This window comes from Hyperoodon ampullatus (assembly GCF_949752795.1).
Source record: "Hyperoodon ampullatus genome assembly, chromosome: 1".
Taxonomy (NCBI): Eukaryota; Metazoa; Chordata; class Mammalia; order Artiodactyla; family Ziphiidae; genus Hyperoodon; species Hyperoodon ampullatus.
Genome location: NC_136914.1, coordinates 122251006 through 122322381, shown reverse-complemented (window position 1 = coordinate 122322381; position 71376 = coordinate 122251006). Strand labels below are relative to the sequence as shown.

General features: G+C 45.5%; 2 protein-coding genes across 2 annotated transcripts; one reads left to right on the top strand and one right to left on the bottom strand.

Annotated features, from left to right (window-relative positions):
* Positions 1 to 18875: 18875 nt before the first annotated feature.
* On the top strand, positions 18876 to 60378 carry COG2 (component of oligomeric golgi complex 2; the record flags this gene model as incomplete). The annotated part of the gene is made up of 18 exons (XM_079707743.1): positions 18876 to 18947; positions 27611 to 27772; positions 28900 to 28965; positions 31160 to 31240; positions 33090 to 33193; positions 36051 to 36159; positions 37202 to 37381; positions 39025 to 39149; positions 42690 to 42816; positions 46085 to 46224; positions 50556 to 50617; positions 51662 to 51813; positions 53435 to 53632; positions 54490 to 54562; positions 54863 to 55005; positions 56584 to 56723; positions 57952 to 58135; positions 59696 to 60378. 18 exons carry the CDS (start codon positions 18876 to 18878, stop codon positions 59795 to 59797), a joined length of 2220 nt encoding a protein of 739 aa, XP_079563869.1. The 3' UTR covers positions 59798 to 60378.
* A 3846-nt stretch (positions 60379 to 64224) lies between these two features.
* Positions 64225 to 71291, bottom strand: AGT (angiotensinogen; the record flags this gene model as incomplete). Its single annotated transcript, XM_079718419.1, has 4 exons — positions 64225 to 64416; positions 65083 to 65227; positions 66891 to 67158; positions 70463 to 71291. The coding sequence occupies 4 exons, from the start codon at positions 71289 to 71291 to the stop codon at positions 64225 to 64227; spliced, it is 1434 nt and encodes a 477-aa protein (XP_079574545.1).
* Positions 71292 to 71376: the final 85 nt, after the last annotated feature.

Here is a 71376-nt window from a genome sequence, read left to right as displayed (position 1 = left end):
TAGGTTCTATGTTTCTAGGAATTCATCCATTTCTTCTAGGTTGTCCACTTTGTCAGGATATGATTGTCAATAGTAGTCTCATGATTCTTTATATTTCTATATTTCCATAGTATCAGTTGTAACATCTCTTTCATTTTGGACTTTATTTGAGTTCTCTCTCTTTTTTTCTTGGTGAGTCTAGCTAAAGTTTTGTAAATTTTGTTTATCTTTTCAAAGAACCAGCTCTTAGTTTTATTGATCTTTTATGTTTCTAGTCTCTATTTCATTTATTTCTGCTCTAAATAATTTTTGTTGTTTCCTTTTTTGTACTAACTTTGGGTTTCTGTATTTGAGACATTTTTGTTTCTTGAGGTAAACATTTACTGCTGTGAATTTCCCTCTTAGAACTGCTTTTGCTGCATTCTGTATATTTTGGTATGTCACATCTCTATTTTCATTTGTTTCAATGTATTTTTTAATTTCTATTTTGATTTCTTCTTTGAACCATTGGTTATTCAGTAGCATGCTGTTTAATCTCCACATATTTATAAATTTTCCAGTTTTCTTCTTGTAATTGATTTCTAGCTTCATACCGTTGTGGTTGGAAAAGATGCCTGATAGATTTCAATCCTCCAGTTTAAATTTATTAAGACTTGTTTTGTGGCCTAACGTATGGTCTATCTTGGAAAGTGTTGCATGTGTAGCTGAGAAGAATGTTTATTCTGTTGCTTTTGGGTGGAATGTTCTGTAGATATCTGTTAAGTCCACCTTGTCTAATATATCATTTAAGGTCAAAGTTTCTTTGTTGATTTTCTGTCTGGATGATTTATCCATTGATGTAAGTGGGGTACTAAAGTCCCCTACTATTTTGCTGTGTATCTCTCCCTTCAGGTCTATTAATATTTGCTTTTTATATTTAGGTGCTCCTCTGTTGGTTGCATAAATGTCATATCCTTTTGCTGGATTGACCCCTTTACATCAAGTAATGCCCTTCTTTGTCTCTTATGACAGTTTTTATTTTAAAGTCATTTTGTCTGGTATAAGTATAGCTACTCCAGCTTTCTTCTGGTTTCCATTTGCATGGAATAACTTTTTTCATCATTTCACTTTCAGTCTTTATGTGTCCTTTCATCTAAATGGGTTTCTTATAGGCAGCATATAGATGGGTTTGGGGGTATTCTTTCATATGTATTCTTGTTACTAATTAGCATCCCTTCTTTTCAGCTTAATGAAGGACCTTTAACATTTCTTGTAAGGCCAGTTTAGTGGTGATGAACTCCTTTAGTTTTTGCTTGTCTGGAAAACTGTTTATCTATTCTTCATTTCTGAATGATAACTTTGCTGAGTAGGGTATACTTTAATGAAATGTTTTCCTTTAGCCCTTTGAATATTTCATGCTACTCCCTTCTAACCTGCAAAGTTTTTACTGAAAAATATGCTTATAGTCTGGCTGCTTTTAATCCTCTTTTTTTTTGTCCTTGAATTTTGAAATTTTCATTATAATGTGTCTTGGTGTGGATATCCTTGGATTCCTCTTATTTGGAGCTTTCTGGGCTTTCTGGATCTGGATGTCCATTTCCTTCCCCAGCTTAGGGAATATTTTCATCCATTATTTCTTCACATAAGATTTCTTCCCCTTTCTCTCTCTCTTCTTTTTATGGGAGCCCTATGATGTGAATGTTAATCCATTTGATGTTGTTGCATAAATCCCTTAAGCTATCTTCACGTTTTTCATTTTTTTTTCTTTTTGCTGCTCTGAGTGAGTTCCACTGCCTTGTCTTCAAGCTGACTCATCCTTTCTTCTGCTTCATCTAGTCTGCTGTTGAATCCCTCTAGTGTATTTTTCAGTTAAGTTATTGTATTCTTCAGCTCTGTGACTTCTGTTTGATACTTTTTAAATATTTTCCATAACTTTTTTGAAGTTTTTACTGTATTCATCCATTCTTCTCCTCAGTTCAGTGAACATCTTTATGTCTGTTACTTTGAACTCTATCAGGTAAATTACTTATTTCCATTTCATTAAGGTTTTTTTCTGAGGTTTTATCTTATTCTTTCATTTGGAACATATTCCTCTATTTCTTCACTTTGTTTGACTCTTTGTGCTGGTTTCTATACAGTAGATGAAACAGTTACTTCTCCTAGATGTGAAAGTGTGGCACCAGGTAAGAGATGAACCTTGTTGTTCAACCCTGCCCCAGCTCTTGGTTGTCTCTCAAACCTTTGTGTTTTTCCAACCAGCCTATTATATTTTTAATAGCTCCCAGTAGTTGCAGATGTGCTAAACCTGTCAGTGTCCTAAATGGGAGGATCTCAGCACCTAGATTCAGGCTGACTAGAAAGCAGACTCTTAGGCATCAGCTTTTAAAGGTATGTAAGTATATACAGTCTTGTGGGACCACAAGCTTAAGCCCTATTGGCCACTGGAGCCAGGCAATCTGCCTTGGGCAGCAGTTACAGAAATTGGGACTCTAGATGAGTATATAATCTCTTTTCTGGGTAATATTGGTGAGCTGGGGCAAGGCAGAGAGATGGCACCAAAAGAGCATCCACAGTCTATGTTCCTGGAGAGCAGCTCCATGTGCCCCTAAATGTGTGCCAAACCTGAAGCCTGCCCCTCCAGCTGAAGCTCCAAGATAAACAAAGAGACTGCCTTCACAGAAAAACAGTGTAGTATGCTTCAGTCCACTGTCTGTGCAGTACTTTGGGGGCATAGCCTGCCAAGAACTGTCTCTTCAATTGCCACAGTCTTGTGGGACCCCAAGGAATGCAAGCCCCACCCAACCACTAGAGCTAGGTGATCAAGGGGTGTCATTTGGGCTGCAGCTACAAACACTGGGGCACCAGATATAAAAACCAGGGCACTAGACACATAGAAATCTTCCTCCCCATCCCCCAGAAGACAGTGATGCTCTGGTGTGTGGCAGAGAATGAGTGCAAAGGTAACACCCACCCTCCAAGCTTTCTGGAAAGGATTTCAATAAGCCCCTAAATGTGTGTTTAATTATAATCCTGCCCCTCAGGGCACAGTCATGATGATCAGCTAATAGACTTCCTTCAAAGAAAGACCCAGCTCCTGGATCTGCTGCCTCTTGCTGTGCCCTGGGATGGTAGTTGTTTAAGAACTCTTTCTCCATTGGTTACAGCCCTGGGGACCCATTAGTATAAACCCTGCTATCCACTAGAGCTAGATGATGTACAGGTGTCCCCTGATATCAGTCATAAAATCAGGGCACCAGACAAGGGTATGAGTGCCTTTCAGGTGACACCGGTTATTAAAGCCCCATGGGACCAGGAATGCAAGCACCCCCAGCCTCCAGAGCCAGGAAATAAAGTGGTGTCCCCTAGGACACAGCCACAAGAATTGGGGCACCAGATAATACAATAATAAACTATCAGAAAGAGAAATTAAGGAAACAATCTCATCTATAATTGCATCAAAAATAATTAAATACCTAGGAATAAATTTAATAACTACATGACATTAACGAAAGAGACCAAAGAAGACACAAATAAATGGAAAGATATTCCATGATCATGGATTGGAAAATTAATATTGTCAAAATGTTCATGCTACCCAAAGCAATATACAGATTAAATGCAATCTTTATCAAAATTTCAATGGCATTTTTCATGGAAATATAACAAAAAAATCCTAAAAGTGTATGAAACCATAAAAGACCACTAATAGCAAAAGCAATCTTGAGAAAGAAGAACAAAGCTGGAGGTCTTACACTCCCTGATTTCAAACTATATCACAAAGCTATAGTAATTAAAACAGTATGGTATTGACATAAAAACAGACACAGATCAAGGGAAAAAGGTAGAGAGCCCAGAAATTAACACACACTTAAATGGTCAGTTAATCTATGACAAAGGAGTCAAGAATATATAATGGGGAAAAGACAGCCTCTTCAATAAATGGTGCTGGGAAAACCAGACAACTACATGTGAAAGAATCACACTGGACCACTTTCTCTCACCCTATATAAAAATAAACTCAAAATATATGATCTGAATATATGATCTTAAATATATGATCTGAAACCATTAAACTCCTAGAAGAAAGCATAGGCAGTATGCTCTTTGACATCAGTCTTAGCAATATTTTTTGGATATGTCTCCTTAGGCAAGGGAAACAAAGCAAAAATAAACAAATGGGACTACATCAAACTAAAAAGCTTTTGCAAATTAAGAAATGTATTGGGAAAATGAAAAGGCCATCTAATGAAAGGGAGAAGATATTTACAAATCATATTCCTGATAAAGGGTTAATATTCAAAATACACAAATAACTCATACAAATAAACATCATAAAAACAAACAACCCCATTAAAAAATGGTCAGAGGACCTGATAAGTCACTTTTCCAAAGAAGATGTATGGATGGTGAACAGACACATGAAAAGATGCTCAACATCACTAATCATCAGGGAAATGCAAATCAAAACCACAATGAGATATCACCTCACACCTGTTGGTATGGTTATCATCAAAAAGACAACAAATAACAAGTGTTGGTTAGGATGCGGAGAAAAGGAATACTTGTGCAGTGTTGGTGGGAATGTAAATTGGTGCAGCCACTGTGGAAAGCAGTATGGAGTTTCCCCAAAAAACTTAAAAATAGAACTACCATATGATCCAGCAATTCCACTTCTGGGTATTTTTCTGAAGAAAAAAGATCACTAATTCAAAAAGATATATGCACCCCAATGTTCATTGCAACATTATTCACAATAGCCAAGACATGGAAGCAATCTAAGTGCCCATCAATAGATGAATGGATAAAGAAGATATATATATATATATATGTATATCTTCTAGTTACTATATATATATATATATATATATATATATATGTATATCTTCTAGTTACAAAATAAACCCTTCTAGTTAGGGTTAGGGTTAGTCACAGGGATGAAGTGTACAGCATGGGGAATATAGTCAATAATATTGTATAACATTCTATGGTGACAGATGATTACTAGACTTATCATGGTGATCATTTTGTAATTTATAGAAATATTGAATCACTATGTTGTACACCTGGAACTAATGAAATATTGTAGGTCAATTATACTTCAATTTGAAAAAACTGACAAAGTCATCTAAAGCAAGGAAAGTTTGAGAAACTGTCACAGCCAAAAGGCCAAGGGGACATGACTACTAAATTCAATGTGGCGTCCTGGATGGGGTCCTGGAACAGAAAAGGGGCATTAGTCAAAACTAAGGAAATCTGAATAAAGCGCGGAGTGAGGATTAAGGGTACAGGAGAGAGGTAAGAAATCTGAAGGGGATGGCTGGCCCCTGCAACCCAGAGACAGGCGTTCAGTCTTTATTCTTCAGTTTTCCTGCTAGTAAAGTGGACGTAGTACTACCTACTTCAAAGGATTGTTGTAAGGACTAAATAACATGAAAGTGCTGCATATTCCATGAATCTTAGTTTCTCTCCTCTCAGAATCTTGTTCAGTTAGTCCTTCTTTGTACCTCTCAGGCCTGATTTATTAGTATCAGAGTTTGGGATCAAGGCTTCATTTCATTCATTCATTCAGCATATTTGAGTGCTTACTGTTAGTTACTAGCCCTGTGCTCAGCTGTGGAGGTACAAGGGCAAGCATCTGGAGGGCGTGCAGACCCAAGTGTGATGTGCGCTGCACTGGAAGGGGGGACAGGGGGCTGGGGGAGCACCTGCACAGACCTCCACGTCTCGGACCCCACAGGACGGGAGGAGTGCGCAGGCCAGGTGAGGGAGGCCAGCACAGCCAGAGTGGGAAGATGCTGGGTCTGGTGGAGGTGGAGAGGGAGGGGTCTGATTCAGGCAGGGCCTCCGTGAGGCTTTTCAGGGAGGTCAGCCCCATGGTCCCCAGCTCAGCGGTGGTGTGACCACACTGAGACAGCTCAGTGCACGTGGAGCCTGGGCTCTGTCCACAGGCCCCGGGGAGACGCTGCAGGTTTCTCAGCAGAACGTGTGTGATCAGATTGATGTGTGGTGGATGCAGTGTAAGGACTCGGTCACGCGGGGGCAAAGCTGCAGTGGGGGCAAGCAGTTAGGACGCTACTGTAGTGACCTTGGCATGCTTCCACGTGACCTGCCCTGGGTGATGGCATGGAGGTGGCACAGAGGCAGACTGGACAGGTGCGCAGAGGAGAGAAACACCAGCAATTGTGATGGATTAGATGGGACACACAAAAACCAGGGAAATGACCTGGGCCACCAGGGTTGGTGGCCATGGATGAAAGAATGGATAAAGAAATTGTCTCATATATTTATAGAACAATGGGATATTACTCAACCATAAAAAAGAACGAAATCTTACCTTTTTCAACAATGTGGGTGGAGCTTGAAGGCATTATGCTAAGTGCAATAAGTCAGACAAAGACAAATTACATTCAACCTTTTATATGTGGAATATATATACATGTATATGTATGTGTGAATATATATGTGTGTGTATGCGTATATGTGTGTGTGTATATATATATATATATATATATATATATATATATATATACACACACACATGAAAACCAAACTCATAGATACAGAGAACAAATGAACAGATTGGTGGTTACCAGAAGCAGGGAGTAGGGGATGGGAAAATGGATAAGCTGTTTTGTTTGTTTTTTACTTTAAATAAATTACATCTTAAAAAGGGGGAGGGGACATTATCGACCACTTACTCTCATGGTTTTCACTGCAAACCTTGCAATTTTGGGTCCAGTTAGATAGGTAGAGTGAGAGAGAGAGAGCTAGAGATAGAGACATTAATGCACACACAAATATATATTTACCAAAGAGAGACAGAGAGACTGATTTATTATAAGGAACTGAGTCATGCAACTAGGGGGGCTGAGAAGTCCCAGGATCTGCCATCTGCAGGCTAGAGACCAGGAGAGCTGGTGGTGTGATTCAGTCCGAGTCCAAAGGCTTTAGAACCAGGGGATTTACCAAACTATAAATTCCAGTTTGAGGGAAGGAAAAAATGAGATGAGATGCCTTAGCCTGAGCAGTGAGGAGAAAAGGGATGAATTCCTCCTTCCTCCACCTTTTTTTTTTTTTTTTTTTGCGATACGCGGGCCTCTCCTGTTGTGGCCTCTCCCGTTGCGGAGCACAGGCTCCGGACGTGCGGGCTCAGCGGCCATGGCTCACGGGCCCAGCTGCTCCGCGGCATGTGGGATCTTCCCGGAGCAGGGCACGAATCCATGTCCCCTGCATCGGCAGGTGGACTCTCAACCACTGTGCCACCAGAGAAGCCCCTTCCTCCACCTTTTGTTCCGTTCAGGCCCTCAATGGATTGGACGGTGCCCACTTGCCCTGGGGAGGGCCATCTGCTTTACTGAGTCCATAGATTCAAATGCTCATCACATCCAGAAATACCCTCACAGACACACCCAGAAATAACGTTTCATCTGGGCACCCCATGGCCAGTCAAGTTGACACATACAATTAGCTATTGCACTATATGTATATATGAATATGTGTAAATATATATATATATATATATACACACCTATCTCTACCTACATATACACACACAATATGAATACATATACTGGGTCTCAAAGTAAAACTTATTTCTTACTGTGGATCGAGTTAAAAAACAGAAAGCCAAGGAAATCCTGACATAGCCCCAGACAAGAGGGGCCAGGTTTTTCTGTAGCTCCCATGACACCAAGTCCACAGCCTGGACTAGGTAGCACCCTCTTGTGTCCCTTGGGGAGGGAATAAAGAAGAAAAGAAAGGTCATGGAAAGCATTTACCCTGGGTCAGTGGATGGTGGTGAGATTCATTTCACATTTTAAAAGATCACTTTGGATGCTATGTAGAGAACAAATAGAAGGAAGGCAAAAATAGAAACAAATTATTCTTCAGTATTTATGCAACACCTACCCTGTGCCAGGAGATGTAATAAAGAAGAAAAAGTTGCTGCCCCCGTGAAGCTTCCATTTTAAGAGGAGAGCCAGACAATAAGCAAAGTAATATACATATCTATCAGGGAAGGTATGTTGGGGAGCATTCTAAGACAGCCTTGTGACAGCTGTCCCCTTCTGTTATATGTCTTTTGAGAGTGTACAGAATCTAGGACTTCCTTCTAACCGGTAGAATTTGGCAGGGTAAGGGGCTGTCACTTCTGTGATTACATTATATTATATAAGACTCTGTTTTTGCTGATTGGAGGGAGAGGCCCTCTTGCTGGACTTGAAGAAGCAAAGAGATGTGTTTCAAACCACCTGTAGAGTGAGCTGTGTGGCAGAGAACTGCAGGCAGCCTCTAGGAGCTGAGGACAGTCTCCACTTAAGAGCCAGAAGAAGGCTCCCTCCACCTCAAATCATACGGGTCCAAGGAAATGAATTCTACCAACATCCCAAGTGAGTTTGGAAGAAGACTCTTCCCTGGTCGAGCCTTCAAATGAGAATGCAGTCTGGTCAACATCTACATTTCTGCCTTGAGTGAGAGCCTGAGCTGAAGACCCAGTTAAGTGTGCCCTGACTCCTGGCATACAGAAATTATGAGGCGATACATGTCTGCTGTCTAAAGCTACTAAGCTTGTAGTTATTTGTTATGAAGTAACTGTTAATAACAGGACAGTAGGCCCCAAATGGAGCTGCTTATGCTAAGCCCCATGTCACCAAACAAAAACAACGTAATTACAACTTCTGCTCTCCCTGAAATGGAATCTTAAACCAGTAAGTCAGGAATCGCGTGATCAGCACTAGTGAGGTCATCTGTCCGATAGACCCCTGCCCTCCCCTAAAGGAAAGCCACCTTTCAATAACCGATCCCATTTCTGCCTAGAATAACTTCCTTGTTCCCGCTCCCTCCTGCCTATAGAAGTCTTTTACTTTGTACAGCTCCTCGGAGCTCCTTTCTATCTGCCTGGTTGGATGCTGTCCAACTCGCAAATTGTTGAATAAAGCCAGTAAGAGCTCTAAAACTTACTCAGTTGAATTTTGTTTTTTAACACTACGGAAAACTAAACCTGAAGGCCCTCATCCAGGGCACACCGATGTTTAAAGGCCAGGAAGTTCCAGGAAGACCAACAAAGAAGACTGAAAGGGACAAAGTGGACACAAAGGGAGGGTCAGAAGCGCCAGGTGCATACAATGTAATCACATATAACAAGTTTAAATGAATGGGCTGCCTGTCGTTTAGGACCGACAGGTGGAGTCATTTGAGATCTGAGAATTAGATCCAGGGCCACTGGATTTGGCCCTGTGGTGGTTATTAGTGAGCTTGTGAAACACCTGTGTAAGCGTGGTAGCAGGGCCAGAGCCTGATGGCAGTATCTGAGTTTAAAAAAATATTTGAATGGGGGCTTTCCCGGTGGCGCAGTGGTTGGGAGTCCGCCTGCCGATGCAGGGGACGTGGGTTCGTGCCCCGGTCTGGGAGGATCCCACGTGCCGCAGAGCGGCTGGGCCGCTGAGCTATGGCTGCTGAGCCTGTGAGTCCGGAGCCTGTGCTCCGCGATGGGAGAGACCACAACAGTGAGAGGCCCGCGTACTGCAAAAAAAAAAAAATTTGAATGGGAGCAGTGGATGTGAAGAGCAGTGACGGAGTCTGATTTCTGTTTTGGAGGCAAAATCAAGATAAAGGAAAGGGAGGAATCGTCCTGGGGGTTGAGGCTTTGGCCACTAAGCAGGTGGGGATACCAGGGAGACTGGGAGAAGAACAGGGGGTGGAGGGAGCAGGTTAGAAATTATGTTGAAAGTAAGATGGCTATTGTGTATGGAGCCACGCTGTGGGCAGTGGGACATACGGGTCTCAGCTCCAAGGAAAGGCTAGGGTTTGAAGTACGAACTTCAGTTTATAGAAAGTACTTAAATCAACGGTGCTGGATGGAATCCTCTAGAGCTCAACGACACTGGATGGAATCATCTAGAGCAGTGGTTCTTAAACTGGGGGGTGAGGGTAGGGGGGTTGTTGCAGGGCACACGCAGAGACATTTTGGGTTGTCATAGCTGAGGGAAAAGGTGCTAGAGGCATCTGGTGGGTGGAGGCCAGGGATGCTGCTCAACACCCTACAGAGCACAGGACGGCCCCATAAAAAAGAACAATCCAGTCCCAAGTGTCAACAGTGCCCAGGTTGTGCAACCCTGATCCAGAGAGAACACAGCTACAGGAGAAGACCCAGGATCAAGCTCTAGGGTATTTAAGAGTGTAGAGGCCAGTTAGAGAAGAAGGGTGAGAATGAAGGTCCAGATGATGAGAAGAGAAACCCAGGACAAGAGGGCACTAAGGAGAGAAGGGAACGTGAGTGCCTGGAGCCCCGAGTGCCTGCCTGTGCTTGCTAAGAAAATCTGTGCACCACTGCAAACAGTTCTAGGTTGACACCTGAAATTTTTCATCACAAACTTTTCATCGTAAGTTTACATATTCTTATTGATTAGAGGTTGAAATATTAAGCATTAAAAAATGAAATAGGAAAGGATTGACTTAATTGAAATAAAATTTTCCTGTTACAATTTGAGTTTTTTAAAATACCAACAACCTAGTTTTCTACTGTATTATGTACTAAGCCACACTGAATCTGAAAGAAATCAGTTGGAATGCTTGTTTGTGTTTTTTCCTATTGTATCTAGAAACATCTTAATCCCTCAAAACAATAGAGTTTAAAAGAATCAGTGTCACTGACCCAAACTGATTCTGCTTTTCTGATTTCACAGCCTTTCAACATCAGCCCAAATGCCCTTTTTCTAATGTTAACTTTCAACCTTAACTAGAAGAAGAGGAAGCCCTAAGGGTGGGAGTCACCACGATTAACCACTGAAGGAGGTTACTTGAGATGAAACCAATATTTCAAATTTGGGGTCACCCCAAGGCGCACACTGTAATAAGATTTGGAAGGAAGGGGGTGTACTGCTCTCTTGTAAAGTGAGAGAAGGAGAATTGTGATGCCTGACTTGGGCATATCAGGTTTACTAAAGAGCATTAGAGGAGTAGAGAATCTGGAAATGGACTCCCTTAAAATGATCTGTGCACAGGATTCTTTTTTTTTTTCAATTGAAGTATAGTTGACTTACAATGTCATATAAGTTTCAGGTGTACAACACGGTGACTCAGTTATACACACATGCACACACACATATATATTACCTATACATTCTTTTTCAGATTCTTTTTCCTTATAGGTTATTACAAAATATTGAGTATAGCTCCCTGTGCTGTACAGTAGGTCCTTGTTGGTTATCTATGTTATACATAGTAGTGGGTGTGTGTTAATCCCAAACTCCTAATATATCCACCCCCCGCTTCCCCCTTTGGTAACCATAAGTTTTTTCTATGTCTGTGGGTCTATTTCTGTTTTGTAAATAAGTTCATTTATCAGATGCCCCATATAAGTGATATCATATCATATGATATTTGTGTTTCTCTGTCTGACTTCACTTAGTACGATAATCTCTAGGTCCATCCATGTTGCTGCAGATGGCATTATTTCTTTTTTATGCCTGAGTAGTATTTCATTGTATATATGTACCACATCTTTTTTTCTTTTTGTCTGCCCTGGGTCTTAGTTGCAGCACATGGGATCTTTGCTGCCATGTGCAGGATCTTCAATTGCAGCATGTGGGATCTTTAGTTGCGGCATGCGAACTCTTACTTGCAGCACATGGGATCTAGTTCCCTGACCAGGGATCAAACTCGGGCCCCCTGCATTGGGAGCACAGATAGCCACTGGACCACCAGGGAAGTCCCAGTACCACATCGTCTTTATTCACTCCTCTGGTGATGGGCACTTAGGTTGCTTCCATGTCTTGGCTATTGTAAATAGTGCTGCTATGAACATTGGGGTGCATGTATCTTTTTGAATTGTAGTTTTCTCTGAACATATGCCCAGGAGTGGGATTGCAGGATCATATGGTAGCTCTAATTTTAGTTTTTAAAGGAACATCCATACTGTTCTCCATAGTGGCTGTACATTCCCAGCAATGGTGTAGGAGGGTTCCTTTTTCTCCACACACTCTTCAGCATTTTTTTTTTTTTTTTTTTTGCGGTACTTGGGTCTCTCACTGTTGTGGCCTCTCCCGTTGCGGAGCACAGGCTCCGGACGCGCAGGCTCGGCAGCCATGGCTCACGGGCCCAGCCGCTCCGCGGCATGTGGGATCTTCCCGGACCGGGGCACGAACCCGTGTCCCCTGCATCGGCAGGCGGACTCTCAACCACTGCGCCACCAGGGAAGCCCCAGCATTTATTAATTGTAGACTTTTTGGTGATGGCCATTCTGTCTGCAGTGAGGTGATACCTCTTGTAGTTCTGATTTGCATTTCTCTAATAGCAAAGTTGAGCATTTTTTTCATGTGCCTGTTGGCCATCTGTATATCTTCTTTGGAGAAATGTCTATTTAGATCTTCTGCCCATTTTTATTACGTTGTTTGTTTTTTGCTATTGAGCTGTATGAGCTGTTTGTATATTTTGGGAATTAATCCCTTGTCAGCTGCATCGTTTGCAAATATTTTTTCCCAGTCTGTAGGTTGTCTTTTTGTTTTGTTGATGGTTTCCTTTGCTGTGTTCACAGGATTCTTTAGAGAGTTTTCAAGTGCGTGTTACCCTAGTTGGGCAACCACAGGTATAGGCAAACATTTTAGAAGTTATACTGTGAATGAGAAGATGTAGGGTCAAAGGAAGCTTTTTTTTTTTTTTTTTTTTTTTAAGATGGAAGCTGGTTTGTATGCTGATGGGAATGCTCCCTTAGAAAGGAGACGTTGATGTTAACTCTGGGCGTGGAAGCCTTGAAAGGGTTGGAAGGAATGAACCCTAAACACAAGGAGGGCCCCCCTGGTGAGAGCTGGGAAACATGCTCCCCTATAATAGTCCATCACGGCTCTTCTCCATCAACCTGCTTTATCTTTAGCAAACACCCTTTTTTTCTTTGTTTATGGTACATTTCTCTGATTACAATGTAAACCCATGATGACAGGGACTTTTCCGTATTGTTCATCCCTGAATTACCAACACTCAGGGCAGTAGCCAGCACACAGTGGGTGCTTAATAAATATTTGTTGAATAAATGTTTAAAAAAAAGATTAAAATGGGTACAGATGCCGCTATAGATTTTATCTGATGGTGCGGGTGGGGTTAGGTGTTGAGGTAAACCCCTAGGTGGGAAGTGGTCATTTCCATTAGAAAAGAAGCAAACCACTGGAGAGATAGAGAAGTTGACAGTCAGGGCTGAGCATCCATTTGAGGTCACGGTACAGCAGGTTGGCTCAGTTATGTGAATGCTTCCTGGGTGTCTGGCCTATGCAGCTGGCATTTGGTGAAGCCATTTATCAAGAAACAAAATGAAGGAGGATAAGCAGGTCTTTCAGAATAGATGATGAATCAAGGTTTGAACATGCTGAGTTTGAGGCACCGGTGGGACATCACCGGGAAATAGCACAAGTAGGTGGTCCATTACTTGGGCATGGTGCGGAAGAAGGAAGTGGATAGTGGGGAGGCAATGGGAGAGGAGCTGCCTTGTGGATGGGAGCTGAAACCAAAGGCATAGTTAAGATCACTACAGGAGAGGGTAGCACGGAAGAGGAAGGTTAACTGAGCCTGGAGGAACACTGATGGGAAAGTCACATCATTGGTCATGCATGACAATGACAAAGCAGGTCACAGCTTCCCAGGGCCAGATGCCAGGTATGGAGCCTCATTCATTCCCCACCTCTGGCATAGTGCTGGCCACACAGAAGTTAATTCTAAAATTCACCCTGATTTGATTTCTCTGCACTTTCATTTACTAGAATCCTATCACAGCTTATTATTTGAAATGCTGCTAGGGGAAAATTTTTTTGAAGGTAAAATTATGACTTTCATACAAATATAAAATGAACACTTGTAAAGATTTTATTTAATTCACTAATTAACAAGGAAGTCAGTAAGACATTACCACCACTCCAAGGGAGAATCCAAAGAGCAGACACATAAACAAACAGGAATGCTTAAAAGAATTTGCTTTTATAGATGCAAATAGATGCAAAACTGGATTCCTCCAAAGGAAAGAGGGGGTCAATTGTACTTCCCATGGACAAAATTAATTTGTATAGCTACAGATAAGAATAATTTGCATTGATATCAATTATCTACAGTTTACAGGATTGTCCATAGCTCAAAGACAAGAAAGGCACACAACAGTCCCAGAGAATCAGCCCAGAAGGGTGTGCTAGAAAACACCTATTTTTCCTTTGAAGCACCTATTTTTCCTTTCCTTTCACGTTTATTTCAAAGTCTTTCATGTTTTTCCCTATAATGTTAAAAAAAAAAAGAGTTATCCTTACCACTTTTATTAGTTGGGTCTGTTATAAAATACACATGGAAGAATACTCCAGTACTACCATACCCAAACATGGGTACTAATTGATTAGGGAGATGAGGCCAAATTTGGGATACCTTAGGATTAATCCATCTCCTAGTTAGAATGGGAAATTCCAAGAATCAAACCAAACCACCTCAAATCTACTGTGGAATGTAGTGGGATATCAATCAAATACAGAAGATGCTGAAATGGTCCTGTTGGCTCACTGCGAGCTTGCCAAGTTGGTTGGAGGCCCGGACCATGAAGCTTGTTCGGCCCCCGCCCCTGCCCCAGCCCATGCCTGCCTTCCTCTTGGAATGAAAGAGTGTCAGACTATATACTTAGCCTTCAGTTCAAGCGTATGATCCATATAAAAATGGAAACCCTCCTCTCCCGCGGTAGTGAACAAGGATGACTCCGGTTGCTGTTGGAAGATTTCGCTGCTCTAGCACCACGGTTCAGGAGGGATCAGAAAGAGAGCACATTGATGATTACTGGAGAAAATGCTCATATGAATTCCCTGAGCACAGTATTTCTCTTTGCAAGTTTTAAGTGTTCCATGGCAAGTCTGCCAAAAGTGTGAGAAGTATAAATAGGGAAGAGTGGGAAGGAAAAATGGGGACCTGTCACGACGCCACTGAAAATAGGGAACTAAGAACTTTCCTGAGATTCAAAGTCAAAGGGGGCTAATATTTACTTAGAAATGGAGTAGCAGACATGAGCTTTAGCATGAAACGAAAGGCAGAAGAGTGAAATTAGGGAATAGAAGAGAGAAACTTGAAGATAGAAAAATGTGTCAAATTGAAATCCTGCTCTTACGAAAAGTACAGATCAAAGAATAAGGGAAAAGGGGACTTCCCTGGTGGCACAGTGGTTAAGACTCCGTGCTCCCAAGGCAGGGGGCCCAGGTTCGATCTCTGGTCAGGGAACTAGATCCCACATGCATGCCGCAACTAAGAGTTCACGTGCCACAACTAAGGAGCCCTCGAGCCACAACTAAAGAGCCTGCCTGCTGCCACTAAGACCCAGTGCAAGCAAATAAATCAATAAATATTTTTAAATAAAGGAGAATGAGGGAAGAAAATTAGGATACACTGACTGCTTATTATGTCTTGCACTGATTAGGAACTTTATATCTATGTTTAATTTAATCTTTCAGTTCCTATTTCCTATGAAATAGCTACCTCACTAAAGACGATATTCAAATATTTAGCAGCACAGACAATGAACCAATCAGAAGCTGGCCAGAAGACCTCTGCTGAGCCAGGCCTTAACCCTTTATCAATCGGCTCCCCAGGCCACTGTAGGGATCTTGGGAAGGGCTCAAGGCAGCAAGGGGACAGGAAGCAGGCTCTAGACAAAGGCCACGCACCAACATTTGCATCAGTGAAATGATGTGTACCAACTGAATATCAGCTCTGAGTGAAACCTGTCCTCTGGGCAGGTTCAGGCTTAATCTCCATCTTCACTTTGTCCTCTCCGTGTTGCTCTACTAGCATCATGGGTCTTCACTGCTGTTCCTTTAGAGGCCGGAGATAGATGGGCTCCAGACTAGACATTTACAACCGGCCTCCTGTTCACACCTCCTGGGGTGAGAAGAAGATGGGCCGCAGGCCTACTGTTCACTTCCAGCCTCTTATTTACATTTCCTGAGACAAGAGACAAATGGGCTCCTGGCTACGTATTTATGACCAGGCTCGTGTCTGCATTTAAAGATCTGCACTTTGATATAAGAAACAACAACAGGAATAGGGTAGATAACTGGACATTGGACACTTTTATGGCAGGAAGAGAGAGGGGCTAAAGCCTGTTAAGAGATCAAGAGATCACATATTTCCCATCCTTGGGGCAAGGGAGACACTACCCATGCCCAAACGGCCTCATGGGGTCAAAAAGGCAGGGATGCCAGACCATAATAAGTGTTGCCTTTGCCCATGCCAGACGCCTTTGCAATGAAATCCATCTTGACTGAGGGGTGCATGCTCACCTAGGGGAGGGTCCCAGGACAAAGTAGCCATGGGGTCAAAGCCAGACTATTAGCCAAGAAGAAGGCAAAGACCCAGAAGACTGACCCCTTAGAAAGGATTTAAACTTCCCAAAGGCATGACTCTCCTGACTCTCTCGCTGAGTTCGCCCATGCGTCTTTCCACATGTACTCTGCTTTTCTGATAAACTCTTTACTTTCCTCTATACCTTCCGTCTCCTTGTCAGATTCCTCCTTTCAACGTAGACAAGGACTGGGTGTTTAAATTTTAGCCGCTGGCCCCCGTGGTCTAGCGCTTAGGATTCCTGGTTTCCACCCAGGCGACCAGGGTTCAATCCCCTGGTCAGGGAACTAAGGTCTCGCTTCAAGCCGCTGCTCACTCACTGCTGCGTGCATCCGAAATCACGGCCTTTGGTGGGTAGGGCCACAGCCACAGCCTATGGCTCTAAGTGGCAGCCTGCTATATGGGGTCTTGGGTGTTACCTGCCCCCTCTGAGGAGAAGAGTGGGCAGCAGCAGGGACCCTTGTTCTCCTTTACCCCCTAATCCCTTCAGCATCCCCACGATTAGCACACCAGACTGTATAAATTTAGCTACATTTCTTTACTAAAGACCTGGGAACAATTTCAGAAGGCAATTATAATGAAGGAAGGAAAGAGTTCAAGTTCTAGTTCATTTAGACTTCTAGAAAAGGCAGGGTTTCCCAGACATTTTTATTTGGTCTACCCAGCACGTTCCCCCCAACCCCCCATCTTGGTGCCTTGGTTAAGGGTGTGGGCTTTGCAGTCTGTGCTGCCTGGGTTTGCAGCTGTCACTCAGTAACCCTGTAGCATTGGGCTAAAAGTCACACCTCTCAGAGCCAGTATTAGAACTGGTGATTTTTATTAGGTGTGATGATGGCATTGGGGGCTTGTAAGGAAGTATCTTTTTTCTTCTTTTTCTTTGATGTGTAAACAGAGGTATTTGGGGAGCAGGAAATGATGTGGTGTTTGCAATTTGTCTTAAAATGCATTCCAGATGAAAAAACGGGAGTGGTAGTGCCGTGGTAGGAGAAGACAGGTGATTGTTGAAGCAAGGTGATGAATACGTGGAAGGGGGTGAGGTATCCTGTGCTCTCCAGACTTTTGTGCATGCTTTAAAATTTTCATAATAAAAGTAAACAAACCAAAAACAAATAATGAGCCTTTCTGGCTCCACATTTTAAAAAGAATAGCAGGATGTACTTTTCATGATTGCAATTTATTTTGATTTTCCAGATAGATCCCACCTCTCATCCTATCCATCAGCTTCTCTAGACATTAGCAGGGAACATTCCTTTTGACAAGACTTGCCAGGCCCAGTGGTAGGGAGTATATTGTTTTGGATTTTATACCTACATTTTAAAAATGTTACCAGTTTCCTATTTGGAGTAACTTGAATGCAAGTGTCTTATCTTAAGGTGTTGCTTTCCTCTGTCCCACTCCTTTTTTTTTTTTTTTCCCCCGGTAGGCTTGCCATTTCTTTTTTTCATTTTCATTTTAATACACCTTTATTGGAGTATAATTGCTTTACAATGTTGTGTTAGTTTCTGCTGTATAACGAAGTGAATCAGCTATATGTATACACACATCCCCATATCCCCTCCCTCTGGAGCCTCCCTCCCACCCTCCTTATCCCATCCCTCTAGGTGGTCACGAAGCACTGAGCTGATCTCCTTTTTAAGGACTGTTAGGGGGTTAGCGTTATCTCCAAGGAGAAAACAGCCTTGGGAGGAGCAGCCTACACCCTGGTGTATAAAGGCAACGGGCTGCAGGAAGGAAAGACGTGGCAGGGTGAAGAGTGTTTACTGAGGTTCGTGGTTAGGGTTATCAGGGTCTCAAGGAGAAAAAAAGAGAAATGAATCATCATCATTTGATCACGGTATTCACAGCCAGAGGGAGGGACAATGGGAAAAAGAGAAACACAAAGAAACCGTCAAAATAAAACTGGGATGTACGAGGGCAGGAGGAGGGAGAAAGTCTGAGAAATGGGGCGGGGGGGATGTAATCGCACCGATACTGGCCACAAACAAAAAAACTTGCCCATTCCTGGTTTACATTAAAAATGAATATGTAGGCACATGTATTTGTCGGCTGTGTCCCGACTAGGCAGGTGATGAGGCGCTCCTTTAAGAACCTTGAAGACCCAAAGTTGCACTCAGACTGCGCACCTGGATCTGAGCCCAACCCTGGACCTGAGAACCGAAGGGCCGATTGCGGCCGTGGCTGTTCCCTCCGCCCTGGAAGAGCGCTGCAGGCCAATTTTTGCCAGTGGGTCGAGAGGGAGCCCCGGAGTCCTCCAGCCCGTGGTCTTAGCGCTCAGCCCCGCCTGGACCGCCGGGTCGGAGCCGGCCCGAGCTGCAGGGCCGCCCTCCGCCGAACGGGGGCAGCAGCACCTGCAGCGTGGCGGCGGCGGCGGCCGTCCCGGCGCCCCTCTTGGCGGCGGCGGGCGGAGGCCGGCACGCGGCGCGTTCGCTGATTGGCCGCGGCGCGGGCGCTGCCATGTTGGCGGAAGCGGCGCCTTCTATACCGTGGCTGCGGCCGCCGAGTCCGTGCGCGCAGCGTCCTGCTTCCTCGCCTCGTCCGGGTCTCGGCGCTGAGAGGCGGCGGCGGCCGGCGGGATGGAGAAAAGTAGGATGAACCTGCCTAAGGGGCCGGACACGCTCTGCTTCGACAAGGACGAGTTCATGAAGGTGCGCGCTGGGGCTCCGCTTCCCGAGCCGGCGGCGGGGGGCCTGCCCTCCTTTCGCTCCGGGGCCTTCTCGGGCCGCTCCTGTCCCGGACCGGCCCCCGGCGGGACTTCGCTGCTCTTCGCAGTGAGTCTCTTGGCCTCAGGTGTGGCCGGGGCAGCCTGGAGAAAGCACCACTGTGAAATCGTGCGTAGTGAGCGAAAAGGCCTTGAAGTTGTGTGCAAGTGGTTTTGAGCTAAGTGTAATACGCCCCTGTTATTACCCGACCCCGTTAGCATGCAGTGCAGTATGACTGCCAGTCCCCTGGCCAGACAGAAGCTTGTTGACCAGCGCCTTGCACCTAAAAGCTCAGTACGAATGCATTGACCAAATCTCTGAACCCACGTCCATACCCAGGAATCAGGTGGGGGGAAAAGGCACTAAATCGAAAGTTTTTCCTTAACGTTCACCTGAAGCTTCTGAATGAGATATTTAAAAGATGAGAATTTTCTGATTTTGTTGCGAAACAACAAAGCAAGCCATTCTCCTTTTCTAAAGTTGCCCTACTTCTCTTTATAAGGTGACCTCGAAGTTGGTCTGCAGGTCATTGTAGGACATAAACTTACATAAACAGAATAGCAATATAAGCCGAAAACATTTTATGGATAATAAAGGTTCATCAGGCACAGCTTTGAAAATATCCAAGATTTGAATCAGAGCTAGGAGGAGCTTTGCATACCTATTTGGTGTAACCCTCTCGGTCTGTACTTAAACTACCAAGAAACATATTTATGTTTTATATCTAAGGATTGGGGGTTTTGATACCACTAAGTGGCTGTTTTCAGTGTTAAAAAGTTAAACGTTTTGGCTCAGTAGACGCTAAGGAAGTGAGTGTAAGTCCCTTACTGTTCTTTTTTGATGACTTTAAGTCATACTATGTTTTTTCTTATTTTAGGTTCATCAGTCTATCTCTCTTTTTGATATTTGTATTCAGATCACATGTTTGGTTTTTAAAATTATTTATATCTGGTTTTTTTTAGGGCTGAGTAATATTCCATTGTATATATGTACCACACCTTCTTTATCCATTCCTGTGTTGATGGACATTTAGGTTGCTTCCACGTCCTGGCTATTGTAAATAGTGCTGCAGTGAACATTGGGGTGCACATAACTTTTCAAAGTATGGTTTTCTTCAGATATATGCCCAGGAGTGGGATTGCTGAATCATATAGTAGTTCTGTATTTAGCTTTTTAAGGCACCTCTATACTGTTCCTAAAAAAGAACGAAATAATGCCATTTGCAGCAACATGGATGGACCTTGAGATTATCATACTAAGTGAAGTAAGTCAGACAGAGAAACACAAATATCATATGATATCACTTATATGTGGAATCTAATTTAAAAAAATGATACAAGTGAACTTACTTACAAAACAGAAACAGACTCACAGATCTCAAAAGCATACTTATGGTTACCAAAGGGGAAACGTGCTGGGGAAGTGATAAGATGGGAGTTTGGGATTGACATATACCCACTACTGTGTATAAAATAGGTAACTAATAAGGACCGAGTGTATAGCACAGGGAACTCTACTCAGTATTCTGTAATAAACTATATGGGAAAAGAATCCAAAAAAGAGTGGATATATGTATAACTGAATCACTTTGCTGTACACCTGAAACTAACACAACATTGTAAGTCAACTATACTCCAATAAAAAAATTTTTTTTAATGTGGTAAAAAACAGTATTTACATCTGGATTCTCTCCAGTGTGGCCATATCATTTTTAGTATGCGGGGCTGTCTAGACCCTGGAATAATGTACTCTTGTTCTTGTACAGTGGTGTTTCTGCTAAACCACAGCAAGGAAGAGCGTAACTTGTCAGGGATGTCTGAAAGGGACTGCGGAGTGAACTTGCTGATCCAGGAACGCTTTGTTCCACCCCTTGGCTGAGAGCTGCCCTGGAGCGAGGGTAGAAAGAAAAACCATGATGAGAAGAGGCGCACTGGAAGAAGAAAAGGCACAAGCAGAGATCAGGGGCTTTGTTCTGACTTCTGATTTCAGGAGTCCCAGAATACAGAAAACTTAACTTGTCCAACTTTTGCCTTCTTCAAGGCTTCCTTCAGGCTCAGTACCAGCATTCTTTCGGACTTGCTAGCCCCACCATGTTTCTTGCTCTGAGATGGCAGAATGCCTTTGGCAAGAGCAGCTTCAGAAAGCAGAAACCTCAAAATGTAAGTTCTAAAGTAGAACATGCAGTAAGGAGAGGGCAGACTGGGAAGGTGGCTGGAATGGCCATATTCTTTCATGGCTCCTAAGCCTCTGAATGTGCCCTACAATTTGTAGTGCTAATAAATGTGACCACTTCACATATAGAAGAAAAATACTAGGACAGCTATCCTGTGTTAAATGTTGTTGATTTTCTAGGTGAGACCTGGAGATAAAGGTTATTTGCAATTTGTGTTTCCTTCAAAGAGACATTTTATAAGTTTTAGTTCCATGGCAGAAATGGTGGGTGGAGAGCTTGCTGTCGGGGTTATATTTCTATCTCTGTGTCTCATTCAGCACATTTTGTAATTTGTCCCTGTGGGAAAGTTAGGGAATGTCCGATTTGCATTAGGAGAGTTGAGATTACTTGAAATCCAGTCGTTGGGTTGGAAACTGTGTCATTAGTCTGCCAGACATGACGAGGGCCTGTTAGGACAGTGGTAGCAGTTGCTCACTTAATAAACAGTCATTCATTGATCATCTGCTTTGTGTCACCCAGCAATCTAGACGGGATAGTACGAGGGTACCTAAGATATGCTTTGGGCTGTTGAGTATGGTCACAGGAAGACCACCATGTGTGCTCAGAAACTGGACCTAGTCCACAGAGGCTGGAAGGCTGGCCAGAAGTGCGACCGGAAAGGTAGGAGGGCAGCTGGGAGGGTTGCAAGTTGGACTGGGCTTTGTGTGCTACACTGAGCAGCTTGTGCTTGATGAGCCGCCGTCACGTTTAAAGCAGATTACATGGGCATGTCTGTTGCATTGGAGCAGCATTAGAGGGCGCTGTGCCACTGGTTACTTCAGGTTAATATCGGGTTCTAGCTCAAGGGAAAATTATGTTGGGTTTGAACTGATGAGCTAATATTTTGATACGGGCCATTCTTGCACATGTGTTTCAGTCCTAACTCAGTGTCTTAGTGGTATCTCAGACCTTTGGGAAAGTAATAAATTCTTAATAAATAGCAAACTACCTTTCTGAACACAGAAAAAAAAAAGAGGCTACTAAAAAGTTATTTCAGTGGTCCTTGTGAGATCTAATGGGAAAGACGAGGGGACAGATTTGTGGAAGATGGAGGTGATCAAAAGACAGGAGTGGCAGATGGAAGAATCACTTGGAGCAGAGGTGGTGGTGACATCATACCGTTAGCTTTGTCACCTTGCAGAAATCTTGAGCGCGCGTTGATAGCCAACTATCAGATGAAACAGGACCTAAGATCTTGGTAGCAGGGAGAGAAAGTGGCCTGCTAACAAAGATAAATTAGATCCCTTTACCTAGGGGTGCTGTTGGAATCGTAGCTTTCCCCTTCTAGCCCATAGTATGACTTCGCTTCCTGTTTTATAGAAAAAATAGTGCCCTCGAATGGGAACTCCTTCGTCACAGCTCGTTCTTGTATTTGTGCCCGTTCTCTTTCTCCTCCTCACCTGTTTTGTAGGGGGGTTTTCCTTCCTTCCTTCCACCCATGCTTGGAGCCCAGGCCCTCTTGCACTCTCCCCACTGGCTTTCAAACACACTCTTGCTTTGGTCTCTTCCCCTTGACCCTCCTGCCTCTAGTCTGTCCTGTCACGCTCATCCACATTACAGCCAAATGCTCCAGTTGTTGTTACTTCCTTCTGCGCTTTTTGGCCATTTGTGTATCTTCTTTGGAGAAATGTCTGTTCAGATCCTTCGCTCATTTTTTAATTGGGTTATTTGTCTTTTTACTGTAGAGTTGTAAGAGTTTTTGTATATTCTGGATATTAGACCCTCATCACATATATGATTTGCAGATATTTTCTCCCATTCAGTGGGTTGTCTTTTCACTTTTTTAGTAGTGTCTTTTGACACATAAAAGTTTTTATTTTGATCACATTCAATTTGTCTATTATCTTGATGCTTTTTGTGTCATATCTAAGAAACGACTGCCTAATTGAAGGTCACACGGACTTTCACCTGTTTTCTTCTAAGAGTTTTATAGTTTTAGCTCTTCTGTTGAAGTCTTTTGATCTATCTTGAGTTAAGTTTTCGTTTATGGTGTGAGGTTGGTGTCCAAATTCATTCTCTCCCGTGTAGATATTCTTGTCTTAACATCAGTTGTTGAAGAGACTCTTCTTTTCCCATTGAATGGTCTTGGCACCCTTGTAAAAAATCAATTGACTATAAATGTATGGGTTTTAAGTTCTTTCTTTTTTAAATGTTTAGGAAATCTACAGTATAAAGTAAAACTATTTCTGATAAATGAAATGTGGCAGTTGTTAACATACCACTGAGTTTGGGGTTGTTTGCTGTCATAGCAAAAGCTGCCTAATCCAATATTCACAGATGTTCTAAGTAATTTAGTCTTGTGCAATCCAATGCTTGTTTATCTAAGAACAAATATATAAATGGCAAGTTGAGCACTAATATTACCTAATAACATTTGTTTGTGAGAGCTGAGTTATATGATTTAGAATGTCACCATGAAGTTCATACCTGAACTTCATCCATCTGAAGTTCATACCTTCAAAGATTATGTACCTGAGGCAAGCAGAGTGCTCCGCCCAGTCATACAGCTGGTTAATAGCAAGGCCAGGATGTCAGGCTGAGGCCTGCCCACACGTTCTTGCTGCAATTGCTGTGTAACTATGAATGTAAGGTGTTACCTGAGGTCGTCTCAAGCAGCAAAATGTCTAGGCTAATTCTGGCTCTAGGTAAAGAAGCAGATGGTTTTTCACTAGGTGGCGGTGAAATTACAGTTTGGTAAGAAATCCTCTCATCTGACACTATCAGAGCAGGTGTTTGGGTGATTAATTAAGAAAGTCAGTTTTTAAAAGTACTCAAGGGATGGTGCTTGAGTACTTAACATTTTATTTTCAATCATACTTGTGTACATTGATTCTCCATTGATGTGGCACCAAGCTCTTTTCTCTGAAAATTTGTCTGCTGATTCGATTTCTAGATTGTCCTTTAAGTCGGATGAGAACCCTAAGGCATCTGCAAAGAATCTGGTATAGAACCCTTCCAGATTTGTATGACCCTCCTTCCCGCTGTGCTACCTGGTTCATGGTCCTGTGATACATAATTCAGTAAAATTGTCTTATCAATTTCTCAGTATCAGGTCTTCGCAGAGCATCAAACAGTTATCTTCTTGCACTTATATTTTGTTGGTTTATATAATGTTCAATAAAATTTTGTAATTTTGCTGATAAGTACAAGTGACCTTAACAAGTTCAGGAATCATCACATCTGATTCTTGATGACTAAACAGCTCAGCTAGTAGCAGAGTCATAGGTGCAATAGACAGTAACCTGCTGGCTGTATGCGTGTCTGCCTACCAGGGGCATCAGAATGTTATAAAGGGAGATGGCATAGCGAACCTGTGAGACCAGTACTTGGAAGTCGGTTTTGAAAGATTCTGAACATCTGTTCAGTGGAATACTCAACATCCATATAAAATGTCAGTACAAATTTATATGTATTATGAAAAGATGTTGAAGTTATATTTTTATATGGGGAAAAGGAGCTTAGAAAAGGTTTATTAAGATTTTGTGTGTGTGTGTGTGAACACAGGAAAAGGTCTGGGGTTTCGTTGAAGATGGTGACGTAGGAGGATCCTGAACTCACCTCCTCGCATGGATACACGAAATCGACAGCTACTTATGGAACAGTTTCCTCTGAGAAAAACCCCCAAAACTAGCTGAGCAACTCCTGCACATCTGGCAAACAAGAAAAAACCCACATCAAAGTGGGTAGGAGAGGCTGAGACACAGTCTCACCATACACCCCTCCCCCAGTGTGGTGACCCACAGTCAGGGGGGATCTCCCATCCCAGGCTGCTCCCCAAGGAGTGAAGGGTGTGGACCCCACCCCTGGCACCCCTACTTTCAAGACTTGCACCTGGGAGATGAGCCCCCAAAACATCTAGCTTTGAAAGTTGATGGAGCTGGCATCTAGAAGACCCATGAGGCTACAGTGACCTGAGAAACAGTTCTTGAAGGGGCAGCATGAACTTACCCTCCCCAGGGCCTGACACAGACACAGCAACTGAAAAGGGCCCAGGCTTTCTGTGAAAGAGGCTTGTTCATCTTAAAGCATCGGCCTGAGGGGGCAGGCTTCTAATTTAACCCCCATCTGGGGGCTTGGAGGCCGGCGGTGGCGGGGCCATCTTTGCTCTCTCTCTGCCTTGCTTGGGCTCAACAGTATCTCCTGGAAAGGAACTTGTATACTTGGTCTGGTGCCCTGATTTTTGCAGCTGCTGCCTGGGGACACCTCTAGGTCACCTGGCTCTGGTAGCCAGTGAGGTTTATGCTTGTAGGTCCCCAGTGTTCATTGCAGTATTATTTGCAATAGTCAAGACGTGGTAGCAGCCTAAGTGTCCATGGATGGATGAATGGATAAAGAAACTGTGATACACACGCCACACACTGGGATGTCATTCAGCCACGAAAAAGAAAGAACTCTTGCCCTCTGTGGTAGCAACATGGATGGACCTTGAGGGCATTAGTGCTCAGTGACATAAGTTAGAGAAAAGGTGATCATGATCTCACTTGTGTGTGGGATCTAAAAAGCAAAGCAAGAAAAAATGGACCCACAGGTACTGTTCAGGTGGGTGGTTACCAGAGGCAGCCGGTGGGGAGTGGGCAGAATGGGCGAAGGGGCTCAGCTGGTACAGACTTGCAGTTAATTAGGTAAGTAAGCCTGGGCACGTGGTGTGCAGCATGGTGACTGCAGTTAATAATGCCGTGTTGTGTATTTGAAAGTTGAAGGGAGTGAATCTTTTTTTTTTTCAGTCTGTTTAGAAAAGTCATTAAATGATAACAGCTACAATAAAGCAGCAACAGCAAATCCTAGGCAGTGGAGAGTTGTTACAATTATTATTGTCCAAAGTCCATAATTTACATTAAGATTCATTCCTGGTGTTGTACATTCTATGAGTTTTGACAAATGGATAATGACATGTATCTACAATCACAGTATTATATATAAGAGCCCTAAAACCCCTCTGTGCTCTGCCTGTCCATCCTTTTCTCCCTCTAAGCCCAGGCAGCCACTCATCTTATTACTGCATCCATAGTTTTGCCTTTTCCAGAATGCCATATAGTTGGAATCATATAGGCTATACCCTTTCCAGATTAGCTTTTTTCACTTTGTAATCTTAAAAGTTCTCATAGCAAGAAAAGGAAATGTGAAACCATGTGTGATGGATTTTAACTAGACTTACTGCGGTGATCACTTTATAATAGATACAAATGTGGAATCATTATGTTGTGCACCTAAAAGCCATATACTGTTATATGTCAATTGTATCTCAATTTAAAAAATAATTCATATTTTAAAGAGAAAGTCAAAAAAATTCTGGAAGGATGTGAATCATGATGTTAAATAGTGAGAAAAACATTAATAGTGCCTATCTGTAGAGCATCGACTGAGTGATTTTTTTTTTTTTTTTTTTTACTCTCTGTCTTGTGTCATTATAGTCCACCCTCGTTATCCTCGGGTTCCACATCTGTGAATTCGACCAACCATGCATCAGAAATATTTGGGGGCTTCCCTCGTGGCGCAGTGGTTGAGAATCCACCTGCCAATGCAGGGGACATGGGTTAGGGCCCTGGTCTGGGAAGATCCCACGTGCTGCGTAGCAACTAGGCCTGTGAGCCACAACTACTGAGCCTGTGCGTCTGGAGCCTGTGCTCCGCAACAAGAGAGGCCGCGATAGTGAGAGGCCCGCGCACCGCAACGATGAAAAGTGGTCCCCGCTTGCCGCAACTAGAGAAAGCCCTCGCACAGAAACGAAGACCCAACACAGCCATAAATAAATAAATTAATTAATTAATTAAAAAAAAATATTTGGAAAAAAAAATTCCAGAAAGTTTCAAAACGCAAAACTTGAATTTGCTGAATTGGCAACTATATACATAGTATTAACACTGTATTTACAATTATCTGCATAACATTTACATCTTATTAGGTATTATGTAATCTAGAGATGATTTAAAGTATACGCAATACTACACCATTTTATATTAGGGACTTGGGCATCCCCAGATTTTGGTGTCCTAGGGGGTCCTGGAACCAGGCCCCCATGGATGCTGCAGGATGGCTGTATTTCTTTGCTGGTTGAAAGTTTCACAGTGAACACTTGTTACTTTTAAAACTAAGGGAAAAGGAGCAATTTCTGTTTTGTGAGGAGCCTATTTAATGTGTGTAGTTAAAAAAAATTAAGTCCCTTGTAGAATTTAGGCAACAGGAGAGAATGCTCTTGGTCAGGGGCCACCCTCTTGGCACCTTGATAGCGTACAAGCAGCTTTATGTCATGTGTACTTAAAAGGACTTTTTCCCAATGGCAGTGTAGCCTTTCAAATGAGTAGAATGGCGTTTATCTCTTATTCTTTTCTCTCCTTTTATTTCTATGTGTAAAATGTGATATCGTTGCAGTAATTCTTTTTTCTGCTTCTATTTTCAGGAAGACTTCGATGTCGATCACTTTGTGTCCGACTGTCGGAAGCGGGTCCAGCTGGAATCACTGAGAGATGACCTGGAGCTCTACTATAAGCTGCTTAAAACGGCCATGGTCGAGCTCATCAACAAGGACTACGCAGACTTCGTCAACCTGTCAACGAACCTGGTAAACTTTAAATCCAGAGTCCCTACCAGTCAGTGTATTTACACACATACTACACACTTTCTTTCTCACTCATGTTTATTCTTAAAAGTGCTGAGTGTTTTTAGAAACCTTTTAGTTGATTTTTCCCCCAGAAACTTGGAGAGATTACTAATCTTATTAATAAAAGAACTAAACTTTCTTGATACACATTTTTTGTTTTGAGTTTAGTTTGATTATTTTTTGAATAACTTATTAAGAAGTAGTGAAAAGTAAAGGATAACAATCTCAAGAGTGGTTGTTTTTGTTAGTTGCTAAGTGATTACCATGAAATCTCATTGGTTTAGACTTATTTGCTAGAGCAGATACCAACTATTCTTAAGGAAATGCTTAATTTACTTTCAGGTACTGTGCTAGCCAGACATAGGTTGAGGAAACATTGGCCAATATTAATCTTTAGGTGGCCTGGTTTTATAAAAATGTAGGAATGGTTTGTGAGAAGCGCATCAGTTACTTGGAGAAGTTGTTTAGAAATGCTTGAGTTTTAATACTTGGAAAAGTCTTCTTGTTCATACCTTATTTTGTGGTTAAATCTGTTTATCCAAAGAAGTATAGAAAGTCACCATCTCCATGGGAATTTCAGGAAGTATTAAGAATAACAAGCCTTGTTTGCTTTTGGGAAGTACACCAGTAAGATAGATGTTCCAGTAGGATTAGAAACCCTGAAAATTTTATTTCCATTCTATTTAATTTGGATTTTTCTCAAAGTCTGTAATAATGCTTAGGAGAGATATAGCTCATCAGACTTTCACATCAGCTGGCTGAACAGCATAAGTACAGAGATAGCTATTTTTCCTGTTAAAGTTTTTTTAATTCATTTAAAGTTTTATCCAGAGGCAAGCTGTACACGAGGAATCTTTGATTTATTATGACTTTCCCTATTTGCATAGTTTCATGTATATCAACAGATTTTTTCACATTCTGTGAGCAATATTTGTGGTAAGATAACATTTCTGTTATTTATCTAGTTATTAGCAATATGTGATTGTACGGAAAGAATAACCTAAGTCTAGTACTGCTTTGCTCGTTAAACAGAAGCTTCACTGTCACTCCTGACTGACGTGCTTGTGCCTGCATGATTTTGCCTTTAGGTTGGCATGGACAGAGCCCTCAGCCAGCTTTCTGTGCCTTTGGGACAGTTACGGGAAGAGGTTCTGGTAAGTCCCCAGGTGCCGGTAAACAGTCTATATATATAAAGCACGTTACGCTCGTTTGCCTTCTCCAAGAAGAACTCCTTTAATGTGTTAGGTTGTTGTGGTGGTTGTTTAATGGTCCGTGATTATAGTACTCACCTTCAAAACTGGTGAAAATGATTCTCTACTTTTTGCATGTGATGTTACAGCCTAAACACGTGTTTGGTTTGAAGACGACAGATCGTCAAAGAGTAGACACCTTTAAATGTCAGGGAGGAAAAGAAGGGTATTTCAAAATTTAACTTGTTAATACGACCTCCCCCATCTGTAAGTGGTCTCCAACTTAGAACTGGCTGACTTATGGTTTAAAATTTGTAATTTTACAAGTGTCTTCCCAGACAGTGTTTTACATGTGGTTAGGTTCCTGGACCAGTCTACAAAAGCTGTTTAACCCCTGTATGTAACTGAAGGATAATATAAATATCATGTGACACCTAGTTTCTGGGAGAAAGTCTCTCCCATGGGAATGGGACTGTCTGCCTGTAAGCCCTGAGGACAGGGACCCCATCTGGATGAACAGTTGGGGGGGAGTTTTGGCATCACCTCTGACAGGGGACCGTGTGGCCTGCCCTCCCCTCACCCGCTCGTCTGCGCTGGGCACCCCGACCTCCATCGTCCCTTAGTTGTGATGCACTGCACCATCGCTTCCTGTGTGTGTCACCCCTGGACCACGCCAGACCAAGTGGCCTCATGCACCTTGCCCCCGAGACAGCGCCTGGCACGTGCGAGGCTCTCAGTAGGTAACGTAGGTAAAGAGGCCCTGCCTGGATAGAACTGAAGGAAATGCAGGATAATGGGAGTGTCAGAGCTGAGAAGGCCTGGGGAGGGGTAGGCGGGAAAGACTTCATAGAAGAGATAGGTCTTGATCTGTGCCTTGAACTAGCAGATGTGTTTGAAAGTGTATGTCTTTGAATTTTACAAAAACTCATTACAGTGCTTTTCCTTAGAATGGAAGGAAAGGGGTTTTGTGGTCCCCTCTGGGTTGCACAGCAGCTTCTGCATGGCTCTCCGGCCTCCTCCTTGGTGCTCCCCCTCACCTCCCAGTCCTGTGGCTGACGTCTCCTGGGCCTCAGCCTGTGTTAACCTCCCACTCTTCCCCCTGTGCTCTCTCCGCTCTGCTGACCTGTGCCTTGAACTTCCTGGGCTGCTCTCACGCCTCCGGGCTCTAGTCCTGCCCTGCCACCTGCCAGTACCACGTCCCCTCCCTTATTCTGCAGCTGTCTTTATAGCCACCTTTCACCTCACCAGCCACAGACCTCACCTGCCTTTTTGACCTCAACTCATGACGCTATTCTGAGATTCTACGATCATTGAGGGATAAGGCTGTTTCTGTCTAATTCATCATTGTAGCCTCACTGGCTACCACAGTAGCTGACATTTGATAGACATTTCATAATGTTTATTGAATGAATGAATTCACCTTTCTATAAAATTTTTGTGATTTATCTAGTTTATTCTGATTATTTCCATTACCTTCATTTTGGCCTCAATTCTTCATACTTGGCTTAATTTATTAGCTTCTGGACATGTTTCTCCACCTATGACCTCTGCCTTTTCCTGGCCATTCTGTTCCTTACTTCTTGATTCCTACCATCCCCCAAACAGCATTTCATCAGGAAATATCAGTGCTTCGGGATTCTCTAGTTCCCTAAAGTGTGTAGAATCTAAAGTCCTCCTAAATCAACCCCTCCCTGTTTATTTCTACTTCTCTGCAAAATGAAGCCTGCAGTGCGCCCGGGTGCATGCCTCACCCACCCTGAGCATGCGCCGTCAGTTGTATCTTCCCACCTTTGTCTTCTGATAACCTCCTCTCCACCATCATCAGCTTCCACAGGTTCTCAGGGTCAGACTCAAGTCCCATCCCCTGTGCCAGACTCTCCTATCCTTTGATTCAGATGATTTCTTGAACGACATTGCTTGTACATGTATTATTATTCTTTCGGCCTGTTAATCCTCTGTAACCTTGGCTTTATATGTTATTTTTCCCCCAAACCATGAGTACCCTCAACAGCAGTTGTGTCTGATATTATGTAGTTTTGTCAATATTTGCATATTACCGGCCCGAAGATAATTAAGTTCTGTGGAATTTAATTAAATGTGTAAGTTTCGTAATGTCACAAAACAGTTTCTGCTGTACGTTTTCTTTATTCTTTTAAAGAGTCTTAGGTCATCTGTCAGTGAAGGAATTCGGGCAGTAGATGAACGAATGTCTAAACAAGAGGACATTAGGAAAAAAAAGGTAGGTTGCACATGGGTTCATGGTAGCACCTTGGAGTTAATGGCACTTCCGCGCACGTGGTCTGTTTTATTTCTCTTGGTACCTTTGCAGAGAGGAAGTGTGGGGTCTCTCCTTATTTTTAGGCATCAGTGTTCAGCAAAGTTCACAAGGGGTCGAGCCAGAGCTGGAGGCCAGGTCTTCTCACTCCTGGGCTGACTAAGGTCCTATTAATAAGAGGGGTATGCTAAAGTAACTAATAGAAGAAAAAGACAAAGAAAATTGCATATTCTTCTTGTGCATTAATTTATTCATGACAGCATTAAAATTTTTAAAGAAAACTGTAGATTTCTTATGCTGCATGCCAGCTAAAAGCCCTTCCCTCATGTCTTCTCACACTTTTCAGTACATGAAAGTGGTTTTTCTCAAAGCCTTTTGCTATGTATCAGTATATACTTACGCTTATAATGTCATGTCAACTGTTTGAAACAGTAAGACAGAATTGTAGATGTACCCAAGTGGTCACAAAATTAACATTCCTCAATGTTTCCAAAAGAAGAAACAGTAAACACTTTACAGTTTAACAGGCATATAACTAATTTCTCAGCACCCCTATAAAGAAAATATTAAAATTTTAGAGATTAGGGAGTAAGTGGGCTTTCTAAGACCAAGTCTTCCCATGTTCTACTGCAGGTTGAAAAAGTAGTGTGTTGCTCTCTCATTCTGCCATGTTTATTTCTTCTTTTGTTTCCACTTGTTAACTGTACCTCTGCATACACTACTTTTACATTTTACTGGTCCTGTGTTTTAATTTTATTATCTGACTTTAAGGATGTAATGGCAGAGTTAGGATTAGAATTTGAGACTTCTGATTCTAGCCTGGTGATCTGTCAGTGTTTTCTAAATTTATTAGCATATTTTTCAAAATCTCAAGGGAGAGAAACCTATTTTAGAAACCTTCTGTTTAATTCTCCTTTAAATATCAGCTTTTGTCCAAAGATTTCAAGAATGCAGTGCCTTTCTAGAAAAGATTGTAAGCTTTGTGAGAGCAGGGAATTTTTGCCTGTTTTATTCACTCATGTCCTCACTGTCTAGAAGAATGTCTGGTGCAAAATAGGTGCTCAGTAACTATTCGTTTTGTTTTGTTTTTTTGGTCTTTTTTAAAAAAATTAATTTTTATTGGAGTATAGTTGCTTTACAGTGTAGTGTTAGTTTCTGCTGTACAGCAGAGTGAATCAATTATACATATATCCACTCTTTTTTCAATTTCCTTCCCATTTAGATCACCACAGAGCATTGAGTAGAGTTCCCTGTGCTGTACAGTAGGTTCTAGTAACTGTTTGTTTAATGAATGACTTTCTTTTTGTTCTTTTAAGGATGAGAGTTTTTATAATGTTCCTCAACCTCTCTGATAATATTTATTGTGTAATAATGTCTTCAATGAATTGATGCTTAGGCATTTAATTGTGTCGTATACATGTAAATAGAGAGGATAAAGATGATCAGAAACTAAAATTAAAACATGAAAAAAGGGTCATAAGAAAATAAATGTAGTGCCCGTACAAGTGTTCAAGATGGGGAAAAAAGCAATAAAAGTGCAGGAAATGAGAAAACAAAAAAAGTCTAGTTTTTTTCTTTTTTTAACTATTAACTTGTAATAGAATATTGAAATATGCTTCTTCTAGGCAGCTAAAATTAAGAGTTACATTCTTGGGAGTTCAGTGTCATGTAGAAGTATTCAAAATGTAGAGTGCTGTACATACTTTAAGTTGACTTTTGGCTTTGTATTTCCCTGCACTTAGAATGGGGAAATAAGATAATTAAGATGAAACATCACGATAACTTTTTTTTGGCTTCATTTTTATTTTCACAGATATGTGTGTTGAGGCTTATACAGGTTATTCGATCAGTTGAGAAAATTGAAAAAATCTTAGATTCTCAACATTCTAAAGAAACATCTGCACTAGAAACAAGCAGGTAAGTATTTTTTACTAAATACTAAATATCACAAAAATTAATACTTCACACCCAGGCTACTTTTTTTTTTTTTTTTTTTTAGTTAAAACTCATTTCTGAAAAAGAAGAAAAGCCAAGTCTAAGGCTCAGTGTTTTTGAATGTAGCTTATGAAAAGTGGAGGGCATGAGATGGTAAAGTTTATAATACATCCTTCTAAAACCTTTGTGGTGATGGACCACTGTTCCAACACATCACCTTACAGGGAGTCAGAGGAGTGTGCTTTCAGTGGAAGATTTTTATCTTTGGAATTGCCTTATGTAAGCACTGGCAAAATCCTTTGATCTTCCAGGTATAGAATGGCTTTCACCTTTCATAAATTTATGTAGACATGCCCAGAGTATCACCATTCATGTATCTTGCACTAGCATTGTAGCGTTAAGAAACAGTATAGGACACACTTAGTTAAAATTTATAAACAGGGAAAAGAAAGCTTGTGAAATTAGAAAAAAAATGACCATTTCCGTTGTTACACTGTGACCATCTTATTACCTTCCTAGTGTGAATTCTAAATCAGCCAGGTAGATGAGTGGCTCAGAAAATGAGTAGATCATACCAGCACCATGGTGCCATGGGAGGAGCACAAGTTTGTGCTGCATCTACCATCGGGCAGCCTGAGTCATGGAACCTCAACTCCCTGTGTCATGGGCAGCGTAAGGCTAATAGTAACTCCACTGGCAGGGTTGTCTGACAGCTCGGTAGCCCGCACCTGGCATGTAGTAGGCCCTCACACATCTAATTTGGGTCTGACAAGAGCTTCTCCTAAAGTCACGTGGACAGCCATAACATTTTTCCCTGAGTAATACTGGATAATCTGCTGCAAAACCAACCAAAGCCAAATTGAATATACCTATACCAAAGTCTTACCATATGCTAAAGACATGTTGGATTTCTTAATTTTAGGAATCAAAATGTTAGATTTGGGAGCACCTTAAAGACAGTATGCTCCATATCTCTCGTTCTGTAGATTGAGGAATGCGGCATCCAAAAAGGAAGTGATTCTCCTGTCCTGGGTCTCTACTTCCTTTCATAATCAAGATGTACAAACAAGTGGTCAGCACCTGCCGTCTCTGTCCCTTCAGCCCACTGCCCTTGCACTCCTGCCCTTACCTGCGCTGGCCAGCGTCTCTGCTGTCATCCCTTTTGACCCATCCAGTGGAGCCATTTGTCTTGAGCTGCTCCGCGTCTCTCTTGCCCTCAGCAGCATTGGCAGCTCCTGCCGACTTGTCCGCACTCGACATCCGCCATACCTGCCTCCCTGTTTTCTTTCCACTTGGGTCCATTCCTACTCCCTTCCTCACTGATGTCTTTTTCTATGATACTATTCCTTTGCGATGTTCCATCTTTTTTTTTTTCTCCTTTTTGGCTGCACCGCACGGCACGTGGAATCTCAGTTCCCCAACCAGGGATCGAACTGAGGCCCCCTGCAGTGGAAGCGCAGTCTTAACTGCTGGACCACCAGGGAAGTCCCTCGATGTTCCATCTTTAATGTAATAGATATTATGCTATTTCTTGCTCAGAATCACCTTTGAGTACTTTTTAAAAATTCAGATCAGCAACTTTGAGCTGTAGAGAAGGGAAAACCAGGGCAATGTAAGTGAATGGTAACTACAGCATGCTTCTTAGTCCAAGAAACGTTTAGATAATTTATAATTAATAGATCCACACTAGGTTACTCAGGAAAGAGGGATTAACCTTTTGGGTTGTCTTGCCGGGGAATTGCTCTCCCTCTAAACTAGGGGGTTTTTTGTTTTTTTGTTTTTTTTTTGTGGTACGCGGGCCTCTCACTGTTGTGGCCTCTCCCGTTGCGGAGCACAGGCTCCAGACACGCAGGCTCAGCGGCCATGGCTCACGGGCCCAGCTGCTCCGCGGCATGTGGGATCTTCCCGGACCGGGGAACGAACCCGTGTCCCCTGCATCGGCAGGCAGACTCTAAACCACTGCGCCACCAGGGAAGACCTAAACTAGTTTGAATGCTGTAGATACAGGACTAGATAGATCTGAAATGGATAGCATTTCATTTCCTTGTGATGTGGATTTTTTCCCCTCACTCACTGATAGGTCACCATTAGATATAGGATGCCTCAAGAGAAGCCCAGCAGATGCTTCAGTGCTTTTACATTTTTCTTCTTTTGCTATTTAGCTTCCTTTTGAGTGGTATTGTTGCAATGTATTTTAGAGGGAAAAAGTGCATTTATTACACTTTGTGGCAGATACACAATGAATGTCCTCTCACTAGGACCCAGAGAATACAGATTGACTGCTCTTTCAGCTCTTTGGTAAAAGAAAATGTAGAGCTCTTCTGACTTATTTGATGTATTGCTGCTAGAGGGCCGCTTTTATTTTATTAAGGAGACAGCAGTATTTGGTATTTTAGAAGTACTGGAGGTATTTTAAAGGAAGAGAGAGTGAGACAGAGTAGTAGAAGGGGATTCAGGTGTAAATACTAGGATGGGGCAAGAGAGGGAAGGGAGGTTAAAGATGAAGAAGGCCACGGACGGGAGATCCTGGGGGAGGAGGTGGAAATACCCGTCGCACCCACAATGGCCTGGTCCAGCTCCTGCTTCTTTCCTGGACCCTGTGGCTGAGGCCAGGCAGCGTCAGTGGCTTATACTGAAGTAGTTGCCCACTGTCCTAGAACATGCTTTGTGTGTGACTTATGAAAGCTGATGGTATGAAGGATGCTTTAGCTTCTACCTTGTAACGGGGCTGTGGAAAAACACAGTGGGTGCTGAAGCATCACCATTGCTAATCATGTGATGTGTTCTCTTGGAAATTTAAAACCTTTAGGAGTTAAATTTCTTTAATTGTCTCTACTAGCCCACTTCTGACTGGACAGATTTTGGAGAGAATTGCCACAGAATTTAACCAGTTACAGTTTCATGCTGTTCAAAGCAAAGGCATGCCTCTTTTGGACAAAATAAGACCAGTAAGTGTTGTTTTAGATTTTCACACTTTGGTATTTAGGAATTTGCTAAATAATTTTGGTTTTACCTGATACAGTCATACCTCATTTTATTGCCCTTCACTTTATTGCACTTCACAGATATGTTTGTTTGTTTTTTTAAACAAATTGAAGGTTTATGGCAACTCTGCATCAAGCAAGTCTGTCAGCCTACCAGTGCCATTCCAACAGCATTTGCTCACTTCATGTCTTTGTATCACATTCTGGTAATTTTCACAATATTTCAAACCCTCCACCAGCAAAATGATTACCGCTCGCTGAAGGCTCAGATTATGATTAACATCTTTTAGCAATAAAGTACTTTTTAATTGAGGTAATTAAGGTATATACCTTGTTTTTTTAGACATAATGCTATTGCAGACTTAATATACTGCAGTATAGTGTAAACATTTCTTTTACATGCACTGAGAGACCAAGAAATCCCAGTGACCCGCTTTCTCGTGATACTGCTCGATTTATTGTGGTCTGGAACCACACTCGCAATATCTCCAAGGTATGCCTGTAATGCCTGTGATAATTGTTGATCTGCAGGATTTTGAAACTAGATTTGAATTTTTTCCTTCAGTTTTTGTTTTTTGGACCCCTGCCCCTAAGTGTCACATGTTGTAGATTTTGTGTAAAAACACAGGCATATTCTCTGAATTATAAGGGTAAAATTAATTCTAAATTCCATGTAACTTGACACACTGTATGATGTAGTCAGAGTTAATTTATCCAAAACTCTCGACTGGGCTTTAGATTCATGATGTTTGTCAGATTTACTCTGTAGCTTAAGAGGAAAATAACTTTTTTTTTCATTCTGCAATTCTGTCTAAATCCTTTGATATAGCAAAGATTTACTTATAAAGAGATGTGGGGTGGAGGAGAGATTCATTGTTACGCTCCAGAAAATGTTAACATTTTAATTTTACATATATTCTCTTCTAGTGCCGCCAGAGATTTGTTATGTATATATTTGAGTCTTTAGACATTGTTCCAGCTGCTTTCTTACCTGTTTTTCTTGCAGCGTATAGCTGGCATTACAGCCATGTTACAGCAGTCACTGGAAGGCCTCCTTCTGGAAGGTCTTCGGACTTCCAGTGTCGATGTGATCCGGCACTGCTTACGGACTTACGCCACGATTGACAAGGCATGGGACGCGGAGGCGTTAGTTGGTCAAGTCCTAGTGAAACCATACGTGGATGAGGTTTGTGCACCCCCAGGCCTTCATTGAGCAGGTGTTCATAGAGCGTCTGCTGTGTCCTGGAGGCTTCACTGGGCGTGAGGGTGGATCAGAGGTCCTTCTGTAAAGACTCTCATAGTTACTGCAGCATCAGTTGTAAGAAAAGGTTGGTCCCTGGTGGTTACCACCAGCATGCAGGAGTCAGGCACTCTCTCTCGTATTTTCTAGTGATGCCATAGCCCAGGGATCATTTTAATTCAGTAGGGGGCAGGTCTTCCCTAGGGAGAAGGTGTGTATCAGAACATTTTTAGGTCAGTTTTATGCTATGTAAATTATTTGCCAATAAAGTTTTTAAAACGAATCTTTTAACTACTGGTCTAGTGGGTAGAATGGAACAAGTAAAGCAGATGCCAGCACCGCAGCTCAAAGTGCCTCGTGGTAGGACAGCGGGCCAAGAGCCCTGAGCGTGGAAGGTCTGCATGGAGGGCTGTCTTCACAGACACGCTGAGGAGTGTGTGGGCCAAGAAGGTGGGAGATGAAGGGCTTTCATAGGCAAATTAGCAGCGTAATACCTTAAACCCAGAACTTGGCCATCCAGTGTCCTTCACCTACGAGGATGCAGTTAAAATTTGGGAAGTAAGCATGTTCTGCCTTTGAACAGCCAGAATATATCACAGATTGTACCATATGAAGTTGCCAATACTCAACATTTTCCGACACAAAAATGGCAGCTTTGTCTGGTTCAAACTGATGGAAGTCACAGGCCCGTCCTCAGTGTTTGCAGACTTTCTTCACTGCCACATCAGTGTGGATGCTCTTTCTGTCCAGTAGTACAAAGCCCTACTCACCATGACTTTGGGGTGAAAGTCTCCCATTTATAAATGGGGAAAATTGAATGTCATTGATAAAAATGAAACTTAAGGATTAATTTCAATAATCTGGTCAGCTTTCATTAGGATTACTAAAAATAAATGATCTGTCAACTTCCTCTGTTTGTATCCTGTTGTATTTCATAGCTGTCTCTCTATAGGAGTGAAAAAGACAAATTACCTACACTATTTCTTTATCACTCAGTGAAAATGGTTACTAATTTATGCCTTTGGTTTTCATTGAACTGAACCTAATGTGCTAAATTAAAGAAACATTTGATGTTTCAGTGGCATATTAAATAAACCATGACCACATTTTAATTTTATTTAAATTCATATGCTTGTTATTCGCCTCTTGATTCTCAGCCTTAACACAAAAGATAAAATAATAATAAAGTAAAATAAAATATACTTCCTTCCATCTTTCTCTGTCTCAAACCTTCCCCTAATCTGAATAATGGTGTTTAGAAGAAAAGGCCACGGTCAAGACAGCAAGGAGCTGTTGTCATGGGAAACCATCGTTTTATTTCGTTTTCAAGCTCAGGAGGGAAACAGGCGAATGTGTCTGGCTTTTCAGCTTCAGGCCAGTGTCTGTCACCCAGCCTGTGTCTCCCCCAGGTCAGGGCTATGCACCCGAATCCTGGAACTAGCTCTGAGTCAGGCTGTTGCTGTTAGAAAACACGTCAGCTGGGGAGGAGGGAGGCGAGAGGAAACACACTTCTAAGGTTTTCTTTGTTCTTTTCCCTGCGATATGTAATTCATACTTGTCTTTTTTAAAAATGATGCTCCTTTTACTAGGTGATCGTAGAGCAGATTGTCGATGCTCATCCGAGTGATCTTCAGCTCATGTACAGTAAGCTCCTGGAGTTCGTTCCCCACCACTGCCGCCTCCTTCGAGAGGTCACGGGAGGAGCCACCTCAAGGTAGTTTGAGCAGCTGTTCTCAGAGCTCCCGCAGTCAGGGCCTGCTCCTGGGAGCCGCTCGTGCCCTGCTGATTGCAGTCTCGTGTGGACTGGGTTCAGATGCCCTTTCCTGTTTGTGTGTTAGCACAGCGCTCTGAGCTGGGCAGGGGCCGTTAGCCTCGTCTTACAGAGAAGGAAACTGTAGTGGGTGCAACGGAGGTGAATGGTGTGTCTCTCTTGAATCCACAGCCTGTGCTTTGCCCTTTCCTACACTGTCATTTCCCTAAACTAGGTTTGAAATAAAAGTTGGTTTCCTTCCATTATTCTAATGTCATAATCTGCTAATAAATATCAATTCAGTTTAATTCAGCGGGTTTTATAAGATGTTGTGGTTAAAGTCATCTTCAGTTTTCCCTCCTTTTGTCTGATTTCCATGGTTTTCAGTTCTGTTTTGTAAATACCCCACTGCCTTCCACCATTGCCACTGTCCTGGTCCAGGCCTTTGTCATTTTTCTGTCCACAGTAACAGGTTTTCCCCACCTGCTCTCACGTCTCAGTCTGCCCCTCTGCTAGCACATTTACCCACAGTTCTGAGATTCATGCCCTGCCTTCTTCCTAAGTCTTTAGTGGCTTCTTATTGCTCATTGTGGAAAATGCAGGCTTCTTGATCAGCACACAAGGCCCTCTGTGCTCTGGCCCCGGTGGTCCTCGGGTGGAGCACTCTGCTCTGTGGTACCCTCGCCCTGCTGTTCTCCAGCACACAGCTGCACTTGCCCACCCCAGCACACGCTGGGCGGGTCTGTGTTTTTCCTCAGAGTCCCCTCCGCCTTTCCCGTTCCCTCTTTTTGTTGACCTGTCACTCCACGTGAAACCCCAGCTCAGATGCCACTTCCTTCAAGAGACCATCTTTTATCCTGATATCTCCCTTTAATCCTGTTCTCTGCAGGCCATTGCATGCTGCTCTCACCTTTTCCATCTCAACAGCGTGCTCCCCTCCTGCACAGCCCACACCTCCCTCCTGGCACGGTGTCTTGAAGACAGCAACTACCCAGTGTTTGCAGGATGAAAGACTTAACCTATTTACAGCATTAGAAAGGCAAATGAGGTCCCTGTCTTCATGAAGTAAACATTATATTTGGTCTTGAATTTTTGTTCTTTGAAAAGAAAAAAAATCTGGGGAACAAATACGCTGCTTGACTTGTGAAGTACCCTATTTCCACTACACGATTTCAAATGAAGCCTTGTTTTGCCACTTTTGCTTAGTAATCATGAAGATTTAGTTGGATTTGTATTTGGGGTAAGAATTTAATAGAAGTCATGGGGTAAGATTAAAGAAGCCACAGTTATGAAACAACCAGTCATTAGATTTGACAAGCCTAGTCTTGGTCCTGAAATGTCAAGTTACAAAGCCTCACATGCTCTTTTCCATGGTTTTCAGTGTGGCAGAATTCATGTAGAAACCTCAGAAATGTGAGGAATCTAAACTGTACCTTGGTGGGCCATCTGCATTTGCTTGAGGCCCCATCGTCCTGTCCTGCGCTCCTGACCTTCCCTTGCTCAGCTTCTGCCTTCGGGTGCCCTCTATAACTGGGGACACCAGCAACATTCAAGATTTATCTTCCGAAGAATGTGGATTAGCTTTTCTAATTGTTGATCTCACAGATTTAAATTTTTTCTTTGGGGCTTTAATTAGACATTTACTTTGGGAATGAGGTGATCTTGTCCTTCAGTGTTGTTCAGATTCTGTGCATTTGTATTTTAAAACCTTCAATTCTGTTTTTTCTTCTTCCGATACCTTAATAGAGCTAGTTCTTATGATTAAAAGTATATGATATGATACGTGGAATTGGGTGTGTGGGACACGGGCATCTTCTTTCCCTCCTGGACCCTCCTCCAATCCCGCCAGTAATTTCTCGTCAATTCTTGCCTATTATAGAATGAGATTATCTGATAGCTCTTTCTGAACAGTAAAGCTGAATAAGCTATTTGTCTTGATAGTTTTTGCTAAGCAGGAAAATTATGAAAAATTTTTACTGTTTATTTTTAATACTTATCAGAATGTTAAATGCCAATTTGTTATCACCACTTAGCTACACAACTCCCCGTTTTGCTAAAAAATAAGACCGTATATTGCATGGATGATCAATTTTAAAGACAATTATCTTAATATAGAGCATATCGATAATGGAACAGTCAAAGTGGGTCGAACAGTGAGATGGTGTTGCTTAAAGCTACTTACAGGTCTTTAAGTTCAAGAGAAACTTAAGGAACGTGCCTTTTTTGTTTATGTACTTGTGTATTTAACCACTATTAACATAGCACTTATTGTATGCTAGGCACCATCCTAAATGCTTTACAAATATTAATCCATAGAATGACCCTGTGAGTAGGTATCATTATCATCCCTGTTTTGAAGATGAAGAAACCAAAACACAGAGAAGTTAAATGACCCAAGATTTGAACTCACGTACTCTGGCTCCCGAGTGCATGCTTTTATCTCAGTGTTATCTCTCATCTAAGTTTGTGAATTAGAAACCCAGAGTCCAGCCTTTTGGCTAAAAATGCAGAATAAAGCATGCACACACAAAAAACATGACCGTTATCAGTTTTTTGTATTAAGATTTGTGATCGAGATTTTACGTAAAATAGTCATAGAACTTTAGAACTGAGGGTAATCTTAGGGATAGCTGAATCAGAAAGTTGTTAGTAATTGGGCAATTAGCGTGATTTATAGTGCTGTAGAGTTGAGTGGTGTTACGGTTGAATACAAGACTGCTTTTTTTCTTTCTTTTTTTTTAAAAATATATGTGCTGTACTGTAGGCTTTATTGTTCCATTTACAGAGCACAGGCAGAGTAGATGTAACATAATTCTTCTTTTTTTTAAAAATAAATTTATTTATTTTGGGCTGCGTTGGGTCTTCGTTGCTGTGCGCGGGCTTTCTCTAGTTGCGGCGAGCGGGGGCTACTCTTTGTTGCGGTGCGCGGGCTTCTCATTGCGGTGGCTTCTCTTGTTGCGGAGCACGGGCTCTAGGCGCACGGGCTTCAGTAGTTGTGGCGCATGGGCTTAGTTGCTCCACGGCGTGTGGGATCTTCCCGGACCAGGACTCGCACTCGTGTCTCCTGCATTGGCAGGCAGATTCTTAACCACTGCGCCACCAGGGAAGTCCCACAAAGACTGCTTTTCCTGTGGTATTAAACTGCTTCTTTTTCAAGACAGAGTATAAACATGGTAGCCTATTTTAGGGGAGAAAATTGTGCCAAGTGAAGTCGGTGTAGTTTTCCATTATCCTTGACCCCAGCTTGCTTACTACTTGTTAGATAGATGTAGGAGTCAGGACACAGAGGATGTGTCAGGTTCAAGATGAGAATGAAATCAAGGAGTGAAATAGAAGTTTGGGTCTAAGAACAAACTAATTGACAAATATCGTTTTTTAAAAAAGGTTGAAATAAATTTTAGGCTGAGGAACTTTTATTTTAATAAAAACACCATAGTGGAATTTTGCTTTTTGGAAGTAGAAGATTCCGGTGTATTTGACTGAAATTTTCCTCTTATCTTACAGTGAAAAAGGCAATACTGTTCCCGGATATGATTTTTTGGTGAATTCTGTCTGGCCAGAAATAGTACGAGGATTAGAAGAAAAATTGCCCTCACTTTTTAATCCTGGGAATCCCGATGCCTTTCACCAGGTACCTTTTCCTCCATCGTCTTGATTCTTGAAGATGTTAACCTGAGACTTTAGGATAATCATATCTTTTCTGCACAGTCTTGGTTCTGTGGTTTTAGGAAAAACCACAGTCTGAGTTACGTAGCAAGCATTTACCTTAAAACACACACTGTTTTATTCAAGTCATAGTCTCTGATAACTTCAAGGACTAAGAATATTTTTTAGAATGTAAAGTAAAATTCAGTTTAGATGCAGTTGTGACTAGATCTGAATATTCTAATTTTTAAAAAGATCCTAAGGACCATTAAAAACAAGGCTGTTTGCAGTTGTTTTCCATGAAAAATTAAGTTTGTAGATCTCTACTGTATCGTTTTGAAGGAAAACGTATTGGATTGGATTTTAAATTGAATATGTAAGTGTCCTCTATAATTTGAAAGATTAGGAGGCCTCGATATTTTCATTTTTTTTTTAAAAAAAAACATCATTTAAAAGACTTCATGGTTAATATTTCAGAAGTAGACTCGTATGTTAATTTTCCGTTGTACCATTTTTTAAAGATAGTACGTAGTGTCCTGGAGAAGAATAAAGGCTCTCGGCCGGGCGGCCTGAGTCCGTGCCCAGCTCTCCTGCTCAGTACTCGTGTCGCTCAGCCCCTCGGTGCCTCTCCTCTCCTTCCTGCTCTGGATTTTGATTTTTGGTTTTTCGATTGTTTTCTTCAACATGACAATCTTTGTCTTTTAATTAGGTAATTTGTTAAATTTACAATGATCGTAGTGACTGATATATTCTTTGGTTCTTCCTATTTGTCCCATTTTTCTTCCTTCTTTTCCTTTCTCCCTTCTTTTTTTCTTTCCTTTTCCGCCTTCTCTGTATTTTGGACTTTTGGGGATTTGTTTTCCTCATTTATTCTGTTTTTCCCCTCTACTAATTTGGAAGTTCTACCCTTTATTTCTTTATGTATTAAGTAACCTTAGTGGTTACTTAACAGAATCTGAAGCTCACTGGTGTTCTTCATTCTCCCAAACAGCACAGGGATCTTAGAGTACTTTGATGACAGTCACCCCATTCCATAGTATCTATTACTGTTTCCAGGGTCTTATTTCTATTTTGACTTTTTTTAATCCCCCAAATTGGGCGTTATTTTTATTGTTCTACATGGTCATCATTCTCCTCTCAGAATTATTCCACATGTTTATCATTTCCTTTGCTTACTCTTCCTTCTTGGATATTAGACCTTTTTTCTTGGATCATTTTCCTTCATCCTGAAATTCATCTATTAGCAGGGCCTGTTGATAATAAATTTCACTTTTTTATGATAAACCCTCAGTTTGTATGTCTGACAATAACTTTATAGCTTTTGTGTTTGAAAGGCAGTTTTGATGGAAGTAGAATTCTCTGCACTTTGAACATTGTCTCTTGACTTCCGTTATGAAAATAGTTATTGTTGTTTCTTTGTAGTTACAATGCCTTCTTTCCCAAATCTTGTCTGTGACTTTAGTATGCTGTTTCATTATGATAATCTAGTGTGGGCTTCTTTTTATTTATTGTATTTAGGATTTGTTGGGTTTCCTGAATCTGAGGATTGGTGTTTTTTTAATCAGCTCTGTATCATTTTTATTCATTAACTCTTCAGTTGTGCTTCTTTCTCATTCCTCTGTTATTTTCTTCTAGAACTTTTGATTAGACTTCCTTACTTTATCCTTTGTGTTTCCTGAATTCACTTTTAAATTTTTTGTCTCTTTGTGCTTCTTCTGGTTCACTGATTCCTTCTTCAGATTTGTCTAAACTCCTTTTCACCTGTTTCCAATTTACCCTTATTTTCATTTCTAGAAGTTCTATTTGCTTCTTTTTCTAATTCTTTGGTCAAATTGCTTATTAATTTTTAAAGTGTAGAGAGGCACAAGGTGAGTGTGGTGAGCCTGGGGCCTGCTAGACTTCAAAACAGCTAAGACAACAAATTGGGAGCTTTATTATCCCAGAAATACCACTGATCTGTTCTCTTGGCCCATGTTACAGTATGTTGAACAATATGAGGTCTTAAGCATTAGCAGTTTAAGACCCTTTACATTCCTCTTTAGAGAATCATTTTGATAGTGTTAGGCTCAGGAGATTTTTCAGCTCAGAAATAAAGCTTTCTGCTAGAATGTCAACTTTAGAATTCTAAACCAATACTTAATGTTTGCGGGTACAAACATTTTTTGCAAGAAATGCTTTCAGCTTTCAGTTTTTATGGGACATGCTTTTGTGAAGAGAAAAATATTTTTGTATTTTTTTAACACCCATTATATGCAGGGGTATAGTTTTATCCCAAAAGGGATGAGTAATACCTTTCTTTGTCTCAACTCCACACATGTAGACCACACTCAGGGGATTCAGTAAGTGTAGCTCAAAACCAGTTGAAAGAAATTGAACACCTGTGGTAGTCTTACTGCACTAAAGTTCCCACATAAGCACAGATATCATATTCAGGTGATTGGTTTGGTGACCCAGAACAGAGTCCCTCTTAATGAGAAGTACATGGAAGTCCTGCAGTGTCCTCCCCAGAGCCTGGGGACTGGGGAATAGAGCCCTCGCCAAAGGAATGTGCAACTGCAGTTTTGCACTGCTGACTGGCGAGGGTTCTGTTTCCCCTATTTCCTTGCTTTGTTTCTGGGTAAATTCTCTGAGCCTAAGCGGAAGAGGAAGCGTCATTTATAAAATGGGGGATGATATAAAAGTAGTTACCGGGTAGGGCAGTTTTCTGGGTTAAAGTAAGTAATACAATTTTAAGCACTGTGTGAGGATGATAAATATTAAGTGTTAGCTTCTGCTGTTAATGGTTTTGTTGGATTCCTCGTGTCAGTCTTCATGTTGTGCCATCTATAAAAAGGATGTAATTACTCACATGGTTTGAGTCTTTCTTTCCTTTTTAAAATTTTCTACTTCTTCTTCTGGAGAGGCAATGAAAATTATACCACTTAATCTGCAATCTCTTGTGATTCCAATGGACTGGGTTAGGGGTGCCCTAGAAGATGGGGGACAGCTGTCGCTTAAAGACCACTGGACTTAGGATGCCTGGGTCTCCTGATGGGCTTGCCACCTAAGACCTTGAGCACGTCACAGAACCACTTTGGGCATTACTTGATCTTTCAGCGGGGACCTTGGAAGGAAGATCCCATAAGGTCCTTATCAGATCTAGAAACTATGATTCTGTGTGTTGATCTTTATCTTGATTACAGTTTTCACTATATGATCCCAGTTCTGGTTAGTTCACTTAAAATGAAAATGCCACCTGTTTGTTCTTATTTTAGAAATATACCATAAGTATGGATTTTGTAAGAACATTTGAACGGCAATGTGGATCACAGGCCAGTGTAAAAAGATTAAGAGCACATCCCGCCTATCACAGCTTCAATAATAAGTGGAACTTGCCTGTGTATTTTCAAATAAGGTCAGTAATTTATTCCCCCCCCGCCTCCACCCTTCTAAAATAGAATCTGAACACCAGTTAAGGATGTTGGCTCCAGCTAACAGCCCCTTCTTGATGATCATCATACTGTTCTTTGGGAAACAAAATTTAGAATGGAAATGCACAGGAAGTATCGTGATTGCCAGAGTTCTGGCTTGTATGACAGAAAGATAAGTTTTACTCCTTGGTCATCAGAGAGCTGAGAACACTAGACTCAGAGCGAGCTAGACCAGGCCCGGCTTCATTCCCACATGCTACGTCCTCGTTCGTCGTGAAGAGACAGACTCAGAGCGAGCTAGACCAGGCCCGGCTTCATTCCCACATGCTACGTCCTCGTTCGTCGTGAAGAGACAGAAAGAGCAGGTCACCTAGCAGCTCTTTCTCTCCGTTTTCCTCTCTCATCACCTGCTTCAAATAGCAGATCTACCCTACATTTGTTGTTTTGCTCATCTGGAACATTTTTTATCCTCAGAGGGAGTCGGGAGAAGTATTCTTTCTTAAAGTAGTCTTTGTAGCTGATTCCATCTTATCAATTGATAATAATTCTATCTATTGTTTTGGATTCCTTTATAATACTTTGTGACATTTTTTCTCTCTATTCTGGAAAATGGTGACACTTTTCTTCCAGATGTCATAATGATATCACCTATGTCAATAAGTGGTTCTGTAGACTATTGGGGGAAATTTAGGATAAATTCTTAACAGTATGTGTTCCCTTAGAAAACTAGATGATAACAGCCATTTTTGCAGATTCTCTTGAATGAGATCACAGTCAGCTCGTCCATAGAATGGTGTTAACGAGAGCATTTTAGTTAGAATGCTCTTTAAAGACTCATAGGCTTTTTGTTTAAATTGTTGGATGTTTTCATTAATTATGATGCAGTCCTTCCCCAGAGTTCTAAGGAATAATTCAGAGGGAAATATACTAAGAATTAGATACCTTGATGTGTAATTACTCGCCATGATTGAGAATGTATGTAATCATCTTTTGATAATGAAATCATAGCTGTCAGACTGTTAGTAAGATGCCCTTTTACATACAATACTGGGTTTTATGCTTAATTTTTCAAGGTTACATTATCCTGTAGGTAGGAAATTAAGGATTCTTTTTGTCTAAGATACTCATGGACTGCATGGGAAGTAATCGTTATGTGATGATCAACACTAAGCCAGGGCAAGAAGCCCTTTTGGTTTGTGAGAAGAATTTAAAATGGTGCAGCATCATTTTATAGCATAAGACTGCAGTAGAGAAATAATGTTTCAACTGTCCCATGTCTTTTGTAGTCCAGGTTCAAAGTTAGATTGCTTTAGATATCCAATGCCGTCACAGCCCATACTCCCGTCTACTGCCTCCGAACCCCTCTTTTCTAGTCATTTTCCCCAGACCCCATGGCCCCATGCTTGGTAATCTTGCACTGTCACCTTGCTTCCTGGAGCTCTGGGCCCCGCAGGGATGGCACAGCCCGGCCTCGGCAGGTTCTCCTCTCATTATACGTTCTCTCAAAGCTGGTGATTGAGCCTTAAACTCTGTCGGAACTCAGCCGGTTCCCTGAAAGACGTTTTCACCTTCAGCAGATTTTAGCCATAGCATTCAAAGGGATTGGTTAACTTTTCTTTGTAAACAGTTTTATTTAAAATGTATAAAATTAAAAAAAATTATGTTTGAGTTATGAAGTGTGGAACTTCATAACTTTCAATACATTCGTTTTTCCGTTTAAGAAATAAATTCAAGTAATACTTTACAGGACACCGTTCTGTTGATTTTTATCAGGCATTAGATTGTTTATTCTGAGGGATGACAGAATGTTCTGCAAACACTGCTGGGGTCAGAGTTGTAGTGTTACCTGATTCACTTCAGGGTCATTTAAAGTAAGCCTAAAGCCAGTGGGGTGGTGATGTGTTGACATGTTTCTAGGAAGAAGTATTAATATTGCACCCTCAGTAGCAGGTGGATGCTCCCGGGCCTGACTCTATGCCTGCATCTCCGTCACCTTCAGGAAAAAGGCAGCCCTGGCCCACACACACCGTTCTGTGAGCACTTGCACACCCCTTCTGCCCCAGGTACCCTACTGTGTCTGCGCTTCATTTGTTCTTATGGGAGTATTGGAAAGTAGGGTTAGGACTCTGTTTCTCATAGGAAGAGATTAAATGCACACGTGCGCAGAACAGTCTCAAATGGTAGCGAATCAGTGGCTGCCTGGAATCTGGGCTGGTCGCCCCTTAAATGCCACAGGCAGTGTTAGGTCTTTTTTAATTGAAATCTCGCTAGAATGTTATATGCTCCCAGGACGGTCACATGTGTGTTCTGTGTCTGTTACATTCAGCACGCGCTGAGCATGGTGTAGCTCCTTTATGACGTGGAGTCCGTGTGGCACTAACGTACCTTCCTTTCCCTCCACCGTCCGCAAGTGTGTGCACACGTGAAGTAGAGACGTGCGTTGGGAAGTGCGTCTCCAGACCCTCCCCAAACCCAAGTGTAAGAATTTGGGAGTGTTTGTATTTGGGGTTGCCTTTCTTACAAATCTCCTATCAAGAGTAGAATAGCATCCCATATACACATGAAGACTACAGCATAACTTTTCAAATTCCACCAAAGTAACGTCTCACTTTGTTTCTTTTCTAAGAAGTATAACGTATCACTTCAGTCCTGGAAGTTACTGCCCGGCAAGGCTGTGCCAAGGGCTGGTGCTGGGCTCTTGGCCCTTGGGGGCCGAGGGGACAGCTGGGTCACGTGACATTGACTGCTTTCCTTTCAAGGGTCCAACAGCTGGTCCCACGCAGTCAGCACGTCTGTGTGAAATGTACTGGTGTCGGGTCTGCTGCATTTTTCTTGCACTTTCTCGTTTGTGTGTTTATCAGAATTGTCACAGATGTACATATAATTTTATCCCGTGTCTTCACTTGCATTGAATTATGCCTGCTCTTCTCACGGCTGCAGAGCTTCGAGCTGACCTCCCTTCATGCTGCGCTCAGCGTCGATGTGCTGTGTGTCACAGGCCCTTCCCTTCCTTGGGGCCCGGTGTTCCCTGTTGTAAACAACGCTGTGTGAGCTGTCAGGCCTTCTCCGTGTTTTGTGTGGATTTGGAGGAAAGGTGGGCTGAGGGGCTGAGGCTGACGCAGGTGCTGGTTTGCTGCCTCCTCTGCGGGGCAGCTGCCCCCTCCTCGCTGTGCTCGGGGCCACCGCCTCCTTCGCTGGGCCCCGGCGCTCTCTTCTGTTCCCCGCTTGCCTCCTGTCACTTGCTCCCTCTGTGCCTCTCCCTGCTGCTTGGAGAGACGAGCCTTTCGCAGGCTTCACGGGGCAGAGGACAAGTCCCTTCCCTCCCTGTGGTGTAGGGACGCTGCGGGCACCGGCCAGCTCCAGTGGCCAGGGCGGTCCAGAGTCCTCCGCTGTCAGCCACTCACACCTTTGTGGCGGGCAGGGCGGCTGCTCCTTGTGTGAAGTGCTTTTACTCCTGAAAACCAGTCTCTGAACTGCTTTTAAAAAGCACGTGAGTGCTATCCAAAAACCAGAATTACGACTTCAGTAAATTGATGTGAAGCATGTGTCAGAATTTATTGCTAGCAAAGGAACTAGCAGGTGACAGAAGAGTGTATGGTGAAGAAAGTATGAAGATGGAAGAGTTATATAGTTGGGAAGAAAGATGCGACGTAAGCAGCTAGTTAAGGAAATACACACACACACACACACACACACACACAAAGTTTTCAGAGTCATAAAAATGTATCCACACTAGTCATTAAAATAGAAGTCTGTGACAGGATGGTATGAGGGGACAAGTGGGCCAGCAGAGGAAAAAGAAAACCCATCCAGGAAGCAGGTCTCGAGCTTCAGGGCCGGCAGGCCAGTTACCATGGCAGCGCGAGAGACCGGCAGCAGACGTTGGAAGAGCACCAGGCAGTTGTTCTGGTGTAACTGCCTGCCTTCAGTGATTTTTCTCAAGCTGCAAACAAAGACACAGAATACAGCCTTCCCATTTCTTAGTTTGGGGGACATTCACTTTCTTCTGATAGGGCTGATGTAAGAGGATTGGAAAAACCAGTCTTATGGCCTCGAAGTGATTACCTGATTATAGCCGGTGGGACTTGCCAGGAATGGCTTCCTGGTGGATTAATTGAGACACGTTTATTTCCTGCTCGGTAAAAAAAAAAAGTCTGGAGAACAGGCATCAGGGCTGGTGCGGCATCTCTGACAGCGCTGGCCTCACCAGCAAGCCAGTGGAGGAAGGTCCTGTTTCGTGGGGAGAGGGGAGGATGGGTGGGACAGCCGCCTGCAGCAGAGAAAACAACAGTTTACACTCTTGTTTTTCTCTCAGATTTAGAGAAATAGCGGGATCCTTAGAAGCAGCACTTACAGATGTCCTGGAAGACGCACCAGGTAACTTCCTCAAAGTGACAAATGACAGGCTGTCACTAAGTGAGTTAAGTAGGCTCACCAAGTCATCTTGGGGATCTCAGTACCCTGGGGGCACTTTCACCTTTTCCTTTCTTCTGTAAGTTAGACCCAAAGACGTACTTTAACTTCTTTTTTAAAAAAGGGTTTATAGAGCTTCTTGCCGTACAGAGATGATAAAAAGTCTGCTTTAAGAACACAGGAAGGAGACCTCATTTTCATTCCTCAGTATAACGTGTCAAGGGGATATAACCGCTGCTGTGGTTAAGGGAGCAGCCCTTTTTGTAGCCAAGTGGCCACGCTCCGCTTCTCTCTGAAGCGGAGGTGAAGGATCAGGGTGGCCTTCCCTCTGGGGGATGGCTCACAGCTGGGGCTCCTTGCCCCGGGCCTCCAGAGCGCTTGGGCCAGTCCTGGGACAGTGCGCAGGTGACCGGGGTTAGGATACACTTTGCAGACACGTTTGCATCATTTGCATCCCTACAGCCTCGTTCATCTGTGTCACGTTGTAGCCATGCCCGGTGGCCACTCACCTAGTAGGTGGCTGTTCCTATAGCCACAAGGGTCTTGGGGCAGCTCCACTCCACTTTCTGCTCCCTTTCGTGCAGCCAAGTTCCATCTAAACTGCACTCTTTTAGCCTCAAAGTTAGTTTCCAGCTGTTTTTGCCAAAAATGGCCATATGTAATCGACATCCTGTATTGAAATAGCATATGCGGGAGGGAAGGAGAAGACAGGACAAACTCAGAACCGAAGATGAAAACCCTTGCCAGTGACTGGCACCCCAGCTCGTGTTTGTTGATTTGGTATAAAGTGCCTGCTAACTGGTGGTTTCTGAATGCCGTTTATGTTTAATGTTTATCAGATGGCTGGGGCTGGGGGGAGTCATGTAAAATTAGAAACACCTCCCTGAAGCTTTGCTGAGCACATAGGGTTCTTGAGAAGGCCGCTGGCTTCACCCTTGGGTTGTACGTTGAAGATTGTAGCCGTTAGCCCTTCAGCTGAGATTCCTTAACCGTGTGTTTTCTGTCTAGCTGGAAGTTCGTATTGCCTCTTGGCTTCTCACAGGACGTGGAGCAGCCTGCAGAGGTGTTGGTCTGACCAGATGTTCTTGCCGTTGCTGGTGCCTCGTCTGTGGAGACTCACTCTGCAGATTCTGGCGCGGTACTCCGTGTTTGTCAAGGAGGTGAGGGCTGGCGGGTGGCTCATCCCTCATCGAGGCTGAAACGAATTAAAGATGGGCGAAGCCGAACGTGCTGAGAGTTTTAAAGGCCGTGTTGTCATGAGAGGTTTATGCGGGGACTGCAGGCCAGCTTCTCACTTGCTACCCAATTCCGCTTCTGGGTTTCCTTTTCACTCTCTCGCGTGTGGCCTCGAGGGGCGTCTGCTGTCACGTGGTCAGTGCTTTGTCGTTTGGAAAAGCCCCTCACCGGCCACCTCATTTTTCCCTTCTGAAAACCAGGATCTTTACCTCCAGACTAAAACAGAAATGCTCATTTTAATGAAAATGATTTTTAAAATGTGTACTTTAGTATCTAGTCTTTGGAAGTGTAAAAACTCCAAGTGGTTGAAATTAAAAGGTAGTAAAATTAATTACCCTTCCCTCCATTTCAGAAGTAGTAGTTGGATGCATTAAGTGTCCGCACGCCTCTGATGGTTTATTAGATATTGTGCATAAAGCCACGGGAGTACTCGTGTGGTCCGCTGCTGAGCCCCCAGCCCCGCCAGGCCCTGCACCCGCGTCTCAGAGATGCCTGCTGCATAGACAGCTCAGTGACAGACACACCCCCCGGCCACGGCAAGGTGATGAGTATAAAAGAGATGTGAGCGGAAGCTTAGGGAAGATGACATGAGGAAGGCCTCATCCATGGAGAGGAAAGCACTCTGTCAGCTGGAGCAGAGGGTCTCAGTGGAGAGAGCACAGGCTTGCAAGACAGCGTCAGACCTGGGCTCTGCCACTCTCTATCTAATTTCGTGGTCTTAGGGAAATTGAGTCTCAGATTCTTCATCTGTAAAGTAGGAAAACAGCTTCGGTCTGTGCTTGTCGTGAGGAGTAGACAGAGATTTGACCAGCAAACTGATAACCAAGGGGCCTGGCAGACAGCGGTGCTCCATGGAAGTTCCTCGTCTCCTCTGCCTTTGCCTCTCTCTGTTCAGAGGGGTCTCAGGAGCCCACCCTGCTCCATGAAACCGTTCACGAAGACCGTGCAGTTCCTGGGACATGGTTGGGTGGGTACAGTTCTGTTAGGCCTGGGCCTGCTACGCCACGCCCAGGCAAGATGCTAGCCAGCAGTTCTTCTCACATCCAGAATATTCCATTCTTTTCTCGATCCCAGGGCACGTCTCGTAGGTTTTTTTCCATTGTAGCAAAAATCCATTATGCAAAGAACACTTCTGTCATTTGTGTCATTTGAAGCATAATTGATGTTTAGATTTTGATTTTTTTACGCGTATGATGATGATACATTTATTAAGCAGATACCGTAAATTATTTACCTTAAGCAGTTAATTAATTTTTTAAAACCTATGATGTTCCAGAGCTTAATTTTCCTTTAGTTTAGGGGCCTGTTGTTTCATTTCTGCCTGTTACTTAAGTCAAGGAGGGGAAATGCACACGGGGTTGCAGTTTGTCCTGTTTCTCTATTTTCCACACCTGCCTGGGGAGAGGGTTGTGGTGTTTTTTCATGAGTAAACATTCACTGAATCCTTTGTAGACAGCTGGCATTTTGTGGTGTCATTGACCTGTATAAATGCTCATGTATCTTGCTGGTGGAAACACATTTAATCGTTGAAACCCTTTTGTTCAGCTTTTACTCAGGCCCATCTCTAATGAAAGTGCCAAGGATATGAAAAAGCCTTCGGTAACTGGCAGCAAAGATCCTTCCGTCGCCCAAGGAAATGGCGAAGACCGAGGAAGCGGCCCTTCCGAAACGAAGCCCGTGGTCCCCGTTTCCAGCACTCAGCTTGTTTACGTGGTCGCAGACCTGGACAGGCTTCAGGAGCAGGTGAGCCTGTGTCCCGGAGGACTTCTAAGTGCCGGCTTCAGTGTTTGCAACGGCGGTCCTCACGGGGCTTAGAACTGTGGGCCCAGGGCACCCCGAGAGCACGTCCGCTCACCTCCCTTCTGGGTGTTGCTCCCGTTTACCTGCCCAGTGTGTTCGTTCCCCCTTGCTTGCCAGTGCCGCCTAGGATGTGCTAGCCCGGAGCCTCGGCTTCCCTTCCAGCAGTGATGCCACAGGCTAGCAGCACGCCAGGCACCGCTGTTTTTTGCATTAGCTCCGCTTACTCTGTGCAGGCATGACCTTTAGTGGGTTGGATTCTAATTATTTCTAATTCACTTACCCAGTATTTCAGGGTAGTATGTAATCTTCAGCTATACTTTGAAAGTGCTGACCTATTAACACTTCTTCCTGTTTTCTCCACATAGATTCCATGTTCTTGCTTTTACCATTAACAGAACTTTGTGGGATGAATGTGTTTAAGTGCTGTGATATGTAATTCTGCTTTTCTCAAGTGTGAATATTTTGTGGTCCTTGGACAAATATTGTATGTTTGGAGCAAAAACGTGTCTTTACCATGAGTTTTTTTGGTACTGAGGAGAGCTACAGAATAGAAAATGATTTCGCATATTTTCTGGGTCTGTTAATAGCCGTGAAAATGCTGTTTTCCATGTTGTTGGATTCTTTCATAGTGAAAGCATTAATTAGGAATTTTGTTTTCTTCTGATGAAAATCACTGGAAGTTCTAAGTTTAGTTTTATCGTTCATTAATAATATTCTAGAGTTTGTAGATGCATAAAGAATTGACTCTTCCTTTGATTTATAAAAAGTAACTGAATATATAAAGTGCATATTTATTTCAGCTTCCAGAACTCTTGGAAACAATCAGGCCAAAACTTGAAGTGATTGGCTTTAAGAATTTTTCATCTATCTCAGGTAAAAATGAATCTTTAGATTCAGCAAATCTTTGAATAAGAAATAATTTACAATAGAATTTTAGAGACTGTAGGATAAATTTTAACTAACCATTTTCTTCTCTAGTTGTAAGCCCTTGGTTGTTTCTGTATTCTGTTCTGTGTTTATAACTTCCTTGAATGAGATATTTTGTTTAATTCTAATAATTTGATTTGATTTGGTTTGTTGTAGTACGCTCTCTAAATATGTTGATGGTATTTAAAATAGAATTCACCTCTGGGCCTGGACAGCGTGATTAAACACATGCTTCTGTCTCTGCAGCGGCCCTGGAGGACTCCCGGCTGTCTCTGTCTGCCTGTGTGCCTGCCTTGAGTGACAGAGTCACCCAGGACTTGAGTGAGTCTTGCTTCAGTCACCTGAAAAGTGCCCTGGAGGTTCCCAGGCTGTACCGAAGAACCAATAAGGTCAGTGCCCTCACTGAAAAGGATTTCGAGGTGGGGAAATATATATCAGGAAGGCCAGAGAGGGAGGAAGTGGTTAAGCGAGGGACAGAAATAGGTTCTCGGGGGGAGAATCCGTCTCATGGAGAGAAACCCTATTTGTGAGAAGGGGGCTCCTCAGTAGATGTGGCACAGACACAACTTAGGTAGTTGGACTTGCACAGCATGGACTTCTGGCCTTAAGGAAAAATCGTATTTTCAAAGAAAGTGTTTTAATAAAATATTTTTAAGTCCTACCCTTCTTTTGGTCTTCATATCTTATATTTGAAAATATTTGAATTTACCTTATTTCTTTTATATTGTCATTGGAAGTACCTGCTTTCTCCTGTCTTTTACTGGATAAGGTATGAAAAGCTGCATTAAAAAATATTAAAGGCATTTATAAGGTGAAAAATTAAGCTCACACTGGTGTTCAAAGTCGAGTTCTGTGTCCTCACTTTGTAGAATGGGAATTGGGGGATTTGTTTTTACCAGCGTTTTAGTTTTCCCTCTTGAACTCTCATTTTCATGTGTTTATTTACGCTCATTTCATTCTTGTCAGTTCTCACTTATTTTCCCTATAGATTTTCTTTTCTCCCAGTTGGATAGTAGGATTTTAGGCCATTTACAACTGAAATTATTCTCAGGAACTGTGAGAATCTCCTGCAGCATTGTGTTCCTTTGGAATATCCCGGAGTTCCTACAGACATGCCTGGGCGGGGCCGCGTCTTTGTTGTGCGCTGAGCCTGCGTCCTGGTCTGCTGTCCGGGTTACTCTTCCCGCCCAGCCCGTGTTCTGGGTGCAGCAAGCGGCTGGGCTGAGTGCTGAGCTGAGACCTAGCTCACCTCCGCTGGGGCTGTTCTCCTTTTCCTTTTAAAATCTGGGACACGCAGCAGAATTCCCATTTCTAGCGAGAGTACCTTATCTCCCAATTTTCTGGTCTGAAGTGGGAGAGACCTATTTTATACTGCCAAATTCATTACTTTTCCTTTAGGAATCTAGCAACTTTTCCCTTTCTCTTCAACGGGGTGTTACATTTACCGAGCGCTTGCATCGTGGGTCAGACACCGTGCTAAAGACTTTATACCCTCATTAGCCCTACAGAGTGAGCGCCCATGTCCTTATTCACAGATGAAGAAACCAAAGCTAAGAAAAGTCAGACACCCTAGATCCTAACCTCTCAAATGGTGGTCTGTTGACCAGCAGCGGATGGTCGCTGGTGGGAGCTTGTTAGAAATGTGCCATCTCAAAACTTGGCCCCGTTCCCCTGCCTGCAACACACACACCGAATCAGACCCGGAATTAACGGGGTGGCCAGGTGATCCGTGTGGACACCAAGTTAGGGAACCTGAGTCCATTCGGCTCTGGGCATCATCCTCCCTGGCTGTCTCTCCACGGCTCCCTCTTGGTCTCCAGGGGTCTTTCTGTGGACAACGCTTGTATGTGTCTCAAAACTGGTACCTGCGTAATGCCCTTTTGAACGTGAGGTTTGGGTAACTTACTCTATTTCTTCTTTTTTTTTTTTTTTCTGTTCATCTTTAACCCCCACCAACGTTATTCCAGGAGGTGCCAACGACAGCCTCCTCTTACGTGGACAGTGCTCTGAAGCCGTTGTACCAGCTTCAGAGCGGGCACAAGGATAAGCTCAAAGAAGCCATAATTCAGCAGTGGTTAGAAGGCGCTCTCTCTGAGAGCACGCATAAGTAAGTAACTTAAAAGCGGACTATTCTGGACTTTCTTAGCAAAGCCCTAAGTCAGAGATCACTGGGACCATCACAGGCTGCCTGTAGATAAGGTAGTAAGAACATCCAGTGGCCTCATCGCTGGACAAGGCAGGGTGCGGGCACTCAGTCCCTTCCCGACTGTGCTCGCTCCACCCCACCCAAGGCTCTGCCTGGCCTCTCCCAGCTCACACACCTTTCGGGGCCCAGGCACATTCCACAGCCCCCCCAGCACACTGCCTTGGACTGTCCTTAACGTCGCTTCATGCAGGAATGTTCTGTGAGTCCAGGCATGCTTTCTCCTTTCAGGTCCTTTCTCTTCAGCTCTGTCAGTCCATGATGGCTCCAGTCATGCCACATAATCGGCAGACTTGAGCTGGGGAGACCAGTGTAATCAAGGAAGCGGAAACACTCGTTGTGCAGTGTAATTACAACTGTTGAAGGATGGGTGTCAGAATCCTAAAACTAATGAGAATAGGGGAGGTGTTCAGTATCACTGTGGTCGAGCATCTCTTCATTTCCAATTCCCCCTACTTTTCCCCAAATCCAGCACTGAGTTATGTCAGAAAGTATATTATTTGATTTTATTGTTGGATTTTGTTTAATTATTAATTTTGCAGTACTATTTTGTTTCTTTCGAGCAGTTATGAGTTAAGCAGCATTTGTGAGTTAACTTAGAACATAACAATGAGTTATAATACTGTTTCTGTGGGGAAATGTATTCCAAATGCCAAATAACCAGCTTTTGAACAAAATTTTGAAATATAACTCATTTGTAATTTGGAAATTATATTGAAACTATTTAAAGGCAATTAGTTTTATTTAAAAGTTCTGAATTACTTTTTAAAAGATGAGCTGTTCCTAGAACTGATGGTAAATGAGTTTGTTCCTTGCATTTGGGGAACGAGCTGCAGCTGTTCACCCTTGATATGGAAAGACAGTTTGGCCTGTGATTCTTGCTTAGTGTTCAGGACTGAAATTTTAGACAGAATTCATGTACATAGTTCTTAGGTTCCGAGAGGATGCAGTGCTAGACAGTCAAGACCCTGTTTTTCTTTCAGTCTTGAGAAACAGTATTTACCATGGCAGGGTTTGTTTTTTTTTTTACTGGAATTGAATTTTTATCTTAAAAATCCCCGTTTTGGTCCACAAAGCTCGTGGGCGTGTTTGGCGTTGTGTCTCTTAACAGTCTGTGTGTCTCGTGCTCAAGGTACTATGAGACCGTGTCGGACGTCCTGAACTCCGTGAGGAAGATGGAGGAGAGCCTGAAGAGGCTGAAACAAGCCAGGAGGACCGCTCCCGCCACCCCCGCCGGGCCCAGTGGTGGCGGCATGAGTGACGATGACAAGATCAGGCTGCAGTTGGCCTTGGACGTCGCATATTTAGGAGAGCAGGTGACCCGAGCGCCGCCGTCCTTCCAGGGGGCCTGACTCTACATTCCGAAGGCCCGGCAGCCAGCTGGTGGCGCGCCTGAGCCCAGAGATGCTGGGAGGGACCGGGACTCCATTCCCGGTGCTAGAAAAGAGGGCCAGGGCCCCAGACGCTTGAAGGAAGAGGACGGGCCCCTAGGGAACATGAGAAAGGAAAGACAGACTTTCTGAGGCCCAGGGAATTGACCTCCTCTTGGCTCACTGGCATTCATGTTCCCGAAGCCGCTGGGTGTGAGCCCATGGGCAGAGATGGTGTCCTTTTGGTCCACTGCCTGGAACGTGCCTGATACGTCACGGGTGCCAGATGAGGGTCTTTTGAGATATTAGTTAGTTTGGCTTTAGAATAACTAGAGAAACATTAGGCCGTTGATTTCTCAGTGCGGTGCTTGAAAAATACCTCAGCACAGCTTCTTTGCTTCCCTGCCTGCGTTTTGTAGGCTTTCTGTAAAACACAGATGTTGATGTCACGGCGTGTGGGTGGACATTCACGTAGGTACCCTCACGTAGGGGCAGGTGTGGATTCCACACAGGGCCTTCCATCCTCACAGACTGTCAGAGCTTTGGGGTGTTCAGAAACTGGCTTTGTCAACTGCTTAGGTTTTCTGTAGCAGTAGATCCTCAAGGAAGACCTTTTTCCGAGAGAAAAAGAAGTGGGATCATAACATTCCCATCAGAAGATGCCTTGTTTTCTAGTCACTCTTTCATACAGTTCAGGGTCATCACTGAAAATCTAAATTTTTCCCCTTTCGGGTGAATTTAGAGATGATTCTGGCAGAAGTCCATTGCCTTGGTTCTTTATTTCTCAAGAGAAACTTAGAAGTCTTTTGACAGGCAGCAAAGTTGGTTATAGACACATGAAGGGCAAACAAGCAAAAGAGTTGTGGGCCGGGGAGGGAAAGAAAAGGCAGTCCTCAACCCCAGCCCCCAGATGAGCCACAGCATGCCAGCAGAGACTCAATACTTGGTCTAGGTTTTTCCAGGTCCGCTTGTGCATGCGTGCGCGTGTAGTTCCTGACGGCTGTTGGGTTAAGGTGGGAAGGACGCTGCGTGCTGCGTCTCTGTCACTGAAATGATCCACAGCAGCTGCTGTGCAAAGCTGTTTGACTTCATCAGCTTCTAAGAAAAGGTTGTGGATGACACACTAAGAAATGAAGGTCTCAGGCCAGTTGTTTTTTGAAAATGCTTCAGTTAAAAAATTACTTTATTATTTCTCTTAGTGTGAATTTTCTCTTCCAGTCCACAAAAGAGGCTCTTATCCTGGTGAGAGTCTGATTTAATGAACTGAGATAACTTAACACTGGCTTCTTAGAATGACCCCCTGAAATAAATTCTACAATAAGGAATTTTTTTTTTACTTCCTTTATTTTAAAGTAAGAAATACCCCACCAGTCATTAGGGAACTGCCTTTTTCTGGTTCCGCGGAGGGTGAGGTGAGGGTGGATGTTTTGTTTTCTTCTTTGTAAGGGTCTTCTCCACGTTCAGCTGACATCACAGTAACTTGATTCATCCCTGTGGCCTTTGCAGATCGAAAAGATAGGCCTGCGGACAAAGGACATAAGAAGCTTTCCAGCTCTTACAGAGCTTGTTGCTGCTGCGAAGGACCAGGCAACGGCGGAGCAGCCTTAAGCATCTTGGAAGAGCCCAGGGGAGGAGAAGTCGGGCCTCGCGCCTGCAGGGAAGAAAGTGGCTCTGTTCTCTCACAGCCTGCAGCCAAGAAGTGCTTGCACAGGGTCCCAGCAACGTGCCAGGACAGCCTCCCACCGCAGCGTATTTGGGTTTTCTTTCACCCAAAAGGAATACAAAAGCCTTTTTCCGTTGTATGGAAGATAGTTTTTAACTAAGACATTTGAAACTTTCTACTATAGTTTACAGAGCAAATTATTTTATTTTTATTGTAAATCTTAGCGTGGCAGAGCTGATTTCTAAAATATGATTGAAGGAAGTATATATATGAATATAAAAAGTCGTCTCCCTGATCCTGCAGTTAGAAGTGGCCGGCTGCAGAGGGGTGACCATACTGTGTGCAAACGCCCTTCTCTACGATGAAAGTAACTGCCCACTTGCTGACTTTCTAGAAGACGCAGTCCTGGTGGCTCCCACTCCCCCGTTAGGCGTTCAGGAGCAGTGCAGGTCACCCAGGCCTCTGTCAGGAGCGAGAACCAGCGGGGGCGGGGGTCGGTCTCCTAAATAAAAGAAGAGTCTGCAAAGCCTGTGTACCTCTAATGTGTGAATTCCGCACAAGTCAGATGCTCCTCCGCAGCCATGCCTCTGACGACACGTCCCCTCTTGGCACCTGCAGGGTCCTGTCCACCCAGAGCCTCCCTTCAGGCGCGTGGCAGTTCTGGTCCAGGGGAGGGTGACCCAACGCACCTTCCCAGCAACCGACGCCTGCGTGTCAGGGAGAGAGAAGAGTTGGGAGTGCTGGAAAGAGGTACTGAAAGGGCGTGGCTGGTTCATCGGCTCGCAGGTTCACACGCGCGTGCGAGCGCCCGTGCCAGGCTGTGGCATGGGCCCCTTCAGCCCGACGACGATACGAGAGCAGGTACGCCTCCTGCTCTGCCTTTGCGTTTCCTCATGGCTCAGTCTGGTCGAAGGTTAGCTCTCCGGGGGAGAAGGGTGACCGGGAGTTAAGGGAGCAGACCTGGGAGGCATCAGCGGGGATTGGGCGGCAGAGCCAGAGCAGGAGGGGGTGAGGGGAGGGGAGCCCCCGGGAGGGCAGCGGGCGCAGCCGGGCAGCGCTCTGGCCTCCCCCGCTCCCCGCAGGGAGGGCCCCGCCCTTGGACGGATGGGCGTCCTAACTGCGCAACATTAGGAAGCTGGCCAGAGGCACAGGAGGGCGAGTGAGACTGCGGGAGGGACTGGCGCGAAGGGGCTGAGCCCGCTCGGCCGGGGGCGCCGGCACCCCCTTGTGCGGTGCTGGGCCCGTGGGCAGCAGGGGCTGGGGTGGGGAGAGCCGGCCCCGCGGCGCTGTCCCGGAGCTGCACGCACACCTGGGAGTTGAGGCGCGGCCTGCAGCTCGGTGTAAGGGGGTGCACTGCACGCGCTGCATCACTGCCTCCGCGTCGCGCGGCCTCCCTCGGGGCCTCAGCAGCCTCGTGCACGCCTGACACAACCTGCCTCGGCAGCCACGTGGCCTGGTCTCAGTCAGTGATAGACCCTGGCGCTGTCCCCATCTCCCCGGCTGCTCAGCCTTTATCGGTTGTTTCAGGACATGGCGGACAGCGATACAGTTTATTAGCCCCTCCAACTCCAGCACTGTTTTTCCCAGTTTGCAGGTGAGGAAACAGAAATTAAGGAGTTGAGTCGGTAACAGGTTTGGGATCTGATAACATCCCTCGGGGGCCGTGAGGCACATCCCCTGGCTGTCCTTGGGCCGGGGCTCGTACCCAGCTGGAATGTCAGATTGAAGGGACCTGTAGTTGTCAGATGATGCCTTGTCACTGGATAAGCACTTCGCAGCCCCAGGAAGACGCACGGTTGGCTGCAGAAATGTGTAAGAGAAACAAACCCCTACCGTTAATCCGTTAATATTTTTGTGTCAAATGATCCACAAGACGTCAGTTCTGAGTATCCTTGTAGCATCCTGAGCCAACTTCGCATTTGTAAAAGAGCTCCGGAGCAGCAAGTCCATTAGTGTACTGCCAGTTGCTTTTGGAAATAAGGCCAGAGCACAAACATCCTCTTCCTCTGGCTGCCGTGGTGGGGCTGCCCCAGGTCTATCCAGGCGACTTCAGCCCAAAGCTGGGCACCCAGCGGCCCTCAAATATTTGTCAGATGCAAGAAGGCATGTGCTAGGGGGATTGTTTTGAAAGGCAGCTCTGAATCCAGTAGTCAGCACCTGTTTTGAAAATAAAAACCGTTTTTCGCCTGAAGTTGTTTTAGGAATTACAGAAGACACCGTGATGGTTGTGGTTCAGATTTGCAGATGCGTCTGTCCCCTCGAGACCCTAACTCCAAGTGGTGGGTCCTGACAGGTGGTGGCCACGTTCCCGTCTAGAAGCATGTGCCTGGAGGGGAGGTTCTGAGCATCGCTTAAAGCAGTGCTTCCTAAATTCTAGGTTATCCCCGGGCCTCCTGCAAAGATACAGATTCCGACTCAGGAGGTCTGGGCGGGGCCTGCGGGCCTGCCTTTCTCCTGGGCTCCCAGGGCAGTGCTCCCCCGGACGATAGCGGAGGACCCTGACCTTCCTGTGCAGCTTCTCGGGGCTGTCCTCACTCCTTGCCCTGTGGCCCCGTGTCACATCTCCCTTCTCCTCCTCCAGTCTCTCTGTTCCTCCCTCTTACAAGGAGACCTGTGACTGCACCCAGGGCCCACCCAGATAATCCAGGATCACCTTCTCGCCTGAAGACCTTTAATCACATCTGCAAAGCCCCCTTTGCCATCTAAGGTCACATTCAGAGGTTCTAGGGATTGGGACCTGGGTGTCTTTGGGTGCCATTACTTAGCCTGCCACAGTTGCGCACAGATAGGCACCCCCCTTCCTGCCGTACTTTTGTGGAGCAGGACTTCCAGACAGGGAGGTCGTGACCTTTGTGTGGACTGAGGGCCATTGACGTATTGGTGGTTATTGTTCAGTTATTCATTCAGGTGTTTCCCATTTTACAAATAAAGGCAGGGAGGCCCAGAGAGGCAAAGTAGCTGGATCTGGGGCACACAGCAGTTCGTAGGTGTTGGAGCTGGGCTTCCTGCCCCGCCGCCCATCTGTGGAACACCTCTCATGTGCCCGGTGCAGCAGACTAGACAGCTGGGAAGGACAGAGGTCTCCCCTGACATCGAAACTAGGGAGAGGTGTTTAGACTACAGAGCGGGGCTTGGGCATGTGGGGAGAGAAGCTGAGCTGCTGTCCCCTGCCGGCCTCGGTGGTCTGAGGAGCAGACGCCCACCCTGTCGCCACAGTTCTGTCTGGAAGAGCCGGGCCCTTAGAGCGGCTGCGGGGGCCCAGTCTGGGGTGGGCGGGGCAGCTCCTACAAGCAGAGCAAAGACGCTGCCCACTCCCAGCCCTCAAACCTCCGGCTCCCTCCCCTGCTCCTTGGCCCTTACGATAGTGGCCACGCTTCAAGACAGCTTAGTCCTTTCAGTGTTCATGGAAGGCAGGGACCAAAGGTGCTCTGCGTGCATTTCACAGATCGGGGCGAGCAGCATGGGCCAGGCTGCGAGGGCCCACCTCCCTCTCGGGCTCTGCCTGAGATTTAGAAAGTGGGGGGACAGCCAGGCACTCAGCAGACAGAGAGGGCTGTGCCCATGTTCATGGGTGAAGATTTCTCTCTCCATCTTCCAACCCCAGGCACTGTGTGAGCAGCAATCCTGGGAGGTGTCCAGGAGGACGAGCGCTGGCTGTCCGCCGCCCAGTGCTTCCCGGCGGCCTCTGCGCAGCTGGCCAGCATCACCTGGAACTTGTCCAGATGAGGCTGAGGACAGCCTGTGCTTTCCATGAAAGCCCCATCCAGACACGGCTCCAAAGCCTAAAAGGCCCTTTTGTCCGTACAGCCTGTCAGCTACCTTGCACACATTTGTCCTGCTGCTGCCGAGTGAAAGAGTTTTTCATTTTTGCTTATTGTTGAAAGACATTTATTAATAACGGAGGGATAGTCAGCCATGGGATTACAGTCTAACGTACATTCAGACGCTTGTGGGTTTTTTTGTAATGTGTTTTTCAAAAACCGCAAGTATTAGGGGAAAGAAAAACAGAAACCCAGAGAAAGGAACGCATCGTGGACCACTTGCAGGTCATCGTCACACTCAATAAGCCAAAGGTGAGCCTGGGGCAATGAGAAGGATGTTTTAATTTTAAAGCCCGATTTCTGTCCTCGATGAAAAAGGAAACCATTTTCGGTTTCAGAAACAAGCTGGTGTGTTCAAGCTCTTTCAGGAGCAGTGGCCTGTACCGAACACGGGCTCATGGCCCTGCATCCCCCCAGCCACCCGAGAAGGATGCTCATGGGACACAGCGCGCATTTCCCAGGAGGAGCGGCCGCTCTCGGCCCCAGGTGGACCCCGTGGAAGAGAACGGGGACGGGTGGTGACACCGGCGGTGATACACGGGCGGCAGGCCTCACGCGGCGCTCAGCGGGTTGGACACGCGGCCCAGGAAGTGCAGGGCGGCCGAGTCTCGCTCCAAGACGGCCAACAGGAATGGGCTGTTCAGGGTCACCTCCAAGACCTCGGGCCCGGCCGGCTGTGATGCAGACTCCGTGGGCTGCTCTCCCTCGTCTGCTTTTAGCTCAAAGAGAACGCTGTGCAGCACCTGCAAAGCAGCGAGCCAGGGGGTCGCTCCTGAAGGCCCGGGCCCGGGGGAGGACCACTCTCCAGCCTGCCCGCCCGCCCTCGGCCCGACTCACGCGATGTGACGGTTCCTCCCCGAAGTGTCCCCCAAACCCGCCCATCTCCACCTTCCCCTGCTGTCCCGGGCAGGTGCTTCTCTCTGCGAACTCGGCACAGAGGGCTCGGGGCCCAGGACTGTGAGTCACCCGGCCTCCCCTCCCTCCCAGCGTGCAGGCATTTCTCGGTTGCGGGCGTCCGTCACCCCCTGTGCCCCTGGACCGTCCGTCTACTGCTAAGTGCGTCCCTGAAGCCAGGAGCCGTGTGGCAGGGCCGGCAGCCGGCCTAGAGGCACTGCTCCCCGGGTCCTGGTCCCGACCCTGCTGTAGGATCTGAGGAGGACCCGAGGCTGGGCAGGCGGGGCAGAGCCCAGAACATGTGGTGGGGAGAGGTTGGCCGCTCTCCAGCTGTCCCTGGCAAGCCCCAGAGAGCTCTGGTCACTTCTCTGCCACCCTGGGCCCCCAGCCGCCCGGCCACGCCCTCCTCTCTCTCCACCTGCCCCTGGGCCGCCTCTGTGTCCCTCCCACCCGTGCCTCCCGACTCCGGGAACACACACAGCCCACGTCAGGCACGGACGCCGGTGGCATGGTACCTTTCCAACTCTGAGGTTGGCATCGCTGATTTTGCCCAGGTTCGCCTCGGCGCCCAGCAGGGCGGGCAGCTTGGTCTGGGCAAGCAGGTCCTGCAGGTCGTAGGACCCTTTCAGTGTCAGCTGGGGCACGGTCAGGCGGATGGCCCTGGGGAGATGACACACGGTTACCAAGCTCCTGCTGTGAAGCCCCAGGCCACACCGGACTCACGGAAGACCCTGGGAAGCCAGGTGGCATGTGTCCCCGAAGGAGGGGGCATTTGCCGGCCTCACCCATCTAGGGTGTCTCGGGAAAATTTTCAGCAACAAATACAATTAAAAAAACCTTCATTTTCTTTGAAATTCTGTGGGAGGGCTGTGCAGTATTTAACAACAGTGCTCTCTGGGGGTTGATGTGAATAGTTGTCTATTCTTTTTTCTACTCCTTTTTTAGGTTGGTTGCATTGAAAGCGTACTCGGTTAATTTTAAAACGCTGTCCTCTAAAGTAACGCGTCGTGTCTTACTGACTACCTTTCAGTGGTGAGCTCCCCATGGGAGGGGGAGAAGGTACCGTGTCAGCCTCTGTGCCGGGCATGTCACTTATGTCAAGTCAGTTCACCTCCATGTACTACCTCTGCCTTCCTTGGGCAACCCTGAGAGCCCGTAGATGTTTCCAGCGATGCACCAAACCCTTACAGGGTTGACAGTACACCCATGTCCAGAGCAGCACTATTCACAACAGCCAAAAGGTGGAAGTGACCCAGGTGTACATCAACGGATGGATGGATAAACAGACTGTGGCAGATGCCACAATGGAATACTATCCAGCCTCAAAGAAGGACATTCTGACCCATGATACAACGTGCGTGAGGCTTGAGGACATTATGCTTAGTGAAATAAGCCCAACACAAAAGGACAAATACTATATGATACCACTTATAGGAGGGACACAGAGGAGTCGAATTCAGAGAGACAAAGTAGAAGGGTGGTCGCCAGGGTCTGCAGGGAGGGGAAGTGAGTTGTTAGTGATTAATGGGGACAGAGCTTCAGTTTGGTAAGATGAAAAGTTTCTGGAGACGGATGGTTGGTAGCACAAAAATCTGAAGGTATTGATGCCACAGAGATATACACTAAAAAATGGCTCGGGTGGTAAATTCTATGTTATGTGTTTACCACAATTTTTAAAAAATGACTTAAAAAGAGTTGCCCTCAGGAGGCCCTCTGTGCCCCTTGGCGCCTGTCTCAGAACAGAGTTCTGGACCCGCTGCTCTGGGCCTGATACGTAAGCAAGTCTGATGCCCCAGTGGAGGGGAATTACTTTATTCCCGTTGCAATAGGGAAGAGGAACAGATGGCCCAGGCAGCAAACTAGGGGAGTCCTGGAGTCAAGAGCAGCACCCCGAGAAAGCCCGCCTACTCCCAAGGCTCTTGAAGGGGTCCCAGTGCTCCTGGAAAGTCAGTCCCCAGGAAGCTGTTGGAATGCAGCGGATCACACACAGCAGAGGTCCCCTCTCAGAGGGCATATTGACCGTGGGCCTCCCAAGCCTGTGGGTAAACGGAAGCACGGGGAAAAGCGGGCCTCCTCCTCCCCTACCTCTCCTGCACCCAGAGAGAGAAGAGAAATCAAGAGCTGGGTCCGCGGATGGAGGGAGCACTGGTGGGTGGAGGGTGCTCAGGCACCATCGCCACCCTACCCGCTGGGTGCCCAGGGCTCGGCCCACACTGCGCCCATGCCCACCCGTGCCCCCCACTGCCCGGGCAGAGCCGTCCGTGCAGCTCCCCACTCCAGGGGTGCAGCCCAGGAGGGTCCAAGCAGTTTCCCGGAGCCGTACCGGGGAGAGAGATTCTTCATCCAGGTCAGGAAGCTGTGCTGGAACGTGAGGGCCTCCACCTGCCGCAGGTCGGGAGCACGGTGCGGCTGGATGAGCAGTAGGCAGGCATTGGCACTGAGGGGCACACGGGTCACGGAGAGGTTGTTCTGGGTGTCGCTCCAGTAGTGGAAGGTGCCGGTGCCCAAGAGCATAGGGACCGACACTGAGGTGGTGTTGTCCACCCAGAACTCCTGGAGCCCCGGCAGCAGGGAGAACCCCTTCATCTTTCCTGGGGACCCAGCAGGAGACAGGAAGGGAAGAGTCAGGAGAGGGAAGGCGGGAGGCAGGGCTGGGCTGCAAAGCCCCTCCCCTCCCCTCCCCCTCCCCTCCCCCTCCCCTCCCCCTCCCCTCCCCCTCCCCTCCCCTCCCCCTCCCCTCCCCCTCCCCTCCCCTCCCCTCCCCTCCCCCGCCCTCCCCTCCCCCTCCCCTCCCCTCCCCCTCCCCTCCCCTCCCCTCCCCTCCCCCTCCCCTCCCCCTCCCCTCCCCCTCCCCCTCCCCTCCCCCTCCCTTCACCTCCCCCTCCCCCTCCCCGCCAAAGCCTCCCCCCTGCCCCAGCCCCAGGCTGCTCTGTACTTTCCTGGCCCCCGAAGTTCACCAGCCCCAGGACCCCCGACCATCAATTCTTCCTCCTGCAAAATCCACCAACTGCCAGTGTTGAAGGCGTAGTCCACACCAGGCCCCAACCTGAGGCCCACAAAGGAAACCAGCTCAAGGATCCTACCACACTAATAACCAGGTAAACTCAGACCCAGAGCTGTCCTGGCCCCAAGCCTGGGCTCTGCCATGCTCACTTTAAAAAACAAACAACAAACCAGAAGAACCACTTCATTTCTTAGAGCCGTTTTAGGTTCACGGCAAAATTACGAGAAAAGTGCAGGTCTTTACCGTATGTCCGCTACTGCCCCCTCCCCAGCACACAGCCCCCCTACGACCAGCATCCCCGCTAAACGGTACGTTGGGTAACACTGAGGAACCGACGTGGCCACATCATCGTCACCCAGAGTTCCAGAGTTCACACAGTTCACGCCTGGTGCTGGACGTTTTACAGGTTTGGACAAACACTCAATGACGTGTCCACTGTTACACTAGCGTACGGAATCGTTTCACGTTTCTCGGTACTGCTTGCTGCTAGGGACAGACAGACAATCCCGTGACCAGTGGACGTGAGCGGAAGTGCTACGTGCTACCTCTGTACTGCGCCCTGAGGGGGGCGAGCCCTCCCTGTCCCCTGCCACCCCCAGGGGCGGGCTGTGGCATGGGGGTTGCGGAGCTGAGCTGCCAGCCGGCTCAGCTGTTGTTGAGCAGCTTGCTGAAGGCGCTGGCACCTGGGGGCGCACCAGCATATCCCTCCCTCTGCGGTCATCCCAGTCCCCTTGAACAGCCCAGTGTGTGGTTGTTCCTGGGAGAACAGGTGAGGTTGAGAGATGAGCCCATCGCAGAGTGGCCCCGGGGCACCTGGCACTTGGAGATCTGAGCAGAGGCGACTTAAATGAGTCAGGGGTCCCTTCTTATTGAGCCCGAGGTCTCCAAGGAGAGAGGGGGGAGGGATCTGGGGGCAGGAGCCTGGGTCTTGTGAGGAGGGAGTGGCCAGGGCACCCAGCCTCTGCCCTATCCTCCACCCTCGGAGCCCTGTGTCTACAGACAAGGTCGGCTTCCGGGAGGACTGCTCACGAGGAGCTGCAGTGTCCGTCCCCTGGCTCCCCAGGGGACCTCCACGCCGGCCCACAGACCTGGCAGGAGGCTTGCTAGTGTATAGGGAGAGAAGGACTAAATTTTTCCCCCCGGCAAACTAAGAGGGAAAGAAGGATGCTGCCTCCAAAAAGGATACGGGAGTCTGACACGAAGGTGGCTGCCCGCTGCCCTCTGCGCCACTGAGAACGGAGCACCCTGTCCTCATCCAGAGATTCAGGACGTCTCGCCAGGTTAGGAAAACTCGTGTGGCCCTTTCTGGCGCCACTGGCTCTCTGCCTCTGCCTTTTGGGGGGCAGGCCTTTTGCATTGAGCTCTCCTTCCAGGCTCCTCTTAGGGAGGGCGGGCCGAGCTCACAGGCCCCCTCCACCCTCCTTGGGGTGCAGCCACCCCTGGCTGCATGGCCCCTGCCTGGAGTCTGCTCCCAGGACCTGTCAGCGCGGGGACCTGGGCCCTCCTGGGGTTAGCACCTTCCCCCTGCTCCCAAAGGCAGGCTGGAGGCCTTTGCTTTGCAGATTTTCAGCCTTCCAGGAGATTGTCAGAGTAAGGAAAGGACCGCGCTCTGTTCAGCCTCCCCCTGTCCCCACGGCCCTGCCCTCCGACCACCTGCTTCCTTGTCTCTCGGCTCTGCTAGGTTGTGCGTCCTGATAGCACCTCACGCGCAGCCCTCCTCAGCCCACCGCTCCGTTCACAGAGCCGAGACCTCAGGGCCTGCTCCCAGGAGAGTTTGCCGGGCGATTGCATAACCTTCCAACCATTCTCCCGGCCTCCAGTCCCCGCAGTGCAGGCCAGGGATGACCTCTGAGCAGAAAGTCTGCCACTCAGCTCCCAGACACCCACAGCTCCAAACTCCCAGCATCACATCCAAAGTCTCAAACCTGGCCCTGACCCATCTTTGTGGCCTTGCCTAACACTGGTCCCATTCTCTCCTTCTGAGCTCGGGCCAAACAAAGCCGCTCCTGTTCTGGTTCCTCGCCCTGGCCGGCAGCCTTGTGCCACTTCCCAGGCCTTCCTTCTGTCCTCTCCCAGGTGACGCCCCTCGCTGAGTGTGCTGAGCCCCAGGCCACCTTCCCAGAGCACCTTACCTGCAGCTCTGGGGCTGAGGCACTGGCCCGCGGGATCCAGCTTTCTGGTAAACCACAGTCAGCAAGCTGGGGGCGGGGCCTGTGCAGCCTCCCTGCTTGTCCCCTCTGAGGCGCCAGCTCAGAGTCTTACAAGTACTACATCCTCAACGATTGTTTTTGAATGAATGAACAACCTGTGTCTTAGGGATTTTTTTTGATAATAACCTCTCCCAATATGAAAGTGATGTAAGCAAACTGGTTATTTTTACATGGGACAGTGACCTTCTCAAGGACGAGAACCCTTGATCTTCTCAAGAGACAGGAACCCATCCCTTCTGAGCGTGGAGCTGGGCCACAGGGCCACGAGACATGAGTTTAGAACCCGGCACCCCCGCTTGTGGCTCTACCATCAGGAGCAGTCCCTTTGTTTCTGTGAGTCTGTTTCCTCACTGGTAAACAAAGGCAAATCACACCTCTCACCGCATCACGAGGGAATTCAGTGATGAAAGTAAAAGGATGCAGTGCAGTAGCTGCACATAGTAGGGCAGCAGCAGGGGAGGCAGATGCTCGGCCAGTGCCATCCAAGGAGCCCAGTGGGGCAGCCACTTCGTCCTCCGTGAGGGTGGCCCCAGGTACTTCTCCGTATCTACCACCCTGCCCCTCTCCAGGCCCAGCCCTGCTCAGCTGAACTGAGACATCGGACATTAAGTCCATACAGACAAAGAACTGCCACCCTCCTGCACTGGCCGAGGGCAGAGCCCTCCCGAGGGCTGGCCTTACCTTGGAAGTGGACGTAAGCGTTGAAGAGCAGGGTGCTGTCTGGGCTGACCGCTGTCAGGGGCCTGCCCATCTCCCACCCCGTCACAGCCTGCATGAACCTGTTGATCTTCTCAGCAGCGAGATCTGGGTCCATGGACAAGTCTAGCGAGCGGGAGAGGGTGACAGGGGTGATGGAAGATAGGCCCTGCACGAATGGCTGCTTCAGGCGCAGGCCAGGGGCCGTGAACAGCCCGACCACCGTGGACAGGAGCAGCCTGGCCCGGCTGCCGGCCCCGCCCTGGGCCACCAGGAGGCCCTGGATGGTCTGCAGGGCGGACAGGACCTTGTGACCATCCAGCCGGGAGGTGCAGCCCTGATCCTCCCCTGGGACACCCAGGAATGCCTGTAGTCTGCTGGCCGTGGGGTCCAAGGCCCCCAGGTAGAAAGAGGTCAGGGTGCCAAAGAGAGCCACCGGGGAGAGTACAGCCCCGCTGGCCGCAGTCCGTGTCTCGCTCAGCATCTTGTACATGTGGAAGCCCATGAAGTTGAGCAACATCCCCACCTTCACGGCCCGCAGCCGGTCTTCGGCCTCCAGCTTCTGGGTGGCTCGAACCAGCTGTTCCCGCAGGGCCTGCTCGTCCACAGCGGACGACTTGGCCTGAATCGGGACAGGTGTGAAGGTCGGGTCTGGGGGTGACTCCACCCTGGGTTTCTCCAGCTGGTCACAGCTGCTCTTGCTGTAAACAAGGAGGTGGAAGGGGTGTATATACACCCGGTCTGCAGTGGCCAGGCGAGCCCAGGCCAAGAGGCAAAGGACGGAGGCCCCCAGGCTCAGGCCAGCAGGAACCATCTCTGACGGGGTGCTCACTTCTGCGGACCCTGAAATATTTTGTGAAGGGTGAAAGAGGATTATTGAATGCCCTCTAGCAATATTC